Genomic DNA, 60,948 nt, shown 5'->3' on the forward strand with positions numbered 1-60,948 from the left:
CAGGGACTACCAGCTAACCAGCCTCAGCTCAATGGTTTCTCCATCCTGGGGTCTGTAGTCAGCAATGCCTGCAGAAAGAGATGAAGCCAGGAAGGTTAACAAGACAAGGTATCCTCTGACCTGGATCCCCCTCCTGCTCCACTTTGAAGATCCACTCATAGTTTGCTGGTGGGAAGTTGAAAGCCTTTCAGAGCCAATAGCGAGTCTGAATCTGTTAAATGAGGCATTTTTGCATTAGGGGCACCTCCAAAGGGCAGGGGTACAAGACTGCATGCTGGATAACAGACACAAGGTGAGAAGAATCAGAGACCCTGACAACACTGTCTTCATAATACCCCAGGGGTTGCCAGGAAGAAGGACTTGCTCAGTGTGGTCTGGAGGGAGAAACAGGAATAGCAATGAAATCTCCAGGATCTGCCTTTGCTCTCTAGATAATCCAAGCTCTAGTAGGATACATGGGTTCAAAACCCAGCTCTGTCACTCATTAACATTGTGACCTTGGGCAATTTATTTAATCTCTGTTAACAATTGTGTTCTCATTAGAGAAATGGGGTGAGTAATAACAATCAGGTTGAGGGTGAAGCTCAGTGGTAGAGCACTTGCCAGCATGCATTAGGCCCTGGGTTCATACCCAGCACCAGGGGGAAAAAAAAATCAGAAATGATGTCAACAACCCATGGGGGAGTTGAATGGGTCCTCAGAGAACCCAGGTGTCAGGGAGGTGCACTACACTGGCCTTAGGACATTTCCTTTCAATGGAGATGCTATAATCTGAATGTTTGTTTGGTCCCATAATTCATATGTTGAAACAACCCCCAAGGTGATGCATTAGGAGGTGGGTCCAGGAATGAAAACAGGTCCCAATTCAGCCTTTGACATGTAAGGAGAAGTTTGCTGAGGGATTCAAAGATAATTCTCTCACTCATAAAAAGGGAGTGGCCTCAAAAAGAAATAGAAGGGTCTTTCTATTTTGTTTTGTTTTTCTTTTAGCAGTGCCAGGGATTAAACCCAGGGCCTCAGGATTGCTATACAAGCACTCTGCCATTGAGCTATATCCTCAGTCCTACAAGGGTCTTTCTGGAGGAGGAAGCCACAAAGAGAGAACAGAGCCAAAGAAGTCATAGGGAAACAGGGCTGAAGCCCTGGTTACAACATTCCTGAAGTCCTTGCTACCTCTGTACTTCTGATCATACAGGCCAATGGATGTCATAGAGGAAAGTTGTTTGCATTGCATTTCCTGTTACTTGCAGCCCAAAGTACTATAATGGATGACATGGTCTGTGTGGCTGTTATAAATAAAAGAGTAAAATCTACATATACCAACATAGAAAGATGTCCATAGTATATTAAGAATTAAAAGTTTAAAAAAAAGGTTGCAGCCAGCTGGTTGTGGTGGTGCACGCCTGTAATCCCAGCAGCTCTGGAGGCTGAGATAGGAGGATTGCAGGTTCAAAGCCAGCTTCAGCAACAGTGAGTCGCTAACCAACTGAATGAGACCTTATCTCTAAATAAAATACAAAATAGGGCTGGGGATGTGACTCGGTGGCCAAGTGCCCCTGAGTTCAATCTCCAGCACCAACAAAACACAACACAACCAATAAACAACAACAACAAAAACAACAACAAAATAATGGTTGCAAAACAGTACAGAGTTGCACTTGTCATTATGGTAGCCATTAGGCAAATGTGGCAACAAAAAGCACTTGAAATCTTTGTACGAGAAAAAAAAGAAAAGCATGTAAAATATGTCATTAGTAATTTTACATTGAAGCCAGATGTGGTGGCACATGCCTGTCATTCCAGTGGCTTGGGAGGCTGAGGTAGGCGGATCCCAAGTTCAAAGTCAGCCTCAGTAACTAGTGAAGGCACTAAGCAACTTAGTAAGACCATGTTTCAAAATAAAAAATAAAAAGGGCTGGGGATATGGCTCAGTGGTTAAGCACCCCTGAGTTAAATCACTGTTACTGGAACCAAATTTGACATTTTAGGTCAGGAGCCATTTTATCTAAAAGTTCCAAAGTTTGGATTCTGAGGCGATGCTACTTAACTTCCCATAAGAACATGTGCTTACTAAAAAAAAATCAACCCCACCACAGCTTAAACTTCTAAACAGTTTACAATCAACCCCACCACAGTTTAAACTCCTAAGCAGCTAATGAGATTCCTCCCATAAGAACATGTGCCTGCTAAAAGGATCAACCTCACCCCAGCTTAAACTCCTAAACAGCTTATGAGATTCCTCTTGTGGGCCATAAAACTGCTCTGTGAGTGCCGACAGGCTGCTGCTCTCCTCAGAGGACAGCCATGTTACTAACAATAAATCTCTTGCGCGGGATTCTGGTGTGTGGTGTGGTCTTTGGACTTTGCGTGGACTCTATGAGTGTCCTTTCAACTGGTACCAAACTAATTTTACATTGATTACCTCTTAGAATGATATTTTTGATATATTGGGTTAAATAAGAAATGTTATTAATATTAGGGTTTTTCTTTTTTTTTTTGGTACTTGGGAATGAACCCAGGGGTGCTTAACCCCTGAACCACATCCCCAGCCCCTTTTTAATATTTTATTTAGAAATAGGGTCTCACTGAGTTGTTTGGGCCTTGCTAAATTGCTGACTTTGAACTTGCAATACTCCTGCTTCAGCCTCCTAAACTGCTGGGATTACAGGTGTGTGTCACCACACCTGGCCTTAATATTAGTTTGGACAACTAGAGAATTTTAAATTACGCATGTAACTGATGTTTTATTTCTATTGGATCCCATTGTTAGAAAGTATAGCTTTCCCCTGCCCACCTCCTGCTTTTTGGTTGTACTGGGGATTGAGCTCAGGGCCTTATACTTGCTAGGCAAACACTATTGCTGAGCTATATCCCCAGTTCTTCTTATTTTTTCATTTTTAGACAGGGTCTGGCTAAATTGCCAACCTGCCTCACCCTCTGGAGTATCTAGGATTACAGGCATGTGCTGACACACTTGGTTGTGGCTCCAATTTTTTTTAAATAAACTTACATATTTCTAGAAGTATCTAGGAAAAAATACACCAAATATTAAAAGGAGGCATTTCTAGACAGTGAATTACATGTGATTTAAATTTTCCTTTTTTTTCTTTTTTAAAACTTACTTGGTCTCCAAGAATTTCTATGATAACTTGCATAAAAATTCTAAGAAATCAGTTAAACAAATTAGGTCCAATCTTGAACATTGGTGATTTTACAAGGTATAGCCCAAGAAGTTTCAAGGGAAAGCTGGGATGAGTTGATGAAGCCTTATTGCTGGTTGGGGTGAGGTAGGGGACACATATAGGGGTTACAGGTAATCACACTCACCTTGCTGTAGGGGGGTGTCAGGGGCTCGGAGGAGCTGCCAAAACTCTCGGTCCCCAACTGCTTTCCCCATTACAGTTGTCAGGTAGGGGCCTGACAAGGAGGCCTGTGTTCCATACCTAGAAAAGGGAAAGATGAAGAAAGAGGAGACTGTTGTCTCAAGGGGAAAAGTGGCGCTCATCCACACTGGCAAAGAAGTTTTGTCCTTGCCTTTAGGGCCAGCACTAGCCAAAGCCTTCCTGGACTACCCTGCCACAGTCCATGGGTCTTACCTCTAACCCCTCCTCTCCAGACCCAATAATACTGCCTGGAGGTTTCACCCTTTCTGCATTCACCAAGACCATGGCCTCCATGAAGGGACACTGATTAAGTTATTAACTCAGTTGTCATTCCCCGCTCTGGGGGCTGATGTTGTGTGCGTCCAGGGAGGTGGAGAAGCAGAAGCAGAAGCAGAAGCATCACACTGAATAGGCCAAGATGCAATGAGAGAATGTGAGGCCAGAGTGCAGAGACACTGGGACACGAGGAGAGGGACATGGGGGAGCAGAGGCAGAGACAACTGGTAGTGGCACTGGGTCTCTCGTTCTGCAAGTTTCCATGGCTCAGTAGCAATCTCCTCTTCTTGGAGCTGGGTTGCTTAGTCTGCTCTCTGGTTTCACATAATCCACACTTGTGGATGCTGGAGTAGTTAGTTAATTAGGCCCTGGAAACTAAGAAATACCTTATTCACACTTTTTTCACTTTCTTTGAGCTCCTTGCCTTCCACTTTTCATTTCCCTGACCCAACTGAATACCATTTCCAGAGGTTCCTCTTAATATTTCATGGGGCACATCCTTCTTTACTCCAAAAGTGAGGATGGTTTCCATCTTAGACATGGGAGGATTATAAAAAAAATTTTTTTGGTGGTACTGGGGATTAAACCCAGGACCTTACTCTTGCTAGGCAAGCACTCTAACACTAAACTACATCTCCAGTCCCTTTTTAAATTAATTTATGTATTTTGAGACAGAGTCTCTCTAATTTGCTGGAACTTGCAATTCTCCTGCCTCAGCCTCCTGAGTTGCTGAGATTACATGTGTATACCACCACACCCTGCAGATTATTTCAGTTTTAAGAAACAGAAGCTCACTCAGAGTAAGAGGCAAAAGAAATACAACCATCCCTCCATATCTTCAGGGGATTGGTTCTAGGATCTCCCATAGATACTAAAATCCAAGAGTGTTCAAGTCCCTTATATAAAATGGCCTTTCTGCCTAGCCCCTGAACTCAGCCCATTCACACTAACAAAAGAACAGTTTCTCAGATTTGTGTTCATGTTGGCTTTTCAGAGGTCCTCGAAGCTCTGAATTTTAAAATGTGAAATTCTTTTTATTTTTCATTGTCTCAACAATATTCAAACACGAAAGTAGCAGGCTCTGAATAATCTCCACATCTGCTAAATTAAGACTTGGCAAGGTCACTCAACATGTGTGTGGCCTGTGACTGTGTTGGTACCCAGAAGCATTTCTCTGTGTGCTGCAAGAGATTGACCAGGAAGTGGGTTTAATAATGAAGGAAATGTTGGGACTAGAAAAAAAGCCTAGGAAGCTACAGCAGCCTGTACAGACTCAGCTTCAGTAGTGGCTCAAATATAAGGGAGTATTGAGATCACTGGACCTGCCAGTGTAGACCTGTACTTTCACAGACAATCCTTATTTGAATTTATTATTATTTTGTGGTGTTGGGAATTGAACCCAAGCAAGCACTCTACCACTGAGCCACATCCCCAGCCCCATTACACTTTTTTTCCTATTTAATTTACAATGTTGTTTAGGATTCATACATGTCTAAAGGAAGAAAGAAAGGACTTGATAGTCACATCCAAGTCTCTTATAGAAGTAACAACCATGGATGTGGGAGATTTTTATCCTTTAAGGGGGTCTTTGCATATCTCTGATCTGAGAGTCCCTGGCCCAGATGACCCCAAGGTGACAGCTCTTGGTCCTCCCTGGCTTCAAAAGTTGTTCTCTGGAAAGTTCAGTTGGAAACAAGAATTGGGGACCTCTTCAAAGAGGCTCATTTTTCTAAGGGAGAATTCAGGGGAAGAGTTGACCTGATGGGACCCCTAACTTCTCAAAAGAGAGAGTCATTCTCATAAGATGAATCACATTTATCTTATTTAGAACCAGACAGGGCCTGACAGATCATCAAACCTGCTTATTCTTAGACTTGTCACATCTCAAAGTAAGAAGCAAGTTGAAGGACATTGTCCCATCTCCTCAGGGTAGCATTGTCCAACCTCCTCAGGGTAATTAATAACAGGATTGCACCAAGATTATTTAATACTACAAAGTCTTATTTCTTGAAAGCTAAGCTGTATTAAGCACTTCCTACATTTTGGACCCTACACCTATAAAAGCAAATGACACTATCTCTTTATGTGTGTGCACTACTGGGGATTGAAGTCAGGGGTACTCTACCCCGGGGCTACATCCCCAGCCCTTTTCTTTTTCATTTTGAGACAGGATCTCACTAAGTTGCCCAGGCTTAGCAACTTGATGAAATCTTTATGCCTCAGCCTCTGGAGTAGTTGGGATTAAAAATATATGCCACTGTTTCCAGCTGAGTGGCACAAACTTTATGAGCCACTCACATTGCTCTCCTCAAAATGGTCCTATGAGAAGAGAACATCTGACATCCTCCCTGAATTATGGTAAATAGCTGTATTGGATCCCTAGCTGGAGAAAGGGGAGCTGGGATCCCAGTGCTGAGGGCTCTGATTCCAGAACTTGCTCTCTTAATGACAATGCTCTCCCATGGCCCCTTGTTTCCATGACAACATGAGCCAGAAAGGAATGCAGAAGGTGGACACAGAAGTTGGGCCAGTACTTCTCCCAAGGGAATCCTTTCCTCTGTCCCCTGTCCATTCCATGACCCTGGAAGAGGGGATGAATGGAGTGAGAATTAGAAAATGGGGGTGTCTCACGTGAATCCTCCTAGCTCGTGGGCCTTCTCCAGGACATCTTTCAAGGAAGACCCAGCAAGAACAGAGATGGCCTGTTGATATGGTGGCAAGACACTGGAGACCTTCAGTGTGACACTGATCATCTCTGAGACATGGGTAGGTGAAGGATTCTCAAGAGTTGAAGCCAACATAACTGTGCCAGGAAGGAAAAAAGGGGAAGCTGGTGTGAGGATAGAGAGTCTGGATATGAGTCCTATCTTCCTGCAAGAACACTTTGGCCTATCTAGACTGCATCCTTTCCTGCAAGAACACTTTGGACCATCTGGACTGCATTCTTCTGCATGTTCTTAGCTTAATGCCACGACTATCTGCTAAACTGAAACCTGTCTGCCATCCCAGCTCCCTTGTCCTTCAGCCTCCACATCCCTGCACCACTCAAGATCAGGCCCCTCACTAGTTTCTCTGCTTCAAGAATTGTACCCCACAGGGCTCTTTCTTTTCTTTTTGGTAGCAGGGGTTGAATCCAGGGGTGCTTAACCACAGAGCCACATCCCTGAACCCCTTTTTATATTTTATTTAGAGGCAGGGTCTTTCTAAGTTGCTTAGAGCCTTGCTAAGTTGCTGAGGCTGGTTTAGAACTTGCAATCCTCCTGCCTCAGCCTTGCAAGCTGTTAGGATTACAGGCATGCACCACAGTACCTGGCCCCAGTTCTTTTTATTTTTATTTTGAGATAGGGTTTTGCTAAGTTGCTTAAGGCCTTGATAAATTACAAATGCTGGCCTCCAACTTGTAATTCTCCTGCCTCAGCCTCTAAGTCACTGGAATGAGAGTCACGCTCCACCATCCCAGGCTCCCAGAGGACTCTTTCTAGAACATACATTTGTATACATTTTTTAAATGTTATCTGCTACCTCCACCTCCCCTCTCCATGCCTAGGGATTGAACTTGAACTCACAAGTACTAGGCAAATCCTCTACAACCAAGCTACACCCAAGGTCCTTAACCTGCTTTTCATTCAATCTGCCTGCCACTCTTGCTCATTTCCATTCTTTTACAAGAGCTTTCCCCAAGTTCCCCCAAATTATTTTCTTTTATGTGCTTTTATTCTTGCTGTCTTCTTTCTGCTCTGCCCTCCCTTTTCCTTTCTCCCTTCTCCACTGACAAATCTCATCACTTCTTCAAGTCTCTTTCCCAGATGATGCCCTGATTCAATGCTGTTAATTCAATGCTGTTAATTAATGTCAGTTATTTCAGATAACTCTCATGTTTCAGAGTTATCTGAAATACACCTCTCCTCATTTATTCATTCAAACATTTCTTCACTGGAGTCCACTCAGTATTTGGCATCTTTGACCCCACACTGTGAGCATCTAGAGACTGTAATCGCATTTTAACTTCTGTGACCTAGGCATACCAACAAACTTGTATTGCCTCAGCAAATTGGGACCAAGAAACCGCCCTTAACTGGGTCACACAGATGTAAATAATCTCAGCAGATTGTAAAAAGTTGTGTTTCCACAAAAGGTTTGACTACCTCTAGGTGCCTGGCAGTCTGGGAAAATGAGATCCATATAGGTCTTGTGGTTCAGGACGGGCAGCAGCTGGGAAATCATGAGAGCATTCTGGAAGGCCCCATCCTTCAGGAAGGCCAACAGGGCTGTCCTTGCTTTGAGGCATGCTATGCCTAGCCCCATCCTGGGCATAGGGGAGGTCATCAGCAACTGTGATGGGATGGGGAAGAGAGGAAAGGGGTGGGTCAGCCAGCAGTGATTAGCCAGGTCTTCCAATCTCCAACCAGCCTGACCTTTTAGGGACCCCCAGGCCATGGCTCCAGTGCCTCTTTCCCACCTGCAGAGCCAGTGGGGTGCTGTAGACATTCCCAAAGTAGCCCTCAGGGGTCTGGGCCTTCAGGATCTTCTCCTTTGATGTTTGGATGGCCAAGGTGATCCGTTGTCTCAGATCAGGGTTGAAGTTGAAGCGTTCCAGACAGGTGAGGGCCAAGCCTGCCATGGCCACTGTGTCTGAAGAGATAGGAATTATGATGAGCTGGACAGTCATGAGGGACCATGCAGTGCCTTGAGGTTCAGACCCTGTGGCAGTGGGCAGCCTCAGCAGGAGTTGAAGTAATCAGACAACATGATCAGAGCAGCTAGGGCCACCAACCAAAATCATTTGCTCAGGAGTCTCCCCATCTAGGCACTGAATATCTTATGTCTCGGGAAACCTCTTAATCCTGGGAAAACTGGTTTGGATGGTCATTCTACTCTTTCAGGGCTAAAGGTCAAGGGAAGAGACCACAGAAGGCAGGCCCAAAAAGAATGGATCCTAGGGGCTAGAGTTCTGGCTCAGTGGTAGAGCACTTGCCTGGCATGTATGAGGCCCTGGGTTCGATCCTCAGCACCACATATAAGTAAATAAGTAAAATAAAAGATCCAACTAAAACATATTTAAAAAAAGAAAAGGAAAGACTGGATCCTATACTACTCACTCCCAAACTTGGCTGCATTTTGAAATCCTCTGGGGAGCTTTTTTTTTTTTTTTTTTAATTTTCAAGCTTTTTTTTTTTTTTTAGTTGTAGATGGACACAATACCTTTGTTTTATTTATTTATTTTCATGTGGTGCTGAGGATCAAACACCAGTGTCTCTCATTTGCAAAGCAAGTACTCTACCACTGAGTCACAACCCCCACCTCTGGGGAGTTTTAAGCCAATTGCTGCCTTAGGTCCATACCCAGGTAATTCAATTTTATTGATATGGAGAGTTGCATAGATCCTGAGATTTTTTTTTAAGCCTGTATACCTGCTGCAGCTGATTCTAATGTGCCCTCTGATTTTCTGTAAGTCTGTAGGGCAGAACAAGCTCCCTACTTCTTCTCTCTAGGTATTTACCCACCCCCCAACACACACAGACCTTCACCATCCAACCCCCGCTCTGTGTGAGACACATATTCACTCATGGAATGCCAGGCCTAGAAAGAGACCTTGATTCACAATGATAAGAAATAGAAATGAAAGCCCAAGTTCACATAGTGAGGAAGCCGTTCTGGAACCTAGGGCTCAAGCTTCACAGGTCCTCTGATACCGAGATGATATGCACCCAGATTTTTCTCTATGCCAGGCATATGCTAAATCTTTGCTTGTAAGGAATCCTATATTCCTAGGAGGTCATTTACTTTGTTTTTAATATGGTACTGGGGATCAAAACTTGTGATACTTGTGAATGCTAAGCATACTCTTTTCTACTAAGCTATATCCCCAGCTCCTGGAGGGTCATTTTATAGGAAAGGCCACCTGGCTTCCCCAGGAGGTCCTACAGTGAGTGTGCCATGAAGCTGGGGTTTGGATCCTAGTCTAGCTTCAAGGTAAAGCCACTGCTCCACACACAAGTCTCCCTCCATCTCACTCCTAAGGGATATGATAAGGAGGGCTCTCACAGGTAAATGTGGGGCCAGGACATGGAGGTCTTCAGCTGGGAATGGGGGCCAGGGAAAGCCAGCCTAGGGTCAACAGGGTTTGGCCCACTCACCCACAGACAAGTGACCCTGGTGGAGGTGGTGGTCGTGTTCCACAGCATACAGGAGCTTGCCCACCACACTGTCATGTACTCGCTTCTGGTGGACACACAGAGCCAGGATGCTGAGGCCATACTGGTAGTAGCTGGTGTGGGGGTGGCCCTTGTGATCGTGTCCTGGGAGGGAGAAAAACAAGGGGTGAGGGAGTCATGCCAGGCCTGAGGGCTTGCCTCTCTGCCCTCTCCCAACAAGCAGCCCATCAGCACATGGGGCACCATTGCCTGTACTTTCCAACATACTCCTTTGAATTCATGGGATCCTTCATTCCTTTATTGCCTCAATCCCTACTTCATGAGGTCCTACTATGTGTTAAGCATTATGCTTGAAGATAGGAGTAAAGAGACAACAGCCTGGCACTGTGCAGATGGGGTCTCTGATCATAGCACAACTCATACTCATGAGAGCCTGATTATAACTGAAACATGGCCTGAGGTCTATGGAGCCTTATAACAGAAGTCTTTCAATAGCTGGGAAGTTAAGACAGAATTCCTCAAGGAAGTAATGCCAAAGATGGGGGGTGGAGGTGGGGTTAAAGGTAGAGTTGGAATGATCTAGAAAGGGAGGGAGGGCACATGTATGCAGACCTTGGCCTGTGAGTTGAAAGAAGGTGGGCAGTCAGGTCAGTCTTTATGGCTGAGCATCAAGACTTGCCAATAACATGCATGTTGGAATTCAGGAAAGGCTGGATAATGCCTAGCTACCGGGAAAGGCTCAAGTCTCCGGGTGAACAATAAGAGAGGCAAAATGGGAAATAAGATGTGTAGAAAACCCCAAATTCTGATTCTCACCAAAAATATCGTGAGCACTCCCAACTGTTTCCCACCCACAGAAGATGGTGTCCTCTCACCAATGGCTCTCTTCTCATCTTCCAGGAACCACTTGAGCTGGGAGACCAGTCTATCTCCTTTGCGGCTCCCGACAAATTCGCAGTTAGCTCTGAGAGTGAGCAGGTAGAGGGCCAGCTGGCCCATGGAAGGCTTGGTTTGGCAACCATTGTTGTAATTTCTGGAGGTAGACCTAGGACAAAGCCAGTTAATAACATCCTTATGAGAAAGTGCCACCATGCTAAGCCTTTGGGGGAACCCCCACCACTCACCAACATCACAGAATAGAAAAATCCTAACAGTTGGAAACATTGATAGAAGTGCCAAAAATTGGTGTAGTTAACTAAAGATATTTAAAAAGGTGAATGATTGGGTGAATGCTTAATTTAATCATTAAAATATCTTTAGTTAACTACAAAAATAAATTCTGAGGCTCCTGCATCCAAATCACCTGTGCTTGCCCCACACTTTGGCCATGTTTCACCCATATGTTCTCCCCTTCCTTTCCTCTCCCCACCCTGTATCCATTTCTCCAGGATCCCAAGTGGGAAGGTGTTTAATGAATGCTCCTGATTCTTCACTGTTATTCAAACCCCAGAACAGGCCTTTCCTTAATGCTCCTTGGAAAGGAAGAATAGAAAGATGCTGCTTCATGGCTCAGAACAAAGCCATGGATTAGTGATGTCTGCTTCATGCACAGAAGATGAGCACAGATTCAGATGTTGTTTCTGGGCTCCCTATGGCAGCATGGTCATGGATTAGTGAGGTCTGCCTCAGGTATAAGAGGGTGCAGTAGCAGCACAAGGGGCTCATGTTAGCATCTCTGATCTAGTCCAACCATTATACAGAAGGAGAAAGACCTAGAAAAGACAAAACTTGCCTAAAGTCTGCCAACAATGCAATAAAAGGACCAAACTAGAACCCAGGTCTCCTGACTTTGGGGATGTGAAGCAAGACACAGAGAAAGAAGACAGAGTGTAACAGTACCCCAGGAGGCACTGCTGATAATCAAGCTTGAGGCTGTGAAGGTAGAGGTCCTCCTTGGTCCCAGCCTGCATGCTGGAAAGGCGCAGGCCCACATAGAGGCTGGGGTTCAGGTGTTCCAAGGAGAGCTGGTCCATCCAAGGCAAGAGGTGTTGGCCCAGCTTCTCTACCAGCTGGTTGTCCATCTCTGGTATTACTTAGGAAAGAAAATGGTATAAGTGAGGTCACAGAGTCATACCACTAGCAAGAAACTGCCATCCCCAGGGAATAAATATCCTCACTTCCATTTTCACCAAATACACATCCAACTTGAATGGGGGAAATATTACCAAATGGAGGCAATAGGTAAAGAGGGAAAGCAGATGTTCCCAGAGAGCAATTGGAGTGGGTGAGGGAGAGGCGGTAGGCTGAGGGCAAAGAATGCTATTGCCAGGCAACCACCTACCCATCAGGAACAACAGCAAGACTAGATATCAAGCTTTGGGGTATGCCTAGGCATCGTACCCTATCTTTCTTGGCTCTCACTCTAGATCTGCTTTGTACAAGAGAAGAAACAGAAGTTAAAACTCATGTATCTTATATGAGGTTGCAAAACCAAGGATGAGTGTGACTACAAATCCCCTGCTCTTTGGTACCCCACTAAGTACATGTTCTACCCATTGACAAAAATGTCAACTCATGCAGTATGTGTTACGCATCCAATTTTCAAATGCCATGAACTGCCAGCTGGTTCATGGGGCTGCCTGATGAACTTCTTCCCTGCACATCTCAAAGTAACTCTTTTCTTGCCACCTGTGTTTGAGTGAAAATGGCCTGAGAGTTTGAGGCAAGTGACTAGCAAACTGTCATATTTTGTAGCTATTTATCTGAGAGCCAGAGAATTTATTTGAAGCTACATAACTAAGATAAAAAAATACCTAGAAGCTAAAGCCTCAGGGAAATTTTCAGCTCTAGTTGATGGCTGCCTTCCTCCCTTAGGGAAGGGACCCAAGCTCAGAACAGAGTAGCTTGCCTTAGAGGCTTTTTGGACTTTCCTTTCCATTTATGCCTCCCAGATGCTGCTAGTTCCAGCTGCCCAATAGTGGCCTCCAGTGTGCCACATCTTAGGATGATGGGCAGGCCGCTTCTCCTAGGGGACTAAGGAAAAGAACGGCCACAGAGTGCTCTACCTGCCTCCTGGCCTTCAACACAGCTCTCTCTGAGTTCAGGTCCCATGAATTTATGCCTGGTTTTCCAAAAGTCACAGATTCCTGCTGCCATAAAATGACCATTCACTAGCTTGAAACTTGAGTAATTCTTTGCTGTGTGGGGCCAGGTCAGAGCACACATCTGGTTTCTCACCAAAATGTTCAGTAAGAGAGAGGGTTTTCAGCCAGGCAAGGGGGGGGCACATCTGTAATCCCAGTGGCTCAGGAGGCTGAGGCAGGAGGATCTCAAATTCAAAGCAGGCCTCAGCAACTTAGTGAAGCCCTAAGCAACTTAGCAAGACTCTGTCAAATAAAAATTTTAAAAAAGGGCTGGGGATGTGGTTAAGTGCCCCTGAGTTAAACCCCTGATATATACACACAGACACAAAGACACACACACACACACACACACACACAGGGAAGGTGGGGGGAAGTTTTCTGTCTGGGTGCTTGTCTCTACTTCTGTAGCCTTCTATCTCTGTCTCTGTCTCTTTCTGAGGCTCTCTAATTCTGTCTGTCTCAATCTCTCTGATAATCTATTTCTCCACACTTTTCTTCTCCTATTTCCTAAAACAGGTGAGGGAGCCCTCTGGCTCCATCCTGGTATTTGACCTCCAGCATGATGAGTCATCGGAGGATAGAAATGATAAGATGAGGAGCAGGTTGTAAAGAGAGGCTGACAACCAGTTTAACTTCCTTAGAAGGAAGGAACTGGGCAGATTCATGCAGGCTAATAAAAGTGGACTTGGGCAAGCACTCTACCCTCCAGGGCTTTTGCTCACAGGGGTACCCTGCACATACTATTCTGGTAGCTAAGCACTGATTGGGGCTGGCACTTAGAATCATAGGAGCTCACTTTGATTTGGCATTAGTACAGCAAACCTGTCAATTTCACAAGCATATAGAGCTTTAAGCTAATAAAGCAGGTGCTGTGGGATTCTCATACCACTTAAGGAGGAAGGCAGGAGAGCATTTTCTGGGTGCAGGAATGAGGCTGGGAATGACTTACTTGGCAGCAGCAGGATGTATCCCAAATCCCAGTACAAGGTTCTCTAGATCCCAAGAGAAGGGAGCTCTTGTAGAGTCAGGCTCATGGGCTATTTGTGTGGCTAAGTACAAGGCTGGCCAGATGGACAGGAGGGAAAGTTCTGGCTAGCCCAACCCAGGTCTCCCTGGGGTCTGCCTGGACTGGAACCAAGGACTCAGGGATGAGAGCTCTGATTGCCCTTGCGGAACACAGGTCAGAGGCTTCTAGTGCCCAGCAAAGACCATGGCCTGATCTTAATCTGGCGAAGTTCCACTGGAACACCTTGAGCAGATCACTTGGTCTTTCTGGATTCTTCACCTGATACTGGACATGTCTGTACCTGCCTATCATGGTTTCCTCAGAGACCTGGTGTGTAGATTACAAGGAGGAAAAATATGTGAATAGCCAGCATTCTGAAATCTTCCTTCTGCTTCCCACCTGGCCCCAGTGTATGAGTGGCCCTAAGTCTATGCACTGAGACTCACAGACAGGTCCTGAAAGGTCCTCAGAGTTCCCTTAAGGTCCTTCAAGATATGGCAGAGCCAGAGCAGGCAGGGCCTCTGAGTGTGCACCTCCCTTTGCCAGGCATGTTTGTCCCCACTTCCTTCCTCATGGACTCCTTTTCCTCCTTTGGGTTTTAGCTCCCAGTCTTTGGAGATCCTTCCCCAGACTCCCAACCCTGGCTCTCGACCTCTACCCCTGGTTGGCTTCTCCACCTTTTTTTTGGTAGGGAGCCATACTGGGGATTGAACCCAGGAGCACTTTACCACTGAGCTACATCCCCAGCCCTTTTTATTTTTTATTTTGAGCCAGGGTCTCACTAAGTTGCTTAGGGCCTCGCTAAATTGCTGAGGCTGGCCTTGAATTTTCGATCTTCTTGCCTCAGCCTCCTGAGCTGCTGGGATTACAGGCAGGCACCACCACACCCAGCTTGGTTGGCTTCTTTTTTGGCACTCACCACAGCCCAGTTTGGCATTTGATTGCTTTTATCCATCCCTTTCCCTAGAACATAAGCTCTAGGAGGGCATGGATTGGACCTGTTCTGCTCTTTGTTCTTTCTCCAAAGCCTAACATCAGGCAGGCCTGGCACAGAAAAAACTCAATAAATGAGTGTGGGATGAATAAATTAATAAATACCTGAATTAATGGGGCTCTTGTCTGGTGGGGAGTTAGACATATAATTAATTTCAACACAGTGTGCCAAAGTGGAGATCCAGCTAAGCCCAAACTGTTGTGGGAATCCAGAGGGACAGGTAAGTTCCCCTATCCCGCTTCAATCTCAGTTTCCCCCCAAAAATATGAGGGGGATGGGCAAGGTAGTCCTCCCTCTCTGAGTCCCAAGAGGAAAAAGGCACAAGATAGAAGCTGGTTACTCACCACAGATCTCAGCAAGAGCCCCTAGGGCCCCCAACAGGATGAAGAAGGCCCCAAGGTGTCCCATGGCAGGAGCAGGTGGGTGAGCAGCAGGCGGTAAGTGGGGCAGACTCCTGGGGCTGGCTGACTCTTGGAGGCTTCTCTGAGGACAGCCCAGTCACTGCTCTGAGAGAGGCAGTTTCTTGTCACTGATTAATCTCTCCACGCCCACTGTGCTGCTTGCTAAATCAGCAAAGAGAAAGAAAAAAAGGTTTGTTATTGAGAGGGGCGGGGGAAGGGCCAAAGAACAGAGGAAGGAAGGGCAGAGCAGCTTTGTTAGAATTAGGGGACAAAAGGAAGGAAGGGCCCAGTAGAGACCCTGTGGGACAAAACTTGAAGCCAGTCATGTTCTATCCCTGCTGCTTAAAGAGCCAGGCACCAACACAGTGTCTGAAGTCCGTCCAAGTTCATCCTACTGTGCCTGTCTGCTATCCCCCCAGCTGTTCCAGCAGTGAGTTTTCAGGACTGGGGTGCCTACCTGGTGCTCCTCACAGAAGGAACCTCTCAGAGTACTCACCCTGGCTGGGGACAAGGAACACAACAGGGAGCTGTGGTGGTCACATGAGCAAGAACTCCGGAGTCAGCTGCTCTCTGCCAGCCAGCCTGCCCAAAGGGCGGGTGCAGTCCCTGGAAGCAGATCAGACTGACCAGTTTTTTCAACAAACCCAACAGACCTGGGGTTTCCTGGAGAAGAAAAAACAAAACAAGTTAAAAAATGAAACGGAATCATTTGAGTTACAAAATGGGAAGCAGGGCTGCTTGCCAGGGAAGCAGGGCTGCTTGCCAGGACTAGAAAATAATTTTTAAAAATCTGCAGAGAGAAGGGACAAAGGATTCCTTATGTGCTCAGCCCCACTGGAGACTCAGTGCATATAAGTCAACTAGTAGTGGCTGTGTGACATACCCAGGTATATGTAACTTCTCTGAGTTTGAAATAATTCCCCATACATGAGAGGAGAGGGTTGGATAAGATCATTCTAACAGCTCCCTTTTAGCTCAACATGTGAGGATCTTATAATCATAAAACACCTCTAATCATCTCCAAATGAAATTTTTATTGCAATTATTTAATGGCAAATTGCCAAGGTTCTTGCAAGATAATCTACTTTGTGCCTTTTTATCACAAGTCAAGCTTTCAATATTGATAAATATGGAGATGTGGATCTCTTTTTAAAAGTATTGTAAATTGGTGTATGTGGGGGGGGCGTGCACACGCTTGTGTGCATGCATGCACAATGGGACAGGGTCTCACTACGCTGCCCAGGCTAGAGTGCATTTAGCTATTCATAAGTGCAATCCCACTGATACTTGGTAAAGACACCCAGTCATAATAGTAAGCTACAGCCCCTGACTTAAGAGATCCTCCTGCCCCAGTCTCCATATTAGGTAGAATTACAGACACTTATACTGATATTACCTCACCTTGTACATTTCAAAAAAGAGATTTCCCAGAGGCTGGAGTTGTAGCTCAGTGGTAGAGCATTTGCCTAGCATGTGTGAGGCACTGGGGTTCAATCCTCAGCACCACATAAAAAGAGATAAAATTTATTTATTTTGTATTGTGTTCACCTACAACTAAAAAAAAAAAAAAAGTTTAAACATGGATTGTCCAGCCAGCACAGTGGTACACACCTATAATCCCAGATATTCAGGAGGCTAATGCAGGAGGATCACAAGTTTAAGGCCAGCATGGGCAACTTAGTGAGAACCTATAGAATGCTTGCCTAGCATGTGCAAGGCCCTGGGTTCAATCCCCAGTACCTTCAAACAAACAAACAAAAAAAGAAATAGAGCCATGAAATGGGAGTGGAACTGGGCTGTTTTAGGTCACATGTTCAGGAAAATGAAAAAGAAAAATGATTAAACTGTTTGGTTCATTATTTCTATTTGAGGTACTATAGTCAGAAAATAAAAATTAGCTTGGAGCCATGCATGGTGGCTCACACCTATAATCCCAGGTCTTTGGGAGGCTGAAACATGAGTTTCGGTCTAGCCTAGGCAAAAAGCAAGACACTGTCTCAAAGAAAAAAAGATAGAAGGGGGTGGGAGAGAGACAGAGAGAGAGAGAGAGGTAGAGGGAGATAGAGAGGAAAAAATTATATTGGTATGAGAAAGAAAAAGTCAGCCTGCCTGCATTAGGCTGGCATTACAGGCATGAATAAAGCCTGCTGCAAAATTAACAGGAAACATTATTTTTACCAAGATCATGCATGCTTCAACTATAAAGTGTCCTAATAACCATATTTTTTCTTCTAAATCCACAAAGTATCAGAAATTTGCTCTTTGAAAGTATTTTAGTAAGAATGAAACTTCCCACTCTTGCCTGTTGGGAGCTAATTCACTTCAACACAGAGAAGAAGCCTCAGAGAAGGAATTTATGGACTCCACATTCCACACCTATCTTAACTTTGTAATTTCCAGGAAAATGGGACTCTGGAGTCAGTTTGCTGTCCAGGCCTAAAGTTGACCCTTCACACACAGCCCTGGTTGCTTTGAGCCTATGGAAAACTGGCTGGTTGACATTTCACCCAACTTCACCTCCCCTCAAGTCCTTTAATAGCTTTTGCTTTTTGGGGGTCCATAATTCCTCTGATGGATGGTCTCCCTCACAGTGATGGGTCAGCACATAGGACTTATTTTTTTTTCCTGCGGGTTAAGACCTGATTGTGTCAGGACATAGCCTAAGAAATAATCCTAAAGGGAAAAATACAATTGTAGGCATGAAGATGGCATGAGAAGAATGGATATGACAGGTACACAATTGTATTATTGTATGTCATATACTGCTTAAGTAATGTACATTTATTAAACATCTTATTTTAGAGGCCATTTGCAATGAAGACACACCAGAGAGGACAATTAACTATCCTATGGTCACAGTAATCAGTGGCCAAGTCACCTTCACCTGCTTCATGTTGCTTTTCTGAGGAGTCTTCCATTCCTCTATTTTGTGGATATTAACAAAAATTTTTTCTCAAAGTTATGTGGAAAGGCAAAAGACCTGGAGTAATCAATGAAACATTGAATAAGAAAAAGGTGGGGGGCCTACACTAGCTATTTTAAGATTTTACAGTAATCAAGATTATATCCATGGGCACAGTGCACATGGATATAATCCCAGCAACTCTGGAGTCTGAGGCAGGAAGTCTGTGAGTTCAAGTAATCAAGATGGTGTTGTACTGGTGAAAGAGTAGACAGATTGATCAATGTAACAGAATGGAGAACCCAGAAATAGTTTCATGCAAACAGTCAACTGACTTTTTTTAGTATGAGGATTGAACCCTGAGGGGCTTTACTACTGAGCTACATCCCAGTCTTTTTTATTTTCTATTTTGAGACAGTTCTTGCTAAGTTGATGAAGTTCTCATTAAATTGCTGAGACTGGTCTTGAACTTGAGATCCTCTTGCCTCAGCCTGCTGGGTTGCTGAGATTACAGGTGTATACCAACATGCCTGGCTCAACTGACATTTTTTTTAATATTTATTTTTTAGTTGTAGTTGGACATAATACCTTTATTTTATTTATTTTTATATGGTGCTGAGGATCGAATCCAGGACCTCGCATGTGCTAGGTGAGTGCTCTACCACTGAGCCACAACCCCAGCCCTTAACTGACATTTTGATGAAGGATTAAAGGCAATGGACAATGGAGAAAGGAGAGTCATTTCAACAAATGGTCCTGGAACAATTGGAGGTTCACATGCATGTGAAAAAAAAAGCAACCTAGAAATATACTTTATCAAAATTATTAACTCAAAGTAGACCTAACTGTAAAACACAAAACTATAAAACTTTAAGAAGAGACAGTGGCTTCTTGGCCTCAATACTAAAGACACAGTACATGAAATAAATAACTGATAAACTGGACTTCATTAAAATTAAAAACTTCGTGTTGGGCACAGTGCACATGGATATAATCCCAGAAACTCTGGAGGCTGAGGCAGGAAGACTGTGGATTCAAGGCCAGCTTGGGAAATTTAGTGAGACCCTGTCTCAAAAGATTTTTTTAAATAGTCAGAGGAGCCAGCTGTGGTGGCCCCTGCCTGTAATCAGGAGCTCAGGAGGCTGAGGCAGGAGGATTGCAAATTCAAAACCAGCCTCAGCAATTTACCAAGGTTCTAAGTAACTCAGAATATAAATAAATAAATGTCTATAAATATAAATAAATAAAAAGGGCGGGAGACATGGCTCAGTGGTTGAGCTCTCCTGGATTTACTCCCCAGTACCAAAAAGAAAAGAAAAAGGCTGAGGAGCCAGGTGTGATGGCACACACCTGTAATCCCGGTAGCTTGGGAGTTTGAGTTAGAAGGATTACAAGCTCAAAGCCAGCCTCAACAATTTAGTGAAACCCTAAGCAACGTAAGAGGCCCTGTCTAAAAAAAAAAAAATTTAAAGGTCTAGGGATGTGGCTCAGTGGTTAAGAGCCCTTGGGCTCAATCCCTAGTTAAAAATAAAATAAATTAAGTTAAATTAAAAGGCCAAGGACAGAGTTCAGTGATAGAGCACCCCTAGATTCAATCCCCAGTACTTGGGGGGGGGGAGGAAGAACTTCTGTGAATGACTTTATAAAAAGAATGAGAAGACAAGCCATAGACTTGGAGAAAATATTTGCAAAACAGATATCTGATAAAGCACTGTTCACCAAAGTATATGAAGAGCTCTTCAAACACACCTATAAGAAAATGAACAACCCAATTTTAAAAGTGGGCAAAGAACCTGAACAAAGATGATGCAGATGGCAAAGAGCATATGAAAATATACTTGATATCTTATGTCCTTAAGGACTTGCAAATTAAAACAGTGAGATACCACTAAATACCAATTAAAATGGCTAAATGTAAAATATTGACAATACCAAACACTGATGAGGATGGGGAGCAACCAGAACCCTTATTCTTTACTGACGAGAATGTAAAACTTTGGCAGATAGTTCAGCAGTTTCTTACAAGGCAAAACACAGTCTAACCATCTGATCCAGCAGTAAACCTCCTAGCTATTTACGCAACTGATTTGAATACTTACACCCTCACAAAAGTCAGCATGTGAACGTTTATGATAACTTTATTCATAACTGCCAAAATATGAAAGCAACCAAAGTGCTCTTAGAATAATGGAATGTAGATGAATGGATAAACAAGTAGTAGTATATCTGTACAATTAAGTATTATTCATTTATTTATTTTGGTACCAGGGATTGGACCCAGGAGCACTGAACCACTGAGCCACATCCCTAGCCCTTTTTATTTTTTATTTTGAAACAGGATCTCACTAAATTGTTTAGGGTCTTGCTAAGGTTGCTGAGGCTGGCTTTGAATTTGCAGTTCTCCTGCTTCGGCCTCCTGAGCTGCTGGGATTACCACACCCGGCACAATTAAGTATTAATTAATTGAAAATGTGATAGAAAGAAATTAGTTATTAAGTCACAGAAAGACATGGATGAAACTTAAATGCATAGTGCTAAGTGAAAGAAGCGAGACTGAAGAAGCAGATCTACATACTGTATGATTCTAATTGTATAACATTCTGAAAAAGACAAAGCTACAGAGAAGGTAAGATCAGTGATTGTCAGAGGAAAGAAGGTTGACTAGGTGAATTGAGCACAAGGTTTATTTTATTTTATTATTTTTTTAGCATGGTGAAACTATTCTGTGTGATAATATCAGGGTGGATATATAATGCTATGTATTTTTCAACACCTATAGAACTTTACATAGAGTAAACCTCCAGTGGTCAACCTCCTAGCTATTTATAAAAGTGCATGGAATTTTTAAGAAATTTAAATCACTTAAAAGTTCAGGAGATCCTAATATGGAATGCAGACTGTGACAATCTAACTATATTACAAAAGCATGAAACAACTCACTGAAGGGTGTCATGGGAAAGGGGCTGACCAAACTATGAAAATGAGTGGGGTCTGTAAGAATAAAGGCAAAAGGATCTAGATCTGCACTTAGGCACTATACTCTAGTTGATAAAGTTGTATTCCATGAGGATATGGGTAATAATTCTGATCTTGGAATTAAGCAATTAAGTAAATGATGACAGAGAGTGGAAGGCAGGTTTCTCATTTTTGGGAGTGGGAGTTTATATAAACAAGGGGAGGAGGCTAGAATGACTTATGTGGTAAGAGATTAAAGTTGGAGACATCAGTATGAACTTGTGTTTAGCTTAATTATAGATACAGATGGTTACATACAGAAATATTTATCTATATGTGTGGTACAACAGGACAAAATACACACATTTCTTAGCTCCGGCAACTCAATCTAGAAGGAATGACTAATCCTGTAGCAATAAGAACACCCAGCATTCAGATCTTGGTTTATATTATCATTCTCTTTTAGGAGAAATCAGGCCCATCTGAAAAAAAATGGCTAATACTAGGGCTGGGTCAAGAAATATAAAAGATGAGGACAGAGTATCTCCATAAATTATTTAGAATTCTTCTACATGGGAGATATGTCTCCTCTGTTTCAGTCATTTCTCTTTATATTTGATTATTCATTTATAAATGGACTCACATATATTTACTTTTTGTTTGGGTTATATGTTTTTTTTAAAGAGAGAGAGAGAGAGAGAGAGAGAGAGAGAGAGAGAGAGAGAGAGAGAGAGAGAGAGAGAGAGAGAGGAAAGAATTTTAATATTTATTTTTTAGTTTTCGACGTACACAATATCTTTGTACGTGGTGCTGAGGATCGAACCCGGGCCGCAAGCATGCCAGGTGAGCATGCTACTACTTAAGCCACGTCTCCAGCCCCTGGGTTATATGTTAATGCTACTTGTTTATTTTGTTGCTCAAATTGTTCTACTTTTGGCCATCAAGGGGTTGTTTCCATCAATGTGTGAGGAGGTGGGGAGTCACCTCCTTTTCTGGCACCAAAAAAATGCTTCAGAATCAGACTCTAGAGGTAAACTCATACACCTATGGTCAATTCTCTTGTATTTTTTTCTAATGCTGGGATTGAACCCAGGGTTTTGGACATTCCAGGCAGACACTCTACCACTGAGTTGTTAAATTCCTGGCCCTACCTATGGTCAATTTTCAAAAAAGGTGCCAATGTAATTCAATAGAAGGAAGAACATGGGTTCTCACTTCTGATGCTAATTACAAGTTTGGGGGTTCTGTTTGTTCCACAGCTATATACATCTGTCCTTAAGCCTGTATTACCCACTATCTTGATGACTATAGCTTTATAATAAGTCCTGAAGTTAGATGGTGTATTCCAACTTTGCTCTTCTCTTTCAGGATTGCTTTGGATATTCTGATCCTGTCAATTTCCATAGATTTTAGGATGAACTATTAATGCATACCAAAAATCCCTGCTGTGATTTTGGTTGAGATTTTGATTTTAGTTGAGTTGGATTCCTATTTTTAATCTATATCTCCTCTGCAAGTAGCTATGACCACATGTGGCCATTGAACATTTGAAATGTCACCAGTTTGAATTGTAATATGTTATAAATCTACAATACTCACTGGACTTAGAATGGAACAAATGAATGAAAAATGTTCATTAGTAAGTTTTTATGGCTTACATGTTGAAGCAGTATTTTTTTGCAGAGTGGGTTAAATAAAGTATATGATTAAAATTTAAAAGTGTGGGCAAGCTTATGAATTGTTCTCTAGCTTCACAGTGGGTGAACTTCTGCTCTCTCCACTCTCCACCAAAAATAGAATGGATAAATTATAGTTAACTTCCATAAGCAATGAGAGTAAATAAACATTCACACAAAAGCACGGGTGAATTTCACATAGATGATTTTGAGTGAAAGAAGCTAGATACAAGGAAAACATACTGTGTGGGGAAGTGAAGTTTCCCTGGAAGTGCTCTTGTGAGAAGCCCTAGCCCCCTAGAGGAAGAATATAGAATACAGGTATGTAATATTTACTTTCATTTACCCTAGAACCTTTTCACTTTTCATGCACCTTGAGATGTAGTCTGTAGCCATTTGTCTAGTTAAATGGTCTTATCTAAAAGAATCATAAAACTTATCACCCTAAGAAGACTAAATGGTTACAACCCAGATAAGGCTCTTTGTTAAATTTCCAAGGTTCCAGGAAGACTGAGCCCTCTCTTTCTAGATATTGACCTTCCTAGAGGGATGAAGCTCAGACTTTGGAAGCATCCAGCCAAAGATACAGGGTTTAATCTGGCTCTTGGAGTGATTTTAATGTACAGTCAGTACTCTATATTCAAGGGTTCCACATCCTCAGATTCAACCAGACATGGATTAAAAATATTTGGGAAAAAAATTCCATCTGGGAGTTGGAGAATATAATGCTAAGTGAAGTTAGCCAATCCTAAAAAAACAAATGCTGAATGTTTTCTCTGATATAAGGATGTTGATTCATGATGGGGTTGGTGGAGGCAGGGAGCATTGGAGGATTAGATGAACACTAGATAGGGCAAAGGGGTGGGAGGGGATGGGAGGGAGCATGGGGGTAGGAAAGATGGTGGAATGAGATGGACATCATTACCCTAAGTACATGTATGAAGACACGAATGGTATAACTCTACTTTGTGTACAACTAGAGATTTGAAAAATTGTGCTTCATATGTGTAATATGAAATATAATGCATTCTGTTGTCATATATATAACAAATTAGAATAAATTTTAAAAATTCCATCTGTTCTGCACATATACTACTTTTCCTCATCATTATTCCCCCAACAATACAGTATAGCAATTTTTTTGCATGAAATTTTGCATTGTATTAGGTATTATAAGTAATCTAAAGATAATTCAAAGTATACTGGAGGTTCTATGTAAATACATACATACATACATACACACACACACACACACACACACACACATATAAGGAACTTGTGCATCCTCAGGTTGTCCTGGAACCAATCCCTCACCCCCCCACCCTCCACCCCATCCAGTACAATTACAGCAGTTACTGGGGACAATTTTATTTACATTCCAATGAGTCAGGGTAAGAATTAGGATTTTTTCCCATTCTTTCTCCAAAGAGAAGTTTTTCTCCCTCTTTTCCAGAAAGGAGGAAACGAAAATGCCTCTCTCCTGTATATATGTAAATAGAGAAAATATGTTGTTCTTTATCCATCATTTATGGGGTCTAACTGGCCACTCATGTGGACAGTTTCTATCAGCTCTCATTGCACTAACTGTGGGTCTAGAATCAGAGAACCAACCCAGAAGTGGTACTGTACCTGCTAATCTGGTTGTATCAAGAACTCTTTTCCTTGAACTAGAAGTCTCACGTTTCTGCAGTATTGGCATATACAAATTTCATATCCATACAAGTTGGGTAAAACCCCCATGCCCTTCACATTTCTTGTCAAAATGCCTTCTGAGAAGAAATAAGCAAAACTAATGTGTGATATAGGAAATCAGTAATTTATTTGAGGAGTAATAACTAGAAAGTCAGGGCAGTAACTGTGTGTGTGTGGGGGGGTATCTTGGGGTGCCATTCATAAGTGCTCTACCTCTGAATTACATCCCCAACCCTGTTCATATTGTATTTCCTGATCTGGGTGCTGATTACATGGGTAAATTCCTTTCATAAAAAAATCATCAAACTGTACACATATGACTAGTTGTTTTAATCTAGGTCATATGAGAAGCAGATGCCAAAACAAGATTAGATGTACAAAGGACTGATTGGGGAGAAACCTTGCGAATGTACCTGGCAAAGGAATGACAAGAGGCCAAGAGACCCATGAGTAGGATGCAGGTCTAACCCCTGCAAAGAAGAGTGGAAAGGAAAGAAAAAGTAAGAAATGACTGCTATGTAGCAGTACAGCCAAAGTCATTCAACAGAGGAGTCTTGAGTCTCCAAGAAACAAGCCTGCCTTAGTTGCCCTTGCTGTGTTTAGTTATTGGCTGAGAACGGCCCACAGAAGTGTAGCATTAACATGGTGATGATTTTAGAGTACAGCAACTGGTATTATCAGGCTACTGTGATCCCCCCAGTTGGAAAAGACTTGAGAGATCCACTTTCTGGTCATCACAGTCTACCCCTTGCACCCCATTACTTCTCTGTACAAGGTCAGGGAGCAGCTCTAAGGGCTTCTCTTCCTGCGGGAAACCTTACAAAAGGGAGATTATTGGAATGAACTATCACTCCCTCCATGGCAGTTGATCCTGGGGTCCCAACTGGTATTCATCTTCTCTCTCCTGCACTATCTATACCAGATATAAATGACACTCAGCTCTCAATTTAGCAGATCTTGATGACTTACCCGATGATGTAACCCAAATCTCACATCTAAAGATCCTGAATCATTGGTATTCCAGACTTTTTCGTGTCATGGGTATTTCATGCAGTCATTCAGAATTGAAATGGATGAAGAGAGTAGCAAGAAGGAGCTACATCACCTGGATTCCACACATATTGCCTCCTGTCCCAATTATGTAAAAGTAGCCCTAGCTATTCCTGCTGGTCAGGGTCAATTACCCTCCTGGCATGTGATTCCTTTTCATTCTAGTCTCCTTGCTTTCTTTTCTAGTACTGGGCTTAAACTCAGGGTTCTCTACCACTGAAATACATCTTCAAACCTTTTTAGTTTTTATTTTGAGACAGGGTCTCACTAAGTTGCTGAGGCTTGACTCAAACTTGCTGTCATACTGCTTCAGCCTCCTGAGTAGCTGAGATTACACCATACCTGGCTAACAGTGACTCCTTTTCAAGTCTACTGGACCTGGTTGCAAGGAAGTAAAAGCATCCAGGTGGTAATCATAATTAATAGGTTAAAGGGATCCATTCTGTGTTCCCTGGAAAAAGCATGCCACCTTTGGGGACCAGGATCTCCAATCCTATAGAACCCAGGGTTGTGGGATTGAGAAGCACAATACCGCCCCCCGCCCCACTGGGTCTTTGGATTAAGTGGAATGACATCCCATTTTTCAGATTATGTTCTTCTTTAAAATTTTTAAGAATTTCAAGAAAGTAACAAAGCACTGGACCAAGTACAAGGGTCTTGGTGACTGCCCTGGTCACATGCCCAGGATCACTGTGCCTGCCTCTTGTTCCCTTCATAAGCCAGCCACTGCTGCCTTCTCAGGTCACCTCTCTCCTCTTTCCCAATCAAACCATTCATGTTCCAGAGGTAATGGACTTCTCAAAGTTCTCTGAATCTTTTGAAGTTCTTGCTGCCTTTGGCCTGAGTGCTCTGCTCCTTCTTATTTGCCAGCTAATCTTCTTTTGTCCTCAGATTTTGTTGTTAATATTGCAGTTCTGGGGATTGAATCCAATACCTTAGGCAAACTACGTAAAGCAATCTATCACTGAGCCACACCCCAGCAATCCTCAGAGTCTTTATGAAACACTCTCCTCAGTCTTCTGCCCCACATACCACATGCCCCTGGCTTTCCTCAGATCTCTCTGGTGGTTTCTTCTACCTCTTTGCCAACTTACCCTCTACACCCATATCATTTCATGTTTCATTGTTTGTGGAACTGCTGGGTTTTTATTTTAAAGTAGGAAATAAGACTTAAATTGTTCAAAACGAGCATTTACCAGTACTTAATATATTTCTAAAGGGTGACTTCTATGATCATGACCTTGGGCCAGGCCACATTCATAAGGGCCTCAAATGTAAACTTTCAAAGCCTTCTCCAAATGAAGTTTGGAGGCTCCAAGAAAGAAAACACAAAAACCATTGAAATTGTATTTACTACTCAGACCACACCACCTACAACTGGTGGTTTAAAAGCTGTTTGCAATTAAACTTGTTGCTGGGGGAGGCGGGGTGTATTTCTGTTTTCCTTAAAAACTTGTACCACCGAGTGCAAATGTCAAAGAAATATTTATGTACAGGGCTGGGGATGTGGCTCAAGCGGTAGCGCGCTCGCCTGGCATGCATGCGGCCAGGGTTCGATCCTCAGCACCACATACCAATCCTCAGCACCACATACCAACAAAGATGTTGTGTCTGCCGAGAACTAAAAAATAAATATTAAAAATTCTCTCTCCTCTCTCACTCTCTCTTAAAAAAAGAAATATTTATGTAATTATCTATTGAGGGACAGAATATGGAATTTCCAGGTACAAATTAAAAGCTCAAATGTGTCAAATATACATTTGAAATATACCACGAATTTCGTAACCCTGCTTGTCCTTTTGTCAATTTTCAGTGCACTGCTAAGGCTCAGAAAATCGAAGTGGTTCCTTAGGTCTCTCTATCTTTGCGAGGAAAAAAAAATATAATTTTCCTCTATTTTGTCCTCCCAAGTACGAAGGAACCAAAGGGAAGCCCAAGGAGACGAATCCAGCGCAGCCTCCTCTCAATAGCTCAAGCCGGGGTCCACCAGCGCCTAGCAACCGTTGCCATGACAACCCAACTCACGTCAGGAACTACCCAGTGAATCATCCCTCTGCATCCCAGAAGGCACTGCGCTGTCTCCAGATCTTCCGCCCCCTTCCATCCCAATATGCAACGGGGTTAGCGATCATCATCAGGGTAATTATAAAAATGCCTTAATTTCATCATTTTTTAAGCGCTTAAACTGCCATAACAGATTGACGGACGGTAAATATATCAAAATAATGGCCTAAATGATTTAGTTTAGAGGTTTTAGTTGTAATTGTCGAGGACAAAATTACATTAATTTCTTGGATTTTCACAGGCATCTTATTGGGCAGCTCTAAAGGACTGACGGCGTGGGGTCCTCGGGGCCCTAGCGGGAGGAAGTGGAGCTGTCTGTCGGCTCCGCGCTTGTCTGCCTCTCAACGTGGAGCCATGGGAGGCTTGGAGAAGAAGAAGGTGAGTGGGTGAGCCAGAGAGACACCAGGGTTCCCGGGGGATTATTGGGGGGGCGCAGAGCCTACCCTCGTCTCTTTCTCCGGTCTTGTCCCTCGTGGGAACAGAAACGATAGGATCAAGGTGACGGGAGATAGCTGCGAAAGGGGTTCCAGGATGGGCGAGAATTGCCGTATTAGTTCGGCGAACTGTGAAGTTCTTTTTTGTTGGAAGAATTGTGAGGGTTGATTTTTCTAACTTCATAACTTCACCCCTAAAGTGATATGGGCCTCCAAAAGACCCCTACCATAATTGTAGCATAAAAGCTTCTCTGGTTTTCAGCAAGATTTTTACAAAGGATGCCCGCAGGATTTTTGCAGGGAGTTAATTGTGGTGTGAAGCTCCTCTTTCTTATAAAAGGTAGGTTTGAAGTCAAGCTTGTTGCTGTGCAAAACAAAGAACAAACAACAACAATTCTTTTTTTCTGTTTTCTTTGGTAAAAACGTACGACTGAGCATAAATCTCAAAAGAATTTTCGGACCCAGAAATTAGCCCCCTCTTGACCGCTGCAGCTTAAATAAAACTGCTTTCTGCAAATTCCTGGATGTCTGACCATAGATTGTTAAATGTGTCGCGAAGGAAGCCAAGGAGGGATATGGGTGGATAATGTAAAGATGCTTATTTCAGTTAGCATTGTCTTAGGAGTTCTCTTAAAGGCACACATTTCGGTTGAAATCTGGAAGAGCGGAACACCTTGGGTGGGTTCTGGGACTTGGGAGTGTTTGGCAAGCAAGCCAGGCAGTGGAAACTAACTGCCAAAAGCTAGACATTGACATGTTTGGGATATAGGAAATAAGGGAAAATGGCTTTTGGTGGGGTTGGGCAGGGGCTGTATCATGTAAGACCTGTAAGCTACAATGAAGAGCTTGGAATTTATTCTAAGACAAGTAGAAACCAAGAGTAACATGATCAAGTTTTTCAATGAGTTGTTCTTGTTGCTGAATGGAGAATCACCTCAGTGACATGAAGAGATTGGGAAGGGAATGGAGATGAGGAAAATGCACTTGGCTCTGTTGTGTCCTTTGGTTTTAAAGTTTCTGTTGCCAATTTGTTTTTAACCTAACACCCTACTGGGCATCCAGTAAGTGCTAGCTGTTGGAGCTACAAAGATAGAAGATGGAAAACCTACCCTTGAGATGCAGATATGTGAATAAATCAGTATGTGCCTTTCAAGCTGTGTCAGACATTTTGGGATAGAATGGGCAGTGCTGTGTGTTGTGGAATGTTTAGCTACATTGCTGAACCGCTACCCATTAAATGTCAGTAGCATTCAACAACCAAAAATGTTTCCACCCGTTATATTAAAATCATCCTGTAGAGAACTATTATCCCCTTAACATTTAGAAGAATAAACATGGTGATATAGATGCATGTAGCATAGGACAATAGAAAACACTACTAATGAAATTGAACTTTTTGAAAAAATTGATGCTTATTTCCAGGACTTAGTATGGGCCTGACCCCAGTAGACAATTAATGTATGGAGGAAAGAATGAATGGTCTGTTTCATGGTTATAGAATTATAGACTCCTGTCTATAGGTTTTGCTTTTTTGGACCTATTGAGGAAGATCTTGCTTGGAAAGGACTCTTGTGGTTAGCATTGTAGGGTGTTTGGTACAGTGTATTACTTCTCTATCAGAGTTACAGAAGCGTGAGTGTGAGGCAGCATCCTAGCACTACAGATACCCAGGTGGTTGCACAAGGCAGCATGCTTCTTTCGGGCAGGTAGAGACCAGGCCTTTTGTTTTTATTGCCTCATGACATCTAGCTTAGTACTTGAACATAGTAGAGAACCAGTTATTGTGTTAAGTGAATAAGGGAAGGGAGAGGCTGTGTGGCTTAGGACATTCATTTTCAACCCAGGTGATATCCCCAAGGGAGCAAAACTTGCTTGGGTAGTATCTTAGATATTATAGTGATTGGTGGTCCCCCTCAAAGGACCATATTTTATAAGTAGATGTGTGGTACTAACATTTCATGGGGATATGGGGAAGAAGGGGTGATTGGTGGTAGGGGGTTATTATAGTGAGGAAGGGGGAAGGAATCGAGAGTCCTGGGTTGGTGGTTAGGTGTACAAGCTCTGGACTCAGTCCTGAGTTTGAAAACCAGCCCCAGCTCTGAAAAAGCTGTGTGACTTGGTAATTTATTTCACTGAGCTTATTTCCTACTCTGTTAAATGTGGGTTCTAATGGCACCCATCTCACAAATTGTGGGGATGAAATGAAATAATATGTGGAATCACTAGTTGTACTGGCTAATATTTAGAACTAGTACTAAATACTTGGTCTAGCATCTAATTTTCAGCAACCTCATAGTCCCTAGCATCATGCTGGCGACATGCTGGATATGTGTCCTCTACTGCAAATTATAAGGACAGTGCAAGAAAGCTCATTCAAATAGGTCAGCTTCCTTCCTACAGCAGTACCCATTCCAAAAGCATCTTGACTACTTATTCAGACTGATAGTTGCCTCTGGAATTGGGTCCAGAGTTCAATGTCAGTCACTTCCATTGTTGCTAATGGAGAATTGTTTTTTTCCCTCCCCAAGTATGAACGAGGCTCTGCCACCAACTACATCAGTCGAAACAAAGCCCGGAAGAAACTGCAGCTGAGCTTGCCTGACTTCAGGTAGGGTTGGAGAGGAATGGAGTAGGGGTCTTCAGGGAGCATCAATAGTGAACTGCATAGTGAAAACTCAGCTGCCTCTGCCTGGAATTCTGGTATTCCTCCTTTTTCTTTAATGAACTGTGCTTTGCCAGGTATGGTCTGAGGGGAAGCTGGAGGAAAACTTTGTTTTTAGAATGGGCTGCTGGGTCTTTGCCTCTTATTCCCTCCCTTCTGGCAGGAGAGACCCCTGATCCTGACAGCCTGTGGGCCCTGTTATTGGGCTGACCTTGATCTCTGCAGCCTCCTCTGGCCCACTTTTAGTTCTTTACATGTGCTCAGTTCTTTCTGACCTTATGGTCTTCATGCAAACTCTTAAATGTTCATCCCTCTATCTTTTATATGGCTGAAAAATTTATTTCTTAGGCAGGCCTTTCCTAGCTTAGGTGTCTGACAGCTCCTGTCAATATCCTGTTTGCTGCGGGCACAGTGGTACATGCCTATAATCCCAGCAACTCTGAATGCTGAGGCAGGAGGATCATAAGTTTAAGACCAGCTTGGACAACTTAATGAAACCTTGTCTCAGAAAAAATAAGCACATAAAAATAAAGTAGCTTAGAAAAAAAATAGCTCAGTGGTGGAATGCCCTGAATACCAAAAAAGAAAGAAAGGGGAAGGGGAAAAGAAGAAAAATCCTGTTTGTTTCCATTATGATACTTGTGGCAGTCTGCATTATGTATTCACGAACTTGGGATCATCAGATTCCTATAGTAGGATGTGAGCTTCTTTTTTAAATATTTTTATTCATTGTTGATGAATTTTTTAAAAAACATTTATTTGTACATGGTGCTGAGAATCGAACCTAGGGCGTCACACATGCTAGGCAAGCGCTCTACTGCTGAGCCACCACCCCAGCCCAAGGATGTGAGCTTCTTAAGGGAAGGGTCCTTAAGCACTGTTGATTTCCAGACCCAGCTGTGGCTGTTACTTCTCACAATTTTTTAATTTAATTTTTTTCTTTTTTAGTTGTAGTTGGACACAATACTTTAATTTTATTTATTTATTTTTATATGTTGCTAAGGATCGAACCCAGTGCCTCACACATGCTAGGCGAGTGCTCTACCACTGAGCCACAACCCCGCCCCTGCTTCTCACCTTTATTGACATGATGAATGGTTTCTGTTTTACAGGCGATTATGTATCCTGAAGGGCATTTATCCCCATGAGCCCAAACATAAGAAGAAAGTTAACAAGGGCTCCACAGCAGCCCGAACTTTTTACCTTATCAAAGACATCAAGTTTCTCCTCCATGAACCCATTGTCAACAAGTTCCGGGAATACAAGGTGAGGCCTGGGCTCTAGTATCTGGATGGATCCTCATTGTAGCTCTGTGACTTACAACTGTGACTTTGGGCAAATTGCATACTCTCTCTGAGCAACCCTGTATAAAAGCAACCCAGTATAAAACCCTTTTCATTCTACCTTAAAATGATGTCACAGGAATTCACTGAGATTACATGTTTAGAACATTTGCACAGAACCTTGAAAATGATTAGTGCTTTACCTGTTAACAGTTTTCTCTGATTCTGAAAAAAAAACAAATTTTTTTGCTCCAGAGCCAAAGATGGTGCTTTTTATGCCCAAGGAAACAGCCTTGATTCTAGTTCCTTAAGATTGTTCCCATGAGACAAAGGCTTCCATTCCACAGATAGATATTTTTAAATGCTCACATGCCACCAGGGGAGCAGAAACTTAATTCTACCAAAAGTCCAGAGAATTGAAAGACTCCCTTGTTGTGCTGCCAGCAGAGCCTGACTGAAGAGTGGGGTGCCATCTGGTGGCCCACAGGGAACAGGGCAGCAGTTATTGATAGGTTTTGTAGCTTCATAAACTCACTGTGTAAGAAGTGGACCCATGTGGGAGATGGCTATTTCAGAGTTGCTATTTATACTCTCAGATAATGTTTGAGCTTCTGAGGGATGCTGGGGCCTGAACAGAAGTCTTAGAGTGAAGACATCTGTTGATTTGGAAGACTTGGCTCCATGATTGGCCTTGGCTATCCTTTTCTGGATGACTCAGTACTACACATGAACCCACAAATGGTTTATGCCAGTGCAGACAGAAGTTGGGAACAAAGGCCAGCCTTTCTGACCTACCTCAATGACAGGTCACTTGTTCTTTCTTTTTAATAGAAAAATGAGTCTGATATGCCTTGCTTTCTTCCCATGTGAACATACTGTGTCAGCACATTTTTTTATGGTTATCCCTATGCCTTGTCAAGAGGAGTGCGTGGTTGAGCTCTGGTCATTATCATAGTCATTATCCATTATCATTTAGTCTACTGTTCCATGGAGTTAGCTGTAGTGCAAATCCTGGGCTGAGGGGACTGATTGCACAGGCACACAGCATGGCTAGCTAGGAGGTAGTGAGTTCTTCAACCCTGCATATCCATCTTCCATGGCCTTACCATCAGTTGTCCCTTTCTGTCTTCCAGATATTTGTTCGGAGGCTTCGGAAAGCCTATGGGAAGAGCGAGTGGAACACTGTGGAGCGCTTAAAGGACAATAAGCCCAGTTATAAACTTGACCATATCATCAAGGAGCGGTGAGTTGGTGCCCCTCAGAACCCTGCTGTCTGTTTGTCACTGCTAGGCTCAGTCATAGCACTGAGGATATAGTGGCAGACAAACTCAAGATCCTGCTCACAGAGCTTGCCTCCTTTGGGAGTAGGCAGACCAAAAAGCAGACTGACAATTCACTATTATAATGATTTAAGTTGCACTGAGTGCCACAGGGAAGGTATGTTAGTTATACCTTTGCCAGGAGGTCTGCCTGAAGGGAGTATTTCAGCCAACAAGAGGAAGCTTGTTCCAAGTAGAGACAACAGCAAGTACAAAGGCCCCATGGTAAGAGAGCTCTGGACTGCACGTTGGGTATGTGATGAGAATCAGAGGCATCACAAGACCCCTGGGTTTATCCATTTCTCGCCCAGACTTCTCATTTCTGAGCAATTCAGTGGCTAAATCAATGATCTTTTTGACTACATCTCCATTCGTCCCTTTTTAACTTTTATTTTAAGAGACAGAGTCTCACTTCCACAGTTGGGCTTGGATGCTTTTGGTTTCTAGAGAGTAGAGATCAAGGTTACAGCTAATACCCTATAATGTCCAAAATAGTCTCCCCAACACACAACAGTCTGGTCCAAAATGCCAGTAGTGGTAAAGTAGATAAACCCTGGACTAATGAATGTCAGTCTTTTCTGGTATGATGGCCCAGGTACACTCAGCTCCAGAATAGATAGGCTTGTCTTCATACAGGTTCATTAATGGGCTATCACTGGAAGGGCCCTGGACTAGGAACTAGACAGCTTGTGTTCTCACTCCATTCCCTGTGGACCCATGAGCTGGTCAATCAGAGAACTGTTCTTGCTCAGGGATTCTGAGCAAGTTCTTGTCACTAACAGAAAGATGATGTTAGTTCCTGTCCAGCCTATAACACAGCTGTTAGTGTGGAATAGATTTTTTTGAAAACATACAAGAGCTAGGCATAGTGGCACACACCTGTAACCCCAGTGACTTGGGAGGCTGAGGCAGGAGTATTGAAAGTGTGAGTCCAGCCTCAGCAACTAAATGAAGCCCTAAGCAACTTAGTGAGACCTGTCTCAAAATAAAAAAGGGCTGGGAATGTGGCTTAGTGGTTGAGTGCCCCTGGGTTCAATCCCTGATATCAAAAATAAAAAAAGAAGTGCCTGGAGATGACTAGTGCCCTTTCTACAAAGGGCCTTGGTGTTGGGTTTGTCTGCAAGGTAGAGAGTTAGGAAACTGGGGTGCCAGAGGATCTTGATTGAGGTTCCTGCCTCTGCACCAAGAACCCAAATAGCTCTTCAACTGTTTCCTCATGACACATCCCTCTTCAGGCTTTTTCCCCTGTCTTGGCCTGGATTTGTAAACCTGGTAGACCTCTCTTGACTTATTGCCCTTCAGAGTCATATGAAATAGCAAAGCTCTTCCAAAGGAAGCTTCCTGGAAGGTGATTTGGGTGCCAGAAACTCTGGGAACTGCTTTGGTTGGGGATGGAGGCTTGAAACCCTGCCCAGGGCATTTTAAGGAAGTTATAAGGACCCAGGGTTTTTTGTTTATTTTGTGTTAGAATCAGATTTATCTTTTTTTCCCCACATTTTAAAATTGTTGCATTGTACTTGTACATAATGGTGGGATTTGTTAGTTGTGTGTACATGCACACAATATAGCAATATAATTTGAAAGGGCCCAGTTTTAAAGCAATAGTCTGGTCTAGCAATGTCATTTTCAGATAAAGCTGGGTCTGGATGATGACAACTGACCTGCCCAAGGTCAGTGGGACTTATTTGCTCAACACAATGGGACTTATTTGTGGTTCAGTTTTCTCTATTCCCTGCACCCCAGACCCTCAGCTTGACAGCCATACAGTGGTAGATCTCTCCCAAGTTGACCTCTTCTCATTAGTTTCCTCATTTGCCACAGAATTCCTAGAAATATGTTCTTGCTCTTCCTGGCCTAGATCTCAATTCCAGCATTTTACCCACAGTTCTAATTGGTTCTAACTGATTTTTTCAACTAGACAGGTCTGAGTGATATGAGCAAGGACGACAGCCCATTCTGGTGACCTGTGACCAGGCCTAGACACAAATGCTGCTGAGGGAAGCAACCCCATCTGGCTTCCCAGCCTACTAGGGCAGCTTCCCATTTTTCCATTTTCTACTGTGGATCTCCCAATAAATTTTCTTTGAACTAAAGGTTCTACCTTCAAAAAGAGAGAGCCACTAACTCATTCTGCCGTCGTTCACAACAAAATATGAAAGTGGTCAAGGCTGGGTATTTGGTGTCTCCCACTGGGATTTCCCTGGTCCTCAGAGCTCTATGGGCACATTCTGGTTCAGTGCTTCTTAGGGCTGTTCCTAGGGCTGTATCTGGCTATCAGGAAGTTGGTGTAGCCATATTAAGAGGTGGCAGTGGTAAGACCTGTTTGGGGAACATGGCCCTGGGGTAGCTGTCAGGGTAGAACAAAGAGGCCAGGACCCCTTTAGAGTCTAGCTGAATGAGCTCATGAGCTCTGCTCTCATGGACCTGCAGGTACCCCACATTCATCGATGCTCTGCGGGACCTGGATGATGCCCTATGCATGTGCTTCCTCTTTTCTACCTTCCCACGAACAGGCAAGTGCCATGTGCAGACCATTCAACTATGCCGCCGGCTTACTGTAGAATTCCTGCACTATATCATCACTGCCCGTGCTCTGCGCAAGGTGAGCCCTTAGGATCCTTCCCTTGGCCCCTCCCCTGTCACCTGAAGGTTTTCACCATGCTGTCTGCTCCCTCTCCTCTAGGTCTTCCTGTCCATCAAAGGCATTTACTACCAGGCTGAAGTGCTGGGACAGCCCATCGTGTGGATCACACCCTATGCCTTCTCCCATGATGTGAGTATGCCTGTGGGGAGGGGTTTGTGCTAGCTCCTACACTGATGTCCATGTAAGATTGGTAAGGAGTGGGGCAGAGTCTAGCACTTGCTGGGCTCCTAATTAATGCCTGCTGGTGGGGAGTGGAGTGGGATGGGTGAGAAGTGTGTCACACAGAGCAGTAGCACTCTTCATCACATGGTCCATCTTAGAATTTTCAGTGTGATATATATACTCAAGACCTGAACATTAATCATAATTAAGAAGAGGAGCCTCCAAGCCTGCTCCAGCACATACCACCCAGATGACATTGGATATGTTCACTTCTTTGTGCTTCCACTGTCAGCCTTGCAAATAAGATTTAAGGGAGAAAATAAACTTGAAAGGGCCTGGTATTTGGCTCTTTGGGGTCAAATGAACAGTGAGCAGCTCTGGGAGTCGTGTCTGTTGCCTGAAAAGTAGCAGAGCCTCATCCCCTCTCTGCTATAGGCAATTGCTATGGGCAACCAGAGTTATTGGCCTTTGCCTCTTTCCCTCTTCATCTGTCCTATCTTCTTCCTTTCTTCCTTCCTGCCTTCCTCTTTGGCTCTCTCTGTCCTTCCTTCTCTCTGATGTCCCACCCCCAAGCTGCTTTACTTCTGCCCTTCCTCCTCTGCCTCATCCCTCCCATAGCCTGGAGGACAGAGTGATGCTGGGGAAGGGAAATGCCAGAGAAGCAATTAGCACATGACACTACCTCTTGCTGATCTTTCTTTAAGTCTTGGGAATTATTGAAAGGGCCTTACTGAGAGGAAATCCTGGTTTTGCCTCTTGTGGAGGCATTGTTAGCTTCTAGTCTTCAATGTTGGTTAGTCTTAGTTGGTGTTGCAGATGATTTCTTGGTTCTGTGTCCTGCACTTGGCCATCTTCCTGTTTGTTCAGTGAGCAGGAACTGGTTCCTCCACAAAGAGCAGAAGTAGCAGCCTGGCTGTGCTGAGCTTCCTGCTGGGTTATCATGTGCTGTAGCATGAGCCAGGGGCTGCCACCACTCCCCCCCGCCCCCCTTCTCGTAGTGCAAGGGCTGGAACCTGTTCCCACTACAGTACAGTGTGTTGGTGCTTGGTGGTATGGTTGCAGGCTGTGGGTAAGACAGGCTTGGCCTTTAACAGTCCCTATTCCCACTCCCTGGGGTTCTAGCTTGGGCAACCAGTTATTGACCCTTCCCTTTTTCCCTCTTTATCCGTCCTGTCTTTTTCCTGCCTTCCTCTTTGGCCCTCTCTGTCCTTCCTTCTCTCTGATGTCCCACCCCCATGCTGCTCAGACTGGTCTTTGTGTGCCCTCCTGAGTGGTGAATAGGGCCCTGTGGAAGACCAGCCTCCACACAGCTGGCCCTGGGGGAAGGGCATGGGCCACCCATTCCTCCTCCTTCCTTGGCCAGCTTGCTTCCTCTAAGCAGAGGATGGGTGACCGGTACTGGGTTGTAGTAGGGGCCCTGGTATGCCTTTCCCCAGAGTAGCCAGTGCTGAGTGCACAACTGTGGGACTCAAGAGTGGTAACAGTAGTGGGGGCAAGGCATGCTGTGATGTAGAAAATGGGGTTGGTGACCACATTTCCACCAGGCAGACCCTCCATGCCACAGGTCACTGCCTGGCAGCTAGATGGAGGAACAACTCAGAGTTATGAGCACACCCATGATAGAGGGGATATTGTGATCATTACCAGTTTTGACATTTCTTGAAAATTCTTCTATGTTGCAGGGGGTTGGGTTGGCCTCCCTGGATTTAGAGGGTGGGACCATTTGAGACTTTAGGTATTTTGGTCCTTGTTTTAGATCAACTTCTCAAGGGCAGAGATAAGTCCCTTCCACGTCTCCTGCTTATTGAGTTGGTAGTTTGTGAGGGTGGCTGTGCCTCTGTCTCTAAGCAAGTAGTTACTCTGCTGTTATTTTCCAAGAGCTCTTAGGATGCCAAGCTGGGCTAGCAGCCCCAGTGGCCCCAGCCTATTCTTAGGTCCTCAGGCTATGCTTTTGTATGCTCTTGCCAGGGTGTACTTGGGCCTAGTTCTACCTACCCACTATCTGTCCCTACCTGGCTTTGGACTTTCCAGGGCACCTTTGACTGGGCTGTAGACTATTCTGGCCTCAGAGTATTACCTTCTTGGTGCTCATAGCTGGCTCTGGAGCAGACATATGACAGATTGTGGGGTGGGTGATAGAGAAGGCTTGACCTCTGTCCAGGTTGGGAAAGGTGGTCTTTTCAAGGACACAAGTCTGCACTGAGACTTGAAGGATGAAAGGGAGACCTGGGGGCAGGGGCAAGGAAGGGCCAGCCAGTCATGGGAATAGCATGGTCCAGTTTTTATTTTCTTATTCCTGGCTCCTCCTTTATCACATGGTGGTTTGGGAAACCCTTGGGACCCCTATCCAGAGCTGCATTTATTCCCAGAATGCTCTTCGTAGGGGTGTGGCTGCACTGCTGATGCCTCTCCTGTGCCCCCCTAGCACCCAACAGATGTGGACTACAGAGTCATGGCCACCTTCACTGAGTTCTACACCACCTTGCTGGGCTTTGTCAACTTCCGCCTCTATCAGTCCCTCAACCTCCACTATCCCCCAAAGGTAGGGCCCCAGCCCTTCTCTCCCCATATGAGTGAGGGGTCATGGTGTCCTTTTCTCTCTAACCTTCCACTTGCACTCAGCTCGAGGGTCAGGCCCAAGCAGAGATGAAGGACAGTGAGGGCGTCTATGCATTGGACTCTGAGAGCTCTATGGAGGTGAGAGAGGTTTCAGGGACGTTATTCCTACATCTCCCCAGAAGGGTGGTTCCTGTCCCCAACATGTCTGGGGTTGTAGTGGGTGGGGTGGGTGGTCTTGGCTTGCCCTCAGATCCTGGACCCATAGGTGGTCCAGAGGTGTTGCAGTTCCCCCTTCCCACCCTGGCCACTCATTTAGGTAAGGTCCCCTACCTGCAAGTAAGTAGCTCTGCTTCTGTCCTTTAGAAACTAGCAGCCCTCAGTGCCAGCCTAGCCCGTGTGGTGGTACCTGCCACAGAGGAGGAGGCTGAAGTGGATGAATTTCCTGCTGATGGGGTGAGCATGGCACTTCCTTCTAGAATGGCAGTGGGACAAGGAATGGGAGCCAATATCTGGAAGCTGTAGGATCTAAAAAGAAGCTAAGGAGGGGGTTTTCTCCAGTCCCTGCCTTCTTGTTGTGTTGGTGTCTCTGGTGATGGCAAGGTCTGGTTCCTCCTTGGCAGGAGATGGCAGTGCAGGAAGAAGATCGCAGGAAGGAGCTGGAGGCACAGGAAAAGCACAAGAAGCTCTTTGAGGGCCTAAAATTCTTCCTGAATCGTGAGGTACCCCGTGAGGCTCTGGCCTTCATCATCAGGTAGGAGGGCTCTCAGGTTGGCCCACAGCACTGGCCCTGCCACAGTCTGGTCTTGGTTCTGCCCATCAGTAACATCAGATGGTGTATTTTCACTTTTTACAAATTAGTGCTTAGAGATTACTCAGCATGGCACTGAAGCACATAGGAAGCATTCAACCAAGGGCACTGCCATCGGGTTATTACCAGTCAAGGTCCCTCATGGGCCAAGACTGGAAGTATCTATCTAGATCTGGAGTGGGACAGGGCAGGTGTATCATAGAGGGGTAAATTTATAGATCAGGTGGCCAGTGAGTCTAGGGCAAGCAACTCATACCTGGGGATCCTTTTGGGCTCTCCTTGTGCCTCTAGGAGTTTTGGGGGAGACGTATCCTGGGACAAGTCTCTGTGCATTGGAGCCACCTATGATGTCACAGACTCCTGCATTACCCATCAGATTGTTGACCGACCTGGACAGCAAACCCCTGTCATTGGCAGGTAAGCCCCTGAGACCCTGCTTTACATTTTAGGAAAGTTCTATCTTAAAGGCCCTTTGAGTGCAGTGGGGCCTCAGGTTGCTGCTTTGTGACCTGTCTCTGCTGGCTACTCTACTAGGTACTACATACAGCCACAGTGGGTGTTTGACTGTGTGAATGCCCGACTCCTCCTCCCTGTGGCAGAATACTTCCCTGGGGTGCAGCTGCCCCCACACCTTTCACCTTTCGTGTCTGAGAAGGAAGGAGATTACATCCCACCTGAGAAGCTTAAGCTGCTGGCTTTGCAGCGGGGAGAGGACCCAGGTGAGTGAAAGAGTACTGGGTGGCAGGGTGGATGGGCTCCTTTGGATGGTCTGGGCCCCTGGGCATGAGCTGTCCATTTCCCTTTACTGTAGAGTTGGCAAGCAGGGAACAGGGCAGAACAGAGTGGAAAGCCTTTGAACCTTTCTTTGGAGTAAGGCATAGAAGGGGACATTTGTATCTTATAGTCAAGTGTTACTTGATTCATTCAGATGAACTGAGCAGAAAGATTTGGGGTTGTCATCAGTCTTCATGTAGAAGATGACTGAGTTCAGGAGTGGGACTTGGAGTGTCCTTTGAGGGCAGCTGGGGCTTTGGAGAGGAGTCAGAGGGGGCTACAGTGAGGAAAGCCTTGAACTGTCTTTGGAATATCTGCAGATGGCAGGGTCAGAGGGTGGTGCTTGGGGCCTGTCCTCACCTGGCAAGAGAAAGCAGATTCCTACCTACTGTTTGTAGGAAACTTGGAAGCGTCTGAAGAAGAAGAAGAGGAGGAGAAAGAAGAGGAAGAAGACATTGAAGGTGATGGCAATGAAGGGGGAGAAAATGAAGAAGAGGAGGAAGATGTGGAGGCTGCTTCAGAAAAGGAGGAAGAGGCCCATCTGGCAGCCCTGGAGGACAAGAGGATGGAGGCAAAGGTATGGCAATGCTAGACTGGGGCACTGTCTGGGAAGCAGCCCCGCTTGCCTGGAAGGGCAGGAGCCAAAGGACCCGTACCCATGAGCACCCACTCTCTGTCCTCAGAAGCCCAAGGTGATGGCAGGCACTGTGAAACTGGAAGATAAGCAACGACTGGCCCAAGAGGAGGAAAGTGAAGCCAAGCGTCTGGCTATTATGATGATGAAGAAGCGAGAGAAGTATCTTTACCAAAAGATCATGTTTGGCAAGAGGCGCAAAATCCGAGAGGTAAGTTGCTCTTGTCACTTGAGACTTGGGTGTGTCCACCACAGGTGGCTCTGAGGTGAACTCAGAGGCTGGTGAGCTGTCCTCGGAAACAGCACTCTGGGTCACTCCTAGCCTTTTCCTGAAAGCCACACTCTGGGATTTCATCCCCTTCCTGTTCCCAGCTGTTTCTGAATCTCAGATATGGGAACAGAGCTATCCCAGCAGACTTGGGAGATTTTTGTTAAGCTTTATTTTCTTGTTCACAAAGCCACATATGCTCATTTAAAAAAAGAAAAGAAAATGTGCAGCCATAACTGAGTAATAGATGACACAGTAATAGATCATTCCTGCGCCCCTCAGGTTTCTCTTGTGCACATAACCTTAGGGAAGCAGCATTCTATATATAGATTGTTTTGGTTTGATTTTTTCATTTAATCATAACGTGGACTTCATGACATATTGTGCACCACAAAAACCTGTCTCCTACTAATGGGATTATCTTTTTCCTATTTTTCAGTCATTCTCAGTAAATATTCCTGAGCCAGGTCCCTGACCTTCTCAGAATATTTCTGCAGTTTAATTTTTTTTTTTTTAGTTGATGGACCTTTATTTCATTTATTTGTTTGTTTGTTAGTTTATTTATTTATTTGTAGTGCTGAGAATCAAACCCAGAAGGGGAGGATTGGGGTGGCTCACTCAATTCCATGTCTCAAGACACGTGAGACAAGTGTTGTAAAGGCAAGGGGGAAGGTCTGTTTTCTTACCCTTACGTAAATCAGATATTTTCCCGTGGTAATTTGCTTGTCAGCTTTGCTTTTAAGAGGTAACCCGGAGCTAGGGTTGTGGTTGGTTCAGTGGTAGAGTGCTCGCCTCGCATGTGTGCGGTCCTGGGTTCGATCCTCAGCACCACATAAAAGTAAATAAATAAAATGAAGAGGTAACCCTATGTAGGAGGAGGGCAATCCCCTTCCCCTGTCTTCCCTTACTCCCAAGTTCCCATCCCCAGCCTTACCTCTCCCTTCCTCCTCACAGGCTAACAAACTGGCAGAGAAGCGGAAAGCCCACGACGAGGCTGTAAGGTCTGAGAAGAAGGCCAAGAAGGCAAGGCCTGTTTGAGTGCCAATGGAGGCCATGTTCTGGCAGCTGGAGAAGACAGTGACAGGCCAAGGGACCGCTTTTTATTCCCTTCCTTCTCCTTGACAGCCCTGATGTCCTTTCACTCTGACAGGGTTTATGGGCAGCCCTGGCCTCCTTGGATGAAGCTTTCTGCTGGTGGCTGGGCAGAGAGAGGTTCTAGAGCCTGATCAGCCCCTTCACTTGCTGCCTCTGTTTTCCTTGGCAACCTCCACCATATATCGACCTGTGATTCTCAGAGTGCTGTGATAGGGTGAAGATGGGGGAACTTTTGTTATTTTGTTATTAAACACTGAACTTTGGCAATCAATTGGTTCTATATTCAGGAGCCTTCTGGGATTGGAGAAGGGCCACCTGGCACTCTGTACTATAAGCAGGGCCAACCCTGGTTGTTGACCAAGTTGGACCCAGGCATACTCAGAACTCTGGATGTCCTAGGACCCCTCCAATTCCAGGGATTCCAGAAGGGAGTCACAGAGTTTCTGGGCTTGGTTTACATTCCAGCCCAGGCACTTTGCCTCTGTGAACCTGCTTCCTTGTAAGTTAAGGAGTGGAAGTTCTGGAGCATTCCTATGTTGCAGGGTGAGTGGTAACTAGAGAGACAAGTGTCATTTGTTTAGTAAGTGCTTGATGAACATGAACTGTGATTTTCATAACTTTCTACTGGAGCTGGTAGGGAAGGTGAAAGCCAGTGCCTGAGGATGATTGGGGGAGAAGGGACTGATGACAGGTGTACCTCTAGCTTTCCATTGTGGGTTGGTTGGTAGAACGGCCCACTGTGGCCACTTCTGGTAACCCAACCTGTGACCCTTGTGGGCCTGTCTTAATAGCTTTCCATCTGACCTGCCAATGCCCAGGGGGACATCCCTTGCTTGGGATTATTCATGTGTCATGACAGCCAGAGCCAGAACTCTGAGCTCTGGATGCTTACACTCTCCAGCACAGCCTCCCACTGCTGCTTCTGGTGGACTGATTATTATCAGGAGCAGGAGCTAGGTTGGGGAAGAGTGGGTTTGGAACTGGCTCCATGCTCCCAGGATTTAGGCATCTGAAGGCCTTAATCTTCTGCCTATCATGTGTTGGCTCTATAGGGGGAGAATGTTTCTGGGGGTAGTGGCTGCAGAACCAACATTTGCCAGGGGAAGAAAACTTGGCAGGCCCTGGCTTAGGGAGTAGAGAACCCAGGGCCCACATTGGCTGGACCTCGCTGGGTGTAGAAGGAGAGGGCTATGTCGCATGCCCACTCTGGCATGCCCATGGCAGCAGGGGTGTGGTGGGGATTGCTTCCAGGGTCAAGACTTCTGGAGCTAGAGCCTACAGCTCCAGGGACTGAGTAAGGCCTGGCTGGGTGCATGTGCATCCTAGTGCTACAAGGTCGAGGGCAGGCCCAATGGAAAAATGCCTGGCAGTCATGCTGATGTGGAATTTTCCCCATTCCAGAATTGCCCAGAAATGTCGGGGGCAGTGGGACTTTGATGTGGTCCATGTTCTACTGGGTGGCCAGCTGGTTTTGTACTGCCCACAGTGGAGCCAAGAATTCCTAGTTCTGGCCAGGCAGTAGTCCCCATCTTTGGTCCTTTTCTGCTGGGATGAAGGACAAAAGCCTGATCCTGGAAGGGGAGATGGTTCCTGGATAGGGCACCCATAAGCTGCTGGCCCACCTCTCAACCCTGGAGAGGAAGAGTTCTGCTGAGACCTTCAAGCTTAGGACCCTGTTGGAGCGAAGTTCTCAGAGATCCTGGCTCCTCTTCCCCGCCCCTGCTCCTATGGGTTCCAAAGTTGAAAAGTCTGGAGGGGAGGTCATACCTTCAATAAGACCCTGAGCGCGCCAGTGTCCCCAGTGAAAGTTAAGAAAGCAACTATTCCAGCCGCTTCCTTTTAACTCCTTTTTCCCCAAGCTCGGCACCCCCTCCCCAGCACTACTATAAAGCCCCAAGCCTCCTAGAGTCCCCTTTATGGTTGGGGGTTCGGCTGAGCCAAAGGACTGGCTGCAGGACAATGGTCCCGTTGGCGCGTCAGAGACAAATGGGCCTTGTTGGTCTAGCAGCGGGGGCGCACGGCTGCGCCTCAGCACGCTGAATGCAGCTTCTGTGCGTCTGGGGCTGGCGCGCAGGGGCTGGGACCCAAAGGGAGGGGGCAGGGCCTGGGGCGCCCATTGGCCAACGCGCCAGGGGCCGGGCCAGGCCAGTGGCAGCACCTGGCCCGGAGCAGGAGCGGGAGCAGGCGTGGTGGCCGCGGCGCCGGCGGCAGCGGCGGCGGGGCGGGAGAATGGACCAGGCCTGGCGGAGCGCAGGGCCCTGGCAGGTGCGCCCCGCCGCCCAGTGAGTGCCCGGGCTGGCGATCCAGCCACTCCGAGTCCGAGGAGGACTGGGACAAGGTAGGTCCTGGGGTCCAGCGCCCTTGACAGCTAGTGCCCTGCATCAGTCTACTTCCTGAGGACCCCGCCCACACTACTCTAGTTGCTGAAATGGTACTGCGTGCGCACCCAGGGGTATGAGATTGCCGCATCACTGCTCCAGCAGCTGGGTGCACTGGCTGGGGACAAGGAGGGTGCAGGTTTGTGCTAGTCCTGCCCGTTGTTTTTTTCCCTGTGGCCCCCAGTCCCTGAAGGTGGGGTGGGTGGGGCTGGAGAAGGCAGGCTGCTGGCGCTGGATAGGAGCTAAGTCTGTTAATGATTAATTTTCTTGGGTACAGTGGCCTGAGCCTTAGTAGAGGAGGGACAGGGATCTCTACTCTCCCCCACCAGCTCTTCTCAGAGGGCTGTTGGAGTAAGGACTCGGGGTAACGGTAAGGGGAAAATCTCTGCCCTGATATGGTGCCCCAGAGTGGGCAAGGCCACCAAGGAGAGGCTTGTCAGGTGGACCAATCCTGGTGTCCAGGAGAGACCCCATACAAAAATCACAGGGTGCCCATTTCCTGGGTCAGTGCCCAAAAATGGATCTGACTTAGTCTGCTCATTCCTGCCAGGCCAGCACTTCAGTAACAGCACAGAGCATGATTGATCTCTTCCCAAAGGGAATTCTCTTCCCCAGCTGTTCAGATCAGGAGAGGTGATGGGCAAACATCTGGCTGCTGTAACTCACACCAGAGGGAGGAAGGGAGAGAGGGCATAGACCTGACACCTGATCCCAGGGCTGTCATGGTGACAAGTATCATGGAAATCCTTGAGAGGTGTGGAGGAAGGTCCAATCAGGAGAATCTAACCTCTTCCTCTACTGAGAGGATGACCTGAAGCTCAGAGAGGATGAGGCTTGTCTAGGGCCACACAGGAAGCACAGGTGGGCAGGCCTGGGCCAGATCAGCCCCTAAGCATTGGTACTTATTCCCGTTATGCACAGGGTGAATTGAGGCTCAGGAAAATTCAGTGACTTGTCCAAGGTCACTGGACAAGTCACTGAATTCCAGGTAGTCAAGTTGACTCCAAATCACAGGAGTCTTGCTGTGCCCCCACCTCAGGACCTCAGCCTTATCTGGGACCTCTCTGCCCCACTGGGGTCCTAGTCTCTCTGATCTGTGTGGGCTGCCCTAAACCCCAGCTTAAGACCCCTCCCCCTTGCCTCCATGGCTCCCAGCTCTGCCTGACACTTGGGGTGGGCAGGCTGTTACCCTGGGAGCAGAGACAACAGAGCCCTGTTCCCAGCTGCCACCTCAGGCTGCTTCATTCCCTCTTCTTAGCTATGGCTCTGCTTGAAGGAAACTCCATGTGGACAAAATATCTGCTTCCTTTACATCCCTTTCCCTTAATGGGTTTTATGTCCTCTTATCACCCCCAAAGGGAGGAGTGTGCCCTCTACAGCCCCTCCCACTGGACTCCACAGGACTGAATGTGCTGCCCAGTGAAGGAGGCAATGATTAACCTGGGAAAATGATGCAAAAATGGAGGAATTCTGGGCCTGACTGCAGGCTTGTGAAGGGCTCATTGTTCCACTTAGACTGAGTGAGGATATGGACAACTCCTTTTAGGAGCCCTACATCACTCCAGACAGGGCAGAGCTGGTTGCAGCAGAGGTGCCCCTGAGGGTCACCAGACTAGGGACCACCGGAATCACCAGGTGAGGAGTAATGGGAATAAATATACCCAGAGGGCACCTGCTTTCCCATATGCCAGAGATAAGGGCAGAGTTAGGGTCCCCAATAGTGCCCTGACTTGCAGTGGCACTTTGGGTGAGTTTGTCCCTATCTATGCCTCAGTTTTGTCAGATGTGAAATAGGAGGGTTGGGGCAACTTGGATATAGAACATGGGAAATATAGGTTCTTGGAAAGAGAGGGTGGCTTTTCAGGTGTCTGCACCAACAGGTCCTGCTTTCCTTGTTAGATGAATCTAGAAGGAGGAGCATGATAGTAACCAAACATGCTAATATTGTGTGCCAGGTATCATGCAAAGGGCTCTGTATGCCTCACGTCTGTGGATCCTCTGAGCAAGCCTGTGAGAACATGGATATACTTCCACTCTTTAGAAACTTAAATTCAAAAAGAATTCACTTGCCTGAGGTCACCCAGCTGGGAAATGGTGGAGCTGGATTCATAATCAGGGCATCTCAGAGAATCCAGGAGTGGAGAGGTGGGTGAGGATATTTACCTTTCAGCACCTTTTTAAAGCCTTCCTACTGTTAAATATATTTATACAAACAAGTGCATCACCTTTAAAAGATAATTTCAGGCCTATTACAAAGTACAGAGAATGAGATTACCAACTCCTACATACTCACCCCCGAGGTTCTCGGTATTTTTGGAGCTAACAAAGAAGTGACTGACTTCTTGTTGAATCTATGATTTGCTGCTTTGGGTTGACTCAGATCTGCCATCAGGAAGGAGGATGATTTTGCTTAAACAAGACTAGCCAAAAGAGCTATGGGCTTGCTCCTAATTCTGGCTTTGCTGTTAAGCCCTTCCACAAGCTACTGAGCCTCAGTTTCCCCACCTAAAGTGCCAGTAGACACCATAACACTGGGAAGGTCTGTTAATTTCATGGGTGTGTGTGTGTCTGCCCTTTGAAACAGTAGATGGGTGACCCAGTAAGATTAAAGAGTACCTTCTGAATCATCAAAGAACATTGCCCTTTCTCAGTAACCTATTACCAATTGGCATACATACCTACACCCAAAGGGGCATTGGAGTAGGAGCAAGATTCCAGAACTGACAATTTGGAGGTGGTCTTATGAGCCAGCAAATGACCTGCTGGGCACTTCTCCCCATCTCTGCTTCAGCACCCCACTCCAGAGGGATTGAGTGAGGAAGCTTCCAGATCCTTATAAGTCACTCCTGAAGGGAGGCCCATCCTTTCTCTACTGCACCTGTAGCTGTGCAGTCCACACTTTCCAGCTCTATACCAGGCGTCTACTGCCTGCTCCTCATCTAGGACATAGAGGTTCAGAGAGGGCAGCCTGCTTTCCTCACAAACACAGTGAGATGGGACATAAACTCAGACTAGCCACTTTCCCCTGCTCTGCCAGCCAGGCTGTAGTTTTTAAAAATGGATATATCTTTTTCCCTGCTAAAATAATACAGGTTCCTTTGTGTAAAAAAAAAAAAAAAGAAAAATGGTGTTTGTGTCTGTGTGTATGGGTGGGTGAGTGGGTGTCTCTGAGAAAGAGAAAGGCAGGGGGAGTTTTGTTTTGTTTTATTTTTTTGCAGCTGGGAATCAAACCCAGGATCTCACACATATGAGGCAAGCACTCTACCACTGAGCTATACCCTCTGCTCTTTTAATTTTATTTTGAGAGAAGGTCTCTAAGTTGCCCGATTGTCCTTGAACTTGAAATTCTCCTGCCTCAGCCTCCCACTTAGCTGAGATTACAGGCATGTACCACCATGCCTATACATTTTGATTATAGAATCAAAATGTGTTACAGAAAGTATATGGCTCTGCTCTCCTGGGAAGTATAGCTTCTCTTTGGTAGTCTTTTAAAACTCTTTTACAAGGTACATATGTATAGCTTTGCTCTATATGAATAAGTTCATTCTGTCCACTGTGTAATCAGGCTGAATACTAGGCATCTCTTTTTAACCTCTCTGATACTCAGTTTCCTAGTCTGAAAAATAGATATAAAGGCTTTATGAGCATTGGAGGATCTGTAAGTAATACTTCAGTCTCCATCTCTGTGTGCTCATCTCAGATCTCTTGTTAGATTTTCTTTGAAGATATTGCCACAAGTAGGATTGCTCGGCCTGAGAGTGGTCACCATTAGAAAACATAATAGTTGCTTTCAAATTTGTAATCTTTTCTGATTTTTTTTTTGTTTTTGATTTTTCTTTTGCAGTGCTGGGGATTGAATCCAGGGCCTTGTGTGTGCTAGGCAAGTGCTCTTACCAATAAGCCACACACCCAGCTGTCTTTTTGTTCCACTTTTACAGCTTCCTCCCATGTCCTTATGGGTGTACCTCTGGGACACTCTCACACGACCACCTTCTCTGCCAGAGCTCTGTTTCTCTGTGTGCATGTTGAGCCAATGGCATGGATACGCATCAGTTGGGGAATGGGGGCTGCAGAATGTGATGCAGCTAATGGCTTTCCCTCGCTGAACATTTTTCTCTCCCTGGGATACTTACCATCCTGCTCCTGTAAACACAGGCTTCCTCTCCTTCCTCCCTATTGCTGGTGACTCCATCTACTCCTGTGGCCTCAGGTTCCAACTCTGTGCCTGTGGGCCCCAAACTGCCTCCCTCAAGACCTCCCTCTTCTGCTCCAGGCAGAGTATCCCACTGCTTGTTGGACTGTCCATGGACATCCCACATAGACTTCTTGTGCCCTAGTGGAACTGACATACCGCCCTACCTTCCTGCTAAACCTGCCCCTCTCAGCCTCCTCAATGCAGGGCCTCAGCCAGCCAAAAGGAACTTTCCCAAAAGGAACTTTCCCCTCTCCTCCTCCACGCCTGGTCACCCAGCAAATGCTGCCTACATCATGGTTTACAGATGGTGCCTGTGCATCCCCGCCTTCCCCTTAGTCCAGATCATCTCACAGTTGGACAGCTGTAACAGCTTACCATCAAGGTCTGTCTCTTCCTCCCTTTCCTTCCCCACCCCTACCATTCATTTTCCACCTAACATCCCTGTGGGAATCCCATCTTCTCACTCCTCTGCTGAAGATCCTTCTGGTGTTTCCCATCACCCACAGGATCAGGCTAGACTTCTTGGCATGGCTTTTTGAGGTCAGGGCATCCTTCTTACCTCTGCCCTGTTTTTTTTTGGCTATGCTTCTAAGTCTCCCCTGTCTACCCAGCCTCATATGGACACTTCAACCAGGTTGAACTATAGTTTCTCAATTGCCCTGGACCTTTGCATATGCTTTTCTTTCTGCTTGTTTATTCCAGAATAACATGCACATTCGTTAATAACAGGAGCTATCATAATAGACAAACCCCAAGTTCCAAAAGGCTTAACACAAAGGCAACTTAATTTCTATTTTCTTGAAATCCAGTGGATGTTTGTGGACAGTGAGGCAGAGACCCAGGCTCCTCCCATCTCATGGCTCTACCCACTTCCACATCCTTGAAGGTCACCCCATTCACTGGGTAGAGGGAAAGTGGAACACAGAGGAGTTCTGCTCACTTAACCTCATCAGTGTCATTCTGTTCATATTCCATCAGCCAGAATTCAGTCACATAAAGACACTGACTGCAAAGGAGGATGGGAATTGTCTAACCATGTAACCATGGAGAAAAGGGAACTGCCCTTGGAAAGTGGAGAACACACAGCAGCAGTTACTACCACTGGCGCCTCCTCACCCACAAAGTCTCCTTCCCTGACACCACCCCTCACCCCTTCCCTAGGCTGGATCATGTGTCTTCTCTGTGCTGCAGCAAGCCCCAACCAGTTTCCTCCATCTTGCTTCTCTGGACACCCTAGGACTGTGAGCACCATATGCCCTGCACTGAGTGTCCTGTGTACTCTAGTACTGGAATCTAGAGACAAAAAAAAAAAAAAAAAAAAGAAGACGAGGACCAAAATCTTAATGGTAGTGACTCCCAGGAATGGGGCTCTTTTCATTGTATTCTTTATATTTTATGTTTTCTGAATTTTGTTCAGTGATCCTATATTTCTATTATCATTTAAATTTTTTTTGGTAGAGGGAGAATGAACCAAAGATGGTATCACTAATATTTCTGGCAGTAACCCCTGCTGTCAGGATGATGGGGGACACAATTCTGCAATCAAGCCTCCCCACTCTGAAATGTTGGCTTCATTTGGGTCTTTACTTGCCTCCCCACTCTGAGCACATCTCACTTGCTCCTGGAGAGCTTGAGTGCCACTCCTTCACCGCTGCCCCATAGAGTGGGGATGACAGCCAAGGTCTTCAGCCAGCAATCTGAGAGTGGCATGATGCATGGGAAGTCCCAAACACAGGAATGGATACTGTTTGGTTCAGAGTCCACATTCCTAAGTTGTAGTCACTGCTGTTCAATGCCAACTCTGCTCTGCTTCACCCCCATAAAACTGTCTTCAAACCAGCTCATTCTAATTTCCAATAGGCATCAGAAAAAAATAAAACAATTCCAAAGCATGTCCCAAACCTGATTCCAGCACTTGGAGAGATTGTAACTCTCAGCCTGGCCTGTGGCAGTTTTAGCTCTGGTATTTTGTGGGTACTTGGGGCTTCTCAGGTTGGATGGGGTTTTCAGAAAACAGGGGCTCACAGCAAGTGGCAGATGCCTGCTGCTCCCTGGGAGGAACTTGCAGTTGCTTAACATATGAGAATGCTCAGTGGGGCAGGAAGAAAAGACTAACATTTAACAGAGTCATGAGATGGGAGGGAAAGGGAGAGAAAAGGAAATTGCATGGAAATGAAGGGAGACCCTCATTGCTATACAAAATTACATATAAGAGGTTGTGAGGGGAATGGGAAAATAAACAAGGAGAGTAATGAATTACAGTAGATGGGGTAGAGAGAGAAGAAGGGAGGGGAGGGGTGGGGGGATAGTAGGGGATAGGAAAGGTAGCACAATACAACAATTACTAATTGGGCATTATGTAAAATTGTGGATGTATAACCGACGTGATTCTGCAATCTGCATTTGGGGTAAAATTGGGAGTTCATAACCTACTTCAATCTAATGTGTGAAATATAGGTCAAGAGCTTTGTAATGTTGTGATCAACCAATAAAAAAAATAAAAAAATAAAAAATAAATAAAAAAAAAGAGAATGCTCAGTGGGGATGAAAAACTGTCACAAAATTATGATTATTAACTGATAGTGATCCCTGGGTCTCTAGAGCCTGCTGCCTGGGCCATGATGGGGCACTGGGCATCAGTGCTGAAGGGGAGATAAAGAAGCCTTCTAGGCACAAGGGGTCACTTTGTCTAGAGACAAAGCCAAGACAGACCTGAGCCTAAGATTTTAGTGTGGGGCTGAGCCCAAGAGTCCCTGGCCTTTATAGCCAGTATCCCTAGAATTGTCTCTTAGACCTGCTGAAGCCCCAGGAAGAATCAGCTTCTGCAGTCAGCCCAAATCCTACAAAGCTGGTCTAGGGTGTATATGTGTCCCCAGCCCTCACCCACAACAGGCCAGGAGCTGCCCAGAATGGATTCTGTATCCCCTCTGATCAAGAAGCTAAAGCTCAGAGAATAAGATCTCTCCAGACTCATCCTCGCAGTCTTGGTCAGACACTGACTCCTGGAAGTCTTCCATGCCCAGTTAGTTCCTCACTCCTCAGGGATCCTGCAGATTTGGAATTAACCTTGGTCCCTAGGTATGTGTCAGCCCCTTTAAGTCCTGGATCTTGGCAAGTCTTCGTTTGGACTCTTTGTTGTCTGCTGTGTGATCTTCAGACTTGGTTTCTTCACCTGAGGAGTGGCTGATGGAGGTGCTTGGTGCTTGGGGCAGCTGTGAGACTTAAATGAGGTGCAGTGTGGATCATTAGCCTCCCGCCTCCTTTTCCTCCCTTCAAGCCCTCAAGCCTGTCCTGTGCTTTCTGCAGGGCTCTGCAGTTGCTGTGTCCTTGGCCCAAGGACGTCTGGAACTCTGCTGAGCCCTTAGATAAAAGCTGCCCGGTTGTCAGGTCCAGGGAGAGGCGTGGGACCGCCCAGGGCTGTTCAGCAGGGTGTGAGGGGCAGAGGGCCAGGGAACCACCTGCAGGGTACTGGGATATGCCACTTGCTGTCCCCAGGGAGAGAACTCATAAATATTCACACCCACTGGAGAAGGAGGGAGCCAGCCAGGCTGCTACTGGGTGTCATTGGAGCATTCTTTTCTCCCAGTGACTGCAGAGGCAGCCCAGGAGTCAGATGTAGCTCAGGCTGGGAGAGGAAAGGATAGCCAGTCACAGAGGTGAGTAGATCCCCTCTGCACTCACACCAGGGTCCTCTTGGTGGTGATGCTCTAGGCCAGGTTTACCTTCCTGAGTTTGGTTTCCCTGTGTGTTAGATGTGGGGATAAGTCCTATTTTTTCTTTATTTCCTGAGGGGTCTTAGCTGAACCGTCCTAGCTGAATGGGAGGACGCCTGGGCCTGGCCTGCTGCCAGTCACCTGCACTGATGGAGGCCAGTGTGAGTGGGGTAATCAATCCACAAAGGCAAGGATAGATTGAAGTGGAGACTGGCTAGGGGATTGTGTCCTGTGTCCCTGAGTCTGTGACCACTATGGACAGTGGAGGTAGAAGACCCAGGTTCTGGTTCTATTTCTGCTGCTACTGTGCTATGTGACCTTGAGGGTGCCCCTGCCCTCTTAGAAACTTGACTTCCCTGCCTCTCTGTCTTCTGGCTTAGAGATCATGAAACTTAAGCTGCACTGAGATTGTCCTTGAACCTGGGGCCTTTGGAGATGGGGCCAGGAGTGGGACCTGGGAGGGTAATAATAATAATGATAACAATGGCGGCAGGCCACGCACAGCAAGTGTTTGCTCTGCGTCTGCTCTGTGCTGCGGAATGCAGAGTATCTGCACAGCACCCAGGGATGGAAGGAAAGTTGTACTATCATGTAGGAGGAAAATTTGAGGCCCAGAGAGGGACACAGCCTTTCTTGGAGCACACAGTAAGAAAATAACAGATGGGATTTAAAACCAGAACCTAGCCCTAGAGTTGCTGTCTCCAGAGAACTCTTGTGTGTGGCTCCCACGTGCCTAATTTTCACATGTGCTCTTGTGCACACATGACCCTCACTAGTATGACTTCCATGTTTAGCTTTCACTCTTGGGATATTTACATACATGTGGCCTATATGCATGGCTCTGACCTGTTTGTCTCACACATGGGCTGTTTCCTATGTGGCTCTCAATGAGGCGTTGGCTGCCTGGACCATGGTCTCATATACACTCCGGGATAGGGCTACGTGACCCTGAGGATTATGGGGGTCATTCATCAAACATTTACCAGGTGCCAAGCTCAGGAATGAGTCACTGCTATAAGGCTCGCCTGAAGCTGAGCACAGAGAGGATCTTTCCTTCTGAACACCCAGGCATGTGAATCAAGACTGCATCCTGGTAAATAATGCTAATGGTTAATTATGATCACTATTAATAATTAATATGTGTCCACCGCCTCCTGAGTACATGCATTCTCTCATTAGAATCTCACAGCCTCAGGACTGTTCTCCCTCAAGCCAGGCTCCTGGCTGCCAGCCAGCACCCCTCTGGGCCTTAGTTTACCCGGAGGCTCTGCCTATGATCACAAAGAATCCTGTCTGCCCTGATCTTGCTGTTGTGTGGTCACTGTACACATGAGGAGACTAAGTCTCAGAAATAGTGAGCTTTGGGCCCAAATTCACAGAGGCCAGGCAGAAAGAGAATGACTAGTATTGGACACTCAGGTGGCCAACATAGAAACACTAGCCATCAGGGCCCCTTTCCCCTCTCTGTTCATTCTGCATGCTGGCTCAACCCACAAAGACCAGTTCCTGCTGTGTTCTTGGGACAGAACTTCCCCCATGCCTTGGCCTATGGTGGAATTGCTGCCATGGAAATGCTTCCTTCTTCCTTCCTTCCCTCCTTCTTTCCTTCCCTCTTTCCCTCCTATGGGTTTAGGGTGCTCCAGGCAGGATTGTCAGGGACAGAGAAGGAAGATGTGTGCTACTGGTCCACAGACCTGGACTCAAATTCCTTCCATACCTCTGCCTTTATGAGTGACCCTGGGCAAGTTGGGTCACCTCCTGTAGCCTCAGTTTCCCCATCTGCAAAATGGGACTGACAGTGGGTAAATTAACATCCATTGACTGGCTGAGTAGAGACAGTTAAATGCTCTGAAAAAGCCCCTGCCCCAGGCCTGGCTCCTCACAGGGGCTCAAAATTGTAATCAGAGTGTGAAATGGCCAAGGATGCAGCAGCCAGCAGGGGCCAGGCTGGGCAAAGGCCTGGTGAGGTTTAAGGAAGTCAAAATGGGAGAATGTAGGAATGAGTGAACCAGTGATGAGGTGGGTGGGGCCAAGTGGAACCTGATTGGCAGTTCAAGAAGGCTGGTCTGCCCCCTGCTGCCTGGCCTCCTGCCTAGACCTCCACCATTGCAGTTTCCCAGAGTTCCGGAAAGTACCCTGGTGAGTGGGGCTGCTGAGGCAGGGGTGGGCCCTCAGAATATAGTCAGGGTAAGCCACAGAATCCTAATCCCTCCACATTTTAAAGCCATAGAAACTGAAGCTCAGGGCTCCACTCAGGGTTCTGAACCAGTGTAAGACTCCAGCCTGAATTAGCCCTGCTTTCTGTTGTAGCCCTGAGGTGCAGGAGGCTGATAGGGACGCTTGAGGCTTGGGGCAGGTTTGTGAGTAGCCCAGTGGTCACTCCTTGTCCGAGGATGGCAGCAGGCCTTCAGGGAGGGGTTTAGGAGAGATTCAGCTTGCCTGACCCATCTCAGGGAGGCTCCCATGGGCCCAGGTAGAGTGATTCCCACCTTACACATGAGAAACAGAATCTAAGGAGGTCCCTGGCTTGTCTGAAATCACAGCATTGGATTGAAATAGGCCTGAGGGGTTGGGCCTGATGTTGGTAGGTCTCCCTCCTAGAACCCCTCCTGACAGGTTTTACCCCACCTTGCAAGCTTTGTAATTTATTATTTAAATTATTTGATAGCTGAGTGCAATGTATTATCTTTTTCAGATTAAAAAGTAATATGGGCCCCTTTAAAGAATGTAACAGTTTAAAAAATGCATAATTTGGAAGAAATATTCCCATATATACTCTCCCCCAGATATGCAGAGGATACCATTGCTGAAATGTAGATTTCAGGTTGAACATTTCTAATCTAAAAATCTGAAATCCAAAATGCTCCCAAAGCTGAAACTTTTGGAGTGCCCACATGATGCCACAAGTGGAAAATTCCACACCTGACCTCATGTGATGGGTCACAGCCCAAACACAAGGACACTAAAAATATTGTATAAAATTACCTTCAAGCTATGGGTAGAAATGAATTTCATGTTTAGACTTGGGTTCCATTCCCAGGATATCTCATTATATAAAGGCAAATATTCTGTAATCAAAAAAAAATCTGAAATTCAAAATACTTCTGGTTTCAAGCATTTTAGATAAGGAATAAAGGGATACTTCACCTGTACTGCTCTCCACTTACTTTCTTCTGGGTCTTCATGTAGTTTTACATACATATATAAAGAATATGGAGGGCTAATTGATGGACATATTGTTCTAGAACTTTCTTTTTTCCACACAAATAGATCATGATGTGTTTTTAGCTACACCTTGTTTTGTGTAGTTATTGTTGTTGTTTTGTTTTTTAAACATCTGCAGATGACTCTTTCTATGAATGGGTCTTGATTTATGTAATGGTTCCTTGCTGATAATCACTGAGGTTGTTTCTGATTTGCTCCTGTTTCTGATCAAGCAGCTGTGAATACCCTTGCACATGTGGCTTTACATTTGCCCAAATGTTTAGAAAAATGAGAAGTCAGAGAGCATGCACCTTTGTCCTTTGACATCACTGCCCTCCTACACTCTCCCTTACCCTTGCCCAATGCCCTGTCTACCTTGTAAAGTAAACAAGGATGTCATGAGGGAGACCAGATTCCCTCTTGTAGTACAGTGTCTTTCTTTGCAAATGCTTTTCATGTTCTTTCCAGTGAGGACCAATTTCTAAATGATGAACAAAGGACTCAGAGATTGGTGCCACCTGGTGGGTTGGCCTAAGGGGCCCTTTCTCCAGGAGAAGTTTGTGGATGCCTTGGATAACTTTTCCAGAGAGTAGTGTATGGGCTCCTACCCAGGTGGTCTGTTCTATCTTCTGCCCCTAGGCACAGTGGTGATGATCTATGCATGTGATCATAGGGCAGCAATGTTACTTCTGGTGGCCTCAGGGGCTCAAGAGCTTAAGCTAAAGTGAGAGTAGAAAGTTCTAAGGCCCTGGTTTTGCTGCTAAGGGGTGGTCCCCCCAACAAGCTCTCTCCTGGAGAGAGCTTATCCTCATTATAGCCCATGATTCAGTTTTCTGTGATAGGGTTGCCACATTCAAACCAAACCTCCCTCTAAACAAATATATAATAATAATAAAACCCCCAAAATACTGTTTAAATTATAGATTGAATAATTTTTAGTATATCTCATGTAATATTTGGGACATAGTCATACAACTAAAATATTTTATTCATTAGTGAACTGAAATGCACATTTCACTGGGCATCTCTCCCTGTGGGCCATCAAAGAGAAGGTGGGTATGTGGGTAGAGGCCTGTCTGATTGTGTGAGCTTAGTCACCTTCTCAGTTGTGAGCCTGTTTCTCTACCTGCCTCCCCTATAGATCCCAGTAGTGCAGGGGCTGGTGGAAAAAGAGCAGGAGATTTAGCCCCTTATTGGGCAGCCACAAAGGTGGTACAGAGGACATATAGGGCTGGCACTCTAAAAAGTAAAGGATTCAGGTCCCCAGAGAGCTTCTGGCCTTTCCTGTAGACAGCCCATTCCAGGCCTAGGGACACAGAGCACTGAGCAAGGATCTACTTTTCCTTCTTACTTAAAAAAGTATTTCATTATGAAGCCCCAAAAGATCCAAAAGAAAGGTAATGAACACTAGTGTCATCACCAACCAGATTAAAATTTTGTTTTAAAAAAAACACATTTTTTTAATTTAAAAATTTTTTCCAATTTGTTTACATGACAGCAGAATGCATTTTGTTTCATTGTACAAATGGAGCACAACTTTTCAGTTCTCTGGTTGTATATGTTGCAGAGTTGCACCATTTGTGCAATGATACATATACCTAGGGTAATGATGTCCATCTCATTGCACCATCTTACCTACCCCCATGCCCCCTCCCCTCCCCTTCCCCTTTGCCCAATCCAAAGTTCCTCCATTCTTCCCATGCCCCTCCCCCATTATGTATCAACATCCACTGAGAGAACATTCAGCTTTTGGTTTTTTGGTATTGGCTTACTTCACTTAGCATATTTTCCAACTCCATCCATTTACCAGCAAATGCTATAATTTTATTCTCTTTTAATGCTGAGTAATATTCCATTGCATATATGTACCACAGTTTCTTTATCCATTCATGTATTGAAGGGCAGCTAGGTTGGTTCCAACATTTAACTATTGTGAATTGAGCTGCTATAAACATGCATGTGGCTGCATCACTGTAGTATGCTGATTTTTAAGTTCTTTTGGTAGAGATCAAAGAGTGGGATAGCTGGGTCAAATAGTAGTCCCATTCCAATTCTTCTAAGGAATCCCCATAATGCTTTTCAGAGTGCCAATAAGCTTAAAACTTAAAACAGAACCATGAGGCAGAAACTTCTCCCTGCCTTGTTTCTCTTTGAGTTGACAAACCCTCTCTGTCTGCAACCCTATGGCTGTCTATCTCCATGTGTTTTTCTTTCTGTCCCTATCTGGACCCTGTAGGGGGGGGTCACAGTGCTGGCAAATGCAGATCCTTGCTTCCAGGCCCAGAGCAGCCTTGGGTGCTTGTTGGGACCAGCCTCCTGATGCTTGTTTCCACTCTCTGCTGCCCCTTACAGGTGTCTGAGATGCCGCCCACACTACAGAAGAAGCGCTGGGAGTCCATGGCCAAGGGGTTGGTTCTGGGAGCTCTTTTTACCAGCTTCCTGCTGCTATTGTACTCCTATGCTATGCCCCCACTGCACACTGGCCTGACCTCCACGTGAGTAGCCTAGTTGAGCACCCAGTGGTGGGGATATAGAGGGACTACTCCCCTTCAGGGAGGCCCTGTAATTGCCTTACTGCAGGACCTGCCTGAATGATTGATGCTATATCCTGGGTAGCCATCCTGAACACTGCATCATGCTCTGCTGGACAGAAACTCCGCTACTGAGGGCAGAACTCACCATGTAATCCTGGGCCTCAGCGTGCTCATCTATGAAATGAGGAGAACAGCAGAGCCTGCCTTATAGAGTGGGAGAATCACATCATACCATTTATGTCCAGGGCATGGATTATATTATCTGAGGCTCCAGGAGGGCCACAGGGAAGAGGTCAGTTTATCTAAAAGCACTCAGCTGGCACAGGGCCTGGATTAAAACTCCTGTATGACCCCAGGCCTTGCTCCTAACCATCCGGTAATCCTGATGGGCATATGGGTGCAGCAAACAGGAAAGGTTTCTCATGGAGATGCTCAGCACAGATCTGGCACAGCCTGTACTTTTAGTTGCTAGGTATTAAATTGAACTGGAGGAAATTGTCAATTACTGACTCTACTAAAGGGCAATTTCATGTGGTCCAACCTAGTACTATTTTACAATAAACATAAGACACTGGCCATGATTGAGACAAAAGCCTGTGTACCTCACTTCACTTCAATCTCACACTAACATCACAAATAGGGCCTGTTATTCTCCCCACTTCACAGATGAGGAACTGAAGCCAGAGAGGCCAAATCACTGGCTCAGGTATTCAGCCTAGACTCAGGCCCATCTGTGTCCCCATCTCATCCCTGTTGCCACCACTGTCATCAACAAACCCATGTTTAGGCATGAGGGCCCAAGGTTCTAAGTCCCCAGACCCCCAGCGGCCTCTGACACTCTTCCTACCTCTCTGTCTCTAACAGGACCCCCGACGCCATAGCACCCTGCTCCCCAGTCTCTGGTGAGTCAGAGGGGGTGATTCTGGCCAATGGCTCATTTAGAGGTTGCCAGCCCCGGCGCAACATCGTGTTCATGAAGACTCACAAGACGGCCAGCAGCACGCTGCTCAACATCCTGTTCCGCTTTGGTCAGAAGCACGGGCTCAAATTCGCCTTCCCCAATGGTCGCAACGACTTCGATTACCCGGCCTTCTTCACCCGCAGCCTGGTGCAGGACTACCGGCCCGGGGCCTGCTTCAACATCATCTGCAACCACATGCGCTTCCACTATGAGGAGGTGCGCGGCCTGGTGCCACCCAACGCCACTTTCATCACCGTGCTCCGGGACCCTGCCCGCCTTTTCGAGTCCTCCTTCCACTACTTTGGACCCGTGGTGCCCCTCACGTGGAAGCTCTCAAGCAGCGACAAGCTGGCGGAATTCTTGCAGGACCCAGATCGCTACTACGACCCCAACGGCTACAACGCCCACTACCTCCGCAACTTGCTCTTCTTCGATCTGGGCTATGACAGTGGCCTGGACCCTGACAGCCCGCAGGTGCAGGAGCACATACTGGAGGTGGAGCGCCGCTTCCACCTGGTGCTCCTCCAGGAGTACTTCGATGAGTCTCTGGTGCTGCTGAAGGATCTGCTCTGCTGGGAGCTGGAGGACGTGCTGTACTTCAAACTCAACGCCCGTCGTGATTCACCAGTGCCTCGGCTCTCTGGGGACCTTTACCGCCGTGCCACAGCCTGGAACATGCTGGATGCCCGCCTCTACCGCCACTTCAATGCCAGCTTCTGGCGCAAAGTGGAGGCCTTTGGGCGGGAGCGTATGGCCCAAGAGGTGGCTGCCCTGCGCCGTGCCAATGAGCGCATGCGGCGTATCTGCATTGATGGTGGTCGGGCAGTGGATGCAGCTGCCATCCAGGACTCAGCCATGCAGCCCTGGCAGCCGTTGGGTTCCAAGTCCATCCTTGGTTACAACCTCAAGAAGAGCATCGGGCAGCGACACCAACAGCTCTGCCGTCGGATGCTCACGCCCGAGATCCAGTATCTGATGGATCTTGGCGTTAACCTCTGGGTCACCAAGCTCTGGAAGTTCATTAGGGACTTTCTGCGGTGGTGACATCCTGCTGACCTGTGACCTCCCAGCTCATTCACTACAGAGGGGCTGGGCAGGGACCTGCTGATGTTGGCTTCCTTCAGCCCCTCCTGGTGCCACCCTGGACCCCAGGGTGAGGAGAGGCTCTCAAGGGGATGTAGCCAACCAGAACTGGGCCCCTGGTACACAGGGCCTCACAGGAGAGCAGTATTTGACTAATTATACTATTTTTTATTAAACCCTCTACCCTCTATTTCCTGCCTCCCCTTAAAGGGGAGACCTCAGAAGTAAAAGGATTTGATGTTGTGTTTTTGTTAATCAGCCTCGGTGGTGGTGACTGGAAGGGCCCTGGGATGGGGGGAATCCCAAAAGAGCACAGTGATCTGTTTGTGAAAGTGTCTGTAAGACAGCCCAGTGCAGAGCAGGGATCTGATATGTATGTTACATATCGAAGCCTTGTGTGGTTCAGGAACTCCCATGGCTTCCAATACCTGGAAAATTTTTGTTTGTGCTCGACTGTATGTGCATATGTGCATGTGTGACCGAACTCTGGTTTTGTGCCTGGCCCTGGGATAAGTGCTTTGTGGACATTATCTCAACTCATCTTCACCAAAACTCAGGGTTGTTGAGACTGTTATCTTATATTAGAGAGGAGGAAAGGAGC

General features: G+C 45.8%; 3 protein-coding genes across 8 annotated transcripts in view; 2 read left to right on the forward strand and 1 right to left on the reverse strand.

Annotated features, from left to right (window-relative positions):
• Positions 1 to 15,934, reverse strand: part of Tcn2 (transcobalamin 2) — a 16,437-nt gene extending 503 nt beyond the window's left edge. The window contains exons 1-10 of one of the 2 annotated variants that reach the window (XM_005341868.5): positions 15,795 to 15,934; positions 15,242 to 15,460; positions 11,654 to 11,846; positions 10,690 to 10,859; positions 9,797 to 9,958; positions 8,119 to 8,291; positions 7,805 to 7,991; positions 6,291 to 6,462; positions 3,328 to 3,443; positions 1 to 68 (exon numbers count right to left, since the gene is read on the reverse strand). The exon at positions 1 to 68 is cut by the window's left edge and continues 503 nt beyond it. In XM_005341868.5, coding sequence (XP_005341925.1) covers positions 7 to 68; positions 3,328 to 3,443; positions 6,291 to 6,462; positions 7,805 to 7,991; positions 8,119 to 8,291; positions 9,797 to 9,958; positions 10,690 to 10,859; positions 11,654 to 11,846; positions 15,242 to 15,305 — 1,299 coding nt within the window. In that variant the 5' untranslated portion in view covers positions 15,306 to 15,460; positions 15,795 to 15,934 and the 3' untranslated portion in view covers positions 1 to 6. Of the gene's footprint in view, positions 69 to 3,327; positions 3,444 to 6,290; positions 6,463 to 7,804; positions 7,992 to 8,118; positions 8,292 to 9,796; positions 9,959 to 10,689; positions 10,860 to 11,653; positions 11,847 to 15,241; positions 15,461 to 15,755 lie in introns of both variants that reach the window. The other variant, XM_005341867.5, reaches the window with a different exon arrangement.
• Positions 15,935 to 27,878: 11,944 nt separating this feature from the next.
• Positions 27,879 to 42,550, forward strand: Pes1 (pescadillo ribosomal biogenesis factor 1). The gene is made up of 15 exons (XM_005341869.5): positions 27,879 to 28,015; positions 30,600 to 30,679; positions 31,846 to 31,999; positions 33,150 to 33,259; positions 35,766 to 35,937; positions 36,019 to 36,108; positions 38,567 to 38,683; positions 38,764 to 38,838; positions 39,064 to 39,153; positions 39,321 to 39,451; positions 39,800 to 39,925; positions 40,043 to 40,227; positions 40,681 to 40,859; positions 40,966 to 41,127; positions 42,139 to 42,550. Exons 1-15 carry the CDS (start codon positions 27,992 to 27,994, stop codon positions 42,220 to 42,222), a joined length of 1,779 nt encoding a protein of 592 aa, XP_005341926.1. The 5' UTR covers positions 27,879 to 27,991; the 3' UTR covers positions 42,223 to 42,550.
• Positions 42,551 to 44,436: 1,886 nt separating this feature from the next.
• On the forward strand, positions 44,437 to 60,602 carry Gal3st1 (galactose-3-O-sulfotransferase 1). 5 transcript variants are annotated; one of them, XM_078039611.1, is made up of 4 exons: positions 46,087 to 46,292; positions 46,613 to 46,802; positions 58,122 to 58,264; positions 59,168 to 60,602. In XM_078039611.1, the coding sequence occupies exons 3-4, from the start codon at positions 58,131 to 58,133 to the stop codon at positions 60,306 to 60,308; spliced, it is 1,275 nt and encodes a 424-aa protein (XP_077895737.1). In that variant the 5' UTR covers positions 46,087 to 46,292; positions 46,613 to 46,802; positions 58,122 to 58,130; the 3' UTR covers positions 60,309 to 60,602. The 5 variants fall into 5 exon arrangements, with proteins under 5 accessions (XP_005341929.1, XP_077895737.1, XP_077895736.1 ...); XM_005341872.4 differs by lacking the exons at positions 46,087 to 46,292; positions 46,613 to 46,802 and adding an exon at positions 44,437 to 44,617; XM_078039610.1 differs by lacking the exon at positions 46,613 to 46,802.
• Positions 60,603 to 60,948: the final 346 nt, after the last annotated feature.

The sequence above is a fragment of the Ictidomys tridecemlineatus genome, chromosome 2 (assembly GCF_052094955.1).
Source record: "Ictidomys tridecemlineatus isolate mIctTri1 chromosome 2, mIctTri1.hap1, whole genome shotgun sequence".
NCBI lineage: Eukaryota > Metazoa > Chordata > Mammalia > Rodentia > Sciuridae > Ictidomys > Ictidomys tridecemlineatus.

Bases quoted from the DNA above. Each gene is read 5' to 3' on its own strand.
- Pes1 (XM_005341869.5), top strand. From the start codon at position 27,992: ATGGGAGGCTTGGAGAAGAAGAAG. The intron at 38,684-38,763 runs GTAGGGCCCCAG...ACTTGCACTCAG, and splicing joins ACCTCCACTATCCCCCAAAG to CTCGAGGGTCAGGCCCAAGC. The intron at 41,128-42,138 runs GTAAGTTGCTCT...TCCTCCTCACAG, and splicing joins AGAGGCGCAAAATCCGAGAG to GCTAACAAACTGGCAGAGAA.
- Gal3st1 (XM_005341872.4), top strand. From the start codon at position 58,131: ATGCCGCCCACACTACAGAAGAAGCGCTGGGAGTCCATGGCCAAGGGG. The intron at 58,265-59,167 runs GTGAGTAGCCTA...TGTCTCTAACAG, and splicing joins CACACTGGCCTGACCTCCAC to GACCCCCGACGCCATAGCAC.